At 42.0% G+C, this 64,480-nt stretch overlaps 1 protein-coding gene across 1 annotated transcript; it reads left to right on the top strand.

The window, feature by feature from the left end:
- The first annotated feature begins 18,683 nt into the window (after window positions 1-18,683).
- LOC119342187 (cytosolic sulfotransferase 12-like) lies at window positions 18,684-32,954 on the top strand. The gene is made up of 2 exons (XM_037614026.1): window positions 18,684-19,314; window positions 32,456-32,954. The coding sequence occupies exons 1-2, from the start codon at window positions 19,094-19,096 to the stop codon at window positions 32,952-32,954; spliced, it is 720 nt and encodes a 239-aa protein (XP_037469923.1). The 5' UTR covers window positions 18,684-19,093.
- Window positions 32,955-64,480: the final 31,526 nt, after the last annotated feature.

Here is a 64,480-nt window from a genome sequence, read left to right as displayed (position 1 = left end):
AATGCCACAGTCGGACGTCAAGGCGACATCACAGAAAGGGCTTTAAAAGAAATGCCACAGTCGGACGTCTGAGCGACATCGCAGAAAGGGCTTTAAAAGAAATGCCACAGTCGGACGTCGGGGCGACATCACAGAAAGGGCTTTAAAAGAAATGCCACAGTTGGACGTCGGGGCGACATCACAGAAAGGGCTTTAAAAGAAGTGTCACAGTCGGACGTCGGGGTGACATCACAAAAAGGGCTTCATTCGCAAGTAAATAATACTCATAATAAATATTCAATTCATGATAATAAATAGGTTAGTCCATCCACAGGAATAACATTTTAGCCGGGCTTAGCACTCATGGTATTCACCGAAGTCTCTGCCATCAAACTGACACTGTTAGGACAAGATAGTACGAATCGGGACATGGAATAGATGATTCAAAGGAATTGTATGACTCTGCAGAGTTTGTACAAAAATCTTTCCCACAGCCAACGGATTTCCGTAGTCACGAGGGACTAGTTCCGTTTACGGTTTGTCAGAAGAAAACACAGCTAACCAGTACACACCCATCCTACCTCTCGATGCCAGGACTCACCCTATACATCGTCCAAGAAAAACTTTTGAGACGGGGAGATCACAATCTCGAATAGCATGGGATCAAATTTATATACGCATGCTCTAAGGGGTGCCCCCCTCTCGGTCCCAACCGGAAACACCCATGCCCCCTGACCAGATGACTGGCTTTAATCCAGGGCCATGGAACCATCATCACGGCCTCTCCTTTTTGGTGTGTACCAGGGAAGCGGTTTACAACTTACTAAGCCATATCCCTTGCGGAAAACTTGTGGTAGTACAGGGAAGGAAGAATGGAAAGAACTGGAATGATACGAGTTGACATTGAAGTCACATAGTCTGGCATAAGCCTGGCATGCTACAACACTGCCATCTTACCCATCCTCATGCCAACACATGGCCATGCATACTCACATCCATCCACTTATGGATCATCGAACTCACTTACCTCAACATTGCATAAAATAACGTTCATCGGTATGCTCATCAACATGCCATGAAACTAACTAAATGCAAAACATGCCAAGACACTCATCATATCAAAAGTTCAAACATGCTTGCCTGGTTCGGAGTAGTCGGAGCCTAGCTCGGTGAAGTTCGCGGCTCCGTTACCTCCTTCGGTATCTACGGTATAAAGAAATACATGCGCTATCGTAAATACCAAGAGGTGCACATAAAGTTATACCAAATATTTTTCAAATAAATATGATAAGAAACTAGACAAAATTCTGAAGAGGACAGAAAAAGAATCACTCAAAAATTCCTTTCTGTTAAAAAATTATAAGGCTTTTAATCCAGGGACTCATCTGTAATGAAACAGAAAGTTTCCATGGGCTAGTTTATAAAAACAGAAAACGCTTCGGCAGAAACTACGCCAGCCCAAAGGGAAAGCGCATTTGGCAGAAGGCGTTTTCAGAAAACGCTTCGTTTAGAAAGGACAGAGAGGCTGATAGTGGGTCCCACTTGTCATGTTTAAACTTTCAAATGGGAGGGACGAGGCTCGTCGGTGCCCGAGGGCTGCGGTGGTCGCCGGCGGCGATCCACGGCGAGGTAAGGGGATCGGAGGTTACCAACGTGCTCACCGTGTCCTTCCGCAACGGTGGGTGGTGGTGTTGGTCGCCGGGGAGCACCACGTCGACGGCGGTCTCAACTCCGGCGGATGGTGGTTCGGGCGTGGATGGAGCTCGTCGGAGAGGACTGCAAAGGCCAAATTGATGAGGGGGTTAGAGTACTGGGTGTGAGAGAGGGCTACGGACGAGGTTTGGGCGCCGGAGATGGCCTCACCGGAGTGAATCAAGCTGGAGGCCGAGGCGGAGCAAGGCGGCCGGAGTTGGGGAAGGAGACCTCCTCGAGGTCCTCCTGGTGGCTTGGCAGGGTCCTGGGGAGGTGCAGTGAAGGTGCGTGCTCGAGGGCGAGCTCGGGTTCCTTTTTATAGGCGATTCGAGGCGGTGGCCGAGAACAGGGTTCTCCGGCGAAGCTTACGGCGGCGCAGGGCATTGGTCGGGGAGGATTAGGGGTCGAGCGCTGTCGTGGGGGTTCAATGGGTCCGTTTAGGTGCTAAACTGGCCGGGGTTTGGGTGTTTGGGTCGAGCTCGACGGAACGGGGGTGGCACGGCCCGTCGGCGGCAGGGAGCACGTTTCGTGCTTGCCGGGCCACGGTGATGGTGCCACGGGCATGCGCTGGCATGCATGAGGCCACGCGGAGAGCCAGGGGGCTTTGGGCGGCGCTGAACGGCGTTCTGCCGTGGTGTGCCTTCTGTCGGCCGCCACGGGAGGTCCCGACGCCGCAGAAGACGCCGGCGAGGGCGGGCCAGCGCGCCACCGACGCCAGGAAGGCTCCACGCACGCGTGTGAAGCTCCGGACAAGAGGGAGGGGCTGCGAGCATCGAGCCAAGCGCACTGTGAGCTTGTGACTGAACTCTGAAGAAAACGACACGGTAAAACTGAATTTTACTGAACTTTACTGAAAATGCAAAGAACAGTGCAGCTCAGGTGTTCGACAGAATGCTTTTGGCATCTAGGGATTTTTCCTTGAGCTGAAATTTGGTGGAGTGGCTACTCATTGCTCCAGTAGGCTGCATGATTTTTGGTGGAATTTTTGGAGAAGTGTGGATATGAATTTCATCAAATTTGTGAAATCTGGTCCAAACTTGCAGTGAGTGAAATTTGAAATATTTGAAAAGAAGAAGAGTGGATCAAGATGGTTCTAGGTTGTGGGTACTAAAGACAATCCAGGGAAGTTGGTTTGGGATAAAAACTCAAAGGCAAAGTGGTACTTGCTTTGAAAAACACTTAGGCTCAAAATAATTGGCAGAAATGTTTTGGGAGATAAAATAATTGAAATAAAATCCAAAACTTGTTTGGACTTGTTGAGACAGAGGATTTAAATTGCTCAAAGGTGGAGGGAGGGGTTTTGAGAAGATTTACTATAGGAGACATGGTAAAACCATGGGTGGTTTCAGAAAGAAAGAAGTCCCAAAACTCCTAGGGTTTCTTTTAAAAAAAAAATAATTTTGAGAGGGTAACAACCAGAAGGAAAAGCTTCCAAAAATTCAACACCAAATTTGAAAGGGAAAAGAAAATGCTTGCCAAAGGAAAGGAAGTTTTTAAGAGGAAGGATTTCTGGAAAAGAAATTTTAAATGCCCTCTTTTAAAATCCAACAAAGTTTTTGATGAAAACCAAATTAAAATTTTGGAGTGTCACAACACCTACCCCCTTAGGAAAAATCTCGTCCCCGAGATTTCAGCTGATCCTTAAATAAGTGTAGATGCTCTGTCCGAAGAAAATCCTCTCTTTCCCAAGTTGCTTCACTGTCGGTGTGATTGCTCCACTGGACTTTGAAAAACTTGATGGTCTTTTGTCGGGTCCTCCTTTCAGACTCCTCTAATATTCTTACGGGACGTTCCCGATAAGTGAGGTCTGGCTGCACGTCAATGTTTTCATGGGATACTTGTTTCTCTGGGTTGCTTACGCACTTCCTCAATTGCGAGACATGGAACACGTTGTGGACATCGGATAATTCCTCGGGTAAGTCTAGCTGGTAGGCTACCGTGCCTCTTCGTGCCCTTATACAGAAAGGTCCGATGAATCTTGGTGCTAGCTTCCCTTTAATCTTGAATCGTTGCAATCCTCTCATAGGGGATACTCTCAGGTATACGAACTCACCGGGTTCGAAGCTGACCCTACGATGTTTCTGATCATAATAACTCTTCTGTCGACTTTGAGCGGTCTTAAGTCGGTCTCTGATTAGCTTGACCTTTTCCTCGGCTTCTCTGAGCATGTCTGGTCCGAAGATGCGACTGTCTCCGGTCTCTGACCAATTTAACGGGGTACGACATCTTCGTCCGTATAAAGCCTCAAATGGTGCCATTTGTAGGCTGGCCTGGTAGCTATTGTTGTACGCGAACTCGGCGTATGGCAGGCTTTCTTCCCAACTGGTTCCATATGTGAGGACAAATGCTCTCAGCATGTCTTCTAAAACCTGGTTTACGCGTTTTGTTTGTCCATCAGTCTGTGGGTGGTATGCGGTACTGAAGGCTAGTTGGGTTCCCAGAGCCTGTTGTAAATGCTCCCAAAATCTTGAGACGAACTGAGTGGCTTTGTCGGATATTATAGTCTTCGGGACACCGTGCAGACAAACTATGCGGGAAAGATAAATCCTGGCAAGCCTCTGAGTGGTGTGGGTCGTCTTTATTGGAATAAAATGTGCCACTTTGGTTAACCTGTCAGTGATGACCCATATGGCATCATTCCCGTGTCGTGACCGAGGTAGTCCGACAATGAAATCCATCCCTATTTCATCCCATTTCCACTCAGGTATTTTGTTCGGTTGCAGTAGTCCGGCTGGTCTCTGATGCTCAGCTTTTATGCGTTGACATGAGTCACAACATGCAATGAAGGTGGCTATGTCCCTCTTCATACCATGCCACCAAAATCTTTCCTGAATATCTTTATACATTTTGGTTCCTCCAGGGTGGATCGAGTACGGGGCGGTGTGGTCTTCAGCTAAAATTTGCTGTTTAAGGTCTTCTATGTTTGGCACGCAGAGCCTTTCTCCGTACCATAATATTCCTTCATTGTCTATGACGAATTCCGAGGCCTTGCCCATACTCAACTTTCTTTTGATGCCTTCGATGCTGGTGTGACCGGGCTGAGCTCCTTTAATTTTCCCCACAAGGTCGGGTTGTATTTCCAAGTTTGATATGGTGCCTTCTGCTACCATTATCAAGTTGAGCTTGGCAAATTCTTGTTGGAATTCGGGCCTCAAGCTGTGCAGATTGTTTTCGTGGGAGCTGGGGTTCCGACTAATAGCATCGGCCACTACATTTGCTTTTCCTGGATGGTAATGGATACCAACATCATAATCCTTTACCAATTCCAACCAGCGTCGTTGCCGTAAATTTAGTTCTGGCTGCGTGAAAATATATTTGAGACTTTTGTGATCTGTATATATTTCACATCGATTCCCAAGTAAGAAATGCCTCCATTCCTTGAGTGCATGAATAACTGCTGCCATTTCTAAGTCATGAGTGGGATAATTTTCCTCATGCTTGCGGAGTTGTCGTGAAGCGTATGCGACAACCTTGCCTTCTTGCATCAACACGCACCCGAGACCTTTTCGGGATGCGTCACAATACACCTCAAAGTTTTTGTGTATGTCTGGCACAATTAATACCGGTGCTGTGGTTAATTTCTGTTTTAACTCTTGGAAACTTTTTTCGCAGGCTTCTGTCCATTCAAACTTCTTGTTCTTCTTGAGCAACTGCGTCATAGGCTTGGCTATGGTGGAGAATCCTTCAATAAATCTGCGGTAATATCCTGCCATTCCCAAGAAACTCCGTATGTCTGTTACGCTGGCTGGTGACTTCCAGCCAAGTATGGCCTTGACTTTCTCTGGGTCCACTGCGATACCGTCTTGGGTCAGCACGTGACCTAGAAAGCCTACTTGTCTTAGCCAAAATTCGCACTTGCTGAACTTGGCATACAATTGATGTTTCCTGAGTTCTCCTAGCACAATCCTGAGATGTTCCGCGTGCTCTTCTGGTGTTTTGGAGTATATCAGAATATCGTCGATGAATACCACGACAAACTTGTCCATAAACTTCATAAATACTTTGTTCATGAGGTGAACAAAATATGCTGGGGCGTTAGTTAATCCAAATGGCATCACTATGAACTCGTACAGTCCATATCTGGAGGTGAAGGATGTTTTGGGGATATCTTCCGTTCGTACCTTCAATTGATGGTATCCTGACCTTAAGTCAATTTTTGAGAATACCTTGGCCTGAGCGAGTTGATCAAACAAATCGTTTATCCTTGGCATCGGGTATTTGTTTTTGACTGTGACCATGTTAAGTGCTCGATATTCTATGCACAATCTTAGTGTTCCATCCTTCTTTTTGGCAAATAAAATTGGTGATCCCCAAGGTGAGGAGCTGGCTCGAATGTATCCTTTGTCTAGCAATTCCTTTATTTGTTTCTTCAACTCAACTAATTCGGATGGTGCCGGTACGGTTTCTTGTATATGGGGGTGGTTCCTGGTGCGAGCTCAATGCTGAATTCTATCTCTCAGTCTGGTGGCATGCCTGGTAGCTCTTCAGGGAATACGTCTGGAAATTCACACACTACTGGAACCTTGTTTAGCTCAGAAACGTCCACCTTATTCAATCTCGGTTGCCGGGGTATCTTTCCCTCCTTGGCTGACACTCTTATTGTCTTCCCTTGGTGGTGTGTGAGAATTACGGTCCTGTTGAAACAGTCGATAAAACCCTTGTTGGTGGTTAGCCAGTCCATCCCTAGGATGACATCCAGTCCTTTATTTTCCAACACAATAAGATTTGCGTGAAACTCCAATCCTTCGAACTCAATGTCCACATTCTGACAGTAACTCTGAGTAACTTGCTGAATCCCAGGGGACTTGATGATCATGGATTTTTCCAAGGGAAACATCGAAAAATTATTTTGCAAAGCAAAACTTTTCGAAATGAATGAGTGAGAAGCTCCAGAATCAAACAAAACCGTTGCAGGTATTGTGTTGACAGGAAACGTACCGAGTACGATATCCGGAGCATTTTGTGCCTCCTCTTTGGTTACGTGGTTCAGATGACCCTTCATGTGGTTATTGTTGGGATTGAAATTGTTTCGCTTGGGCGCTGAATTATTGCCGCCGTTGTTCGGCTTTGGGGTTGAGTTCCTTGGCTTGGGGCACTGTTTGGCATAGTGCCCTTCTTCTCCACAAGTGTAACAAGTAACGCCGGGGCGATAGGTGAATTCCTTGTCCCTTGCATGAAAATTCTTGATTGGGCGTGAGACATTGGATGAGGATTTGTGTGTCCCACCCTTTTGAAAATCTGTCCTGCTTCGGTGATTGCGAGCATGGTTAGTTTGGTCCCTTTTTCGCTTGCGGATATCTTCCAGGCTGCATCTCTCATTTTCTAGAGTGATGGCTTTGTCCACCAGTGTTTTAAAATCAGGAAAAGTGTGCACGACCAGTTGGCATTTAAGCGCGGGTGCTAGACCGTCAAGGAATTTCTCCATCTTCTTGCTTTCAGTCATACGCTCTTCATTGGCGTAGAGGGACAATAGAGTAAATTGACTGTTGTAATCTGACACTGTCATGTTCCTTTGTTTGAGGTCATCGAACTCTCTCTTCTTGATTTTCATAATACTCTTAGGAATGTGTGCACCATGGAAACCTTCCTTGAAATCATCCCAGGTTATGTCATTTTCGTTGGGATGCATGTGCAGAAAATTCTCCCACCACGATGCGGCTGCTCCTGTGAGATAGTGCGGAGCATACAATACCTTTTCGGGGTCTGAACATTTTGCAATAATTAATTTCCTCTCCATATCTCGAAGCCAGTCCTCGTCTTCAAGAGGTTTGTCAGTGTGAGAAAATGTTTGGGGACGTGTCTTCTGAAGCTCAGATAACTTGGATTGCTGCTGATACTGTCCATGGTGATTCCCCATGTTGATGACTTGGTTCATCATTTCACGATGTTGTTGCTGACTCTGTTCATAAAGGCGGCACATTTGGGAAAGTGTCGTTTCACTGTTCTGTTGACTCGACTACCCTTGTGTGAAATTGTTGCCTGGTTGAGTGTCATAATCTTCCTCTGGCGGAGTAGGCATGGAGCGAGTCCAAGGACGAGACATTTTTCACTCTGGGGATATATTTTGTAAAACTCATAAGAAAAGCGAAGATGGTCGCAAAAACAAATCCAAAATTGCACAAGGATGGCAAATAATTTAAATGACCAAGATCACTTAAGAAAACAAATCGAATTGCGCACGGAGAAGGACTGCTCATTACATATCTTACACGCGGGCGGTAATTATACAATATATCACTTAGGATATGCGTACATAATCCTGACATGTTATTTAGGCTAGTGCACTTCTCCAGTTCCTACATGATGCGCAAACAGGCTACTCCTCACAACCTATGTACATATCTTACAAAGCGGTACATCGCATGACGGGCAAGCGCACTCAGTCGGAAATGTTGACGATCTCCTTGGCCCTGCCAAGGGTGAGGCGCAGTGAGGCTGGGGACTCGACCTCCTCCTCACTAATAGGCTCCAGACGTGAAGAGCTGTGTCGGGTAGATGGAGCGGGTGCCAGGGGCGGAGCAACACGAATAGGAGTAGGCACAAACGGGTGGTGCAGTGCGCGCTGGAGTGGGCGCAATGGCCTGGTTGAACTCTTCGGTGGGAGGCAGGTGACGAGTAGGTGCATAAGATGCTGATGACGAGACAAAAGTCAGTGGCGGTGCGGCGGGCAGGAGCTCCCTCCTGTTGGCGGCACAGCCATGGACTGAGTCCATGCGGGCAGCTACGAAGTCGTCCACCAGGTTGTCGAAGGCTGCCTCCAGAGCCCGAAGATACTCAATAAGCATCTCAAAAGCCTCATCTCGTTCTCCTCTAGGGCAGGAGAATGCGTAGTGACAGGTGTAAGGCACATGGCATGGAAGATAGCGGTAGCGACGAGTCTTCATCGCGGGAAGGACATCCCTGAGGCGAGCTATCGCCTCACGGGCTGCCATCTGCATAGCATGCCTCTTCGTAGGCATGGCTCTTCCCATGAACCGGAAGCGGCGTAACTCACCACGGCCTCCCCTGAACTGCACCGTGACCTGGTGCATGGTCAGACTGTCGTTGACCTTGTGCTGGAAGAGTGTGAAGACTGGGCGCACAAATGGCCCCATCGCGACCTGAACGATGAAGGAGAGAAGCTTGACGAACCCATCAGGCACGTTGGCGAAGGTCTGAGACTCGCAGCTGTTGTCAGCCATCTACGAAAGTAGTCAAAAAAATCATGCATGGTCAAATCATAAATTTATGCTGACTGTCAGAAAATGACTACAATTGCAGAAATATAAATTAGCTCTATCATGCTAATAACCAATTAGCGATCGCACCTAGTGGCTTCCTACAGTCAGCCTGGCTCTGGTACCAAGCTTGTCATGACCAGTTTTCCAATAAAAATATTTATTGAGAAACCAATCTTTTGAGTCCAGTATGAGAGCAATCCTCCTCACTGGTAGACAAATTCTTGATACAATAAGCCAGTAGCATAGGATATATTACAGGGTTGAGCTAGGGCTGCTCAACAAATTATTACAAGCGCGCCAATAATTATACATAATGGCGGATATAACACAATGGTGTGGTGGCATACTACTGACTCGAGGATAAAGTGATGGTGGAATAACACAGTGGGGAGTGTGATAACACGACTCTCAAACTGGCATCTCATCGAGCGTCAAGGTGAAGCTCGATAAATTTATTCGGGTTGCGGAAGCGGATATAATACAGTGACCAAATCCAGGGTCGCACGAGACTGACTGGGATTCCTCTAGGCGTCGGACTCGCTATCGAACTTTTCATCCATGAGATCGCCTTCATCAGCATCTGGCCAAATCAACAAGCCAGTGAGTACTTTGAAAGTACTCGCAAGACAGTTCGGACGTAAGATATAACAAATGCATGCATGAATGCGTCATGATTAATTCACCAACTGGACATTCAAAAATTAGCATGACGAAATAAGTAAAAGGGAAACGGCGGTAGTCCGCCTGAAATCCCAACAAAACATAAATGAAAACCGATCGGGTGTCTGAAGCGACGCCTCGAAAGGTGAACAGATAAAAGAAAAGGTGCCACAGTCGGGCGTCTTAGCGACACCACATAAAGGGCTTTAAAAGAAATGCCACAGTCGGACATCTGGGCGACATCACAGAAAGGGCTTTAAAAGAAATGCCACAGTCGGACATCGGGGCGACATCACAGAAAGGGCTTTAAAAGAAATGCCATAGTCGGACGTCGGGGCGACGTCACAGAAAGGGCTTTAAAAGAAATGCCACAGCCGGACGTCTGAGCGACATCGCAGAAAGGGCTTTAAAAGAAATGCCACAGTCGGACGTCGGGGCGACATCACAGAAAGGGCTTTAAAAGAAATGCCACAGTCGGACGTCGGGGCGACATCACAGAAAGGGCTTTAAAAGAAGTGCCACAGTCGGACGTCGGGGCGACATCACAGAAAGGGCTTCATTCGCAAGTAAATAATACTCATAATAAATATTCAATTCATGATAATAAACAGGTTAGTCCATCCACAGGAATAACATTTTAGCCGGGCTTAGCACTCATGGTATTCACCGAAGTCTCTGCCATCAAACTGACACTGTTAGGACAAGATAGTACGAATCGGGACATGGAATAGATGATTCAAAGGAATTGTATGACTCTGCAGAGTTTGTACAAAAAAATTTCCCACAGCCAACGGATTTCCGTAGTCACGAGGGACTAGTTTTGTTTACGGTTTTTCGGAAGAAAACACAGCTAACCAGTACACACCCATCCTACCTCTCGATGCCAGGACTCACCCTAGACATCGTCCAAGAAAAACTTTTGAGACGGGGAGATCACAATCTCGAATAGCATGCGATCAAATTTATATACGCGCGCTCTAAGGGGTGCCCCCCTCTCGGTCCCAACCGGAAACACCCATGCCCCCTGACCGGATGACTGGCTTTAATCCAGGGCCATGGAACCATCATCACGGCCTCTCCTTTTTGGTGTGTACCAGGGAAGCGGTTTACAACTTACTAAGCCATATCCCTTGCGGAAAACTTGTGGTAGTACAGGGAAGGAAGAATGGAAAGAACTGGAATGATACGAGTTGACATTGAAGTCACATAGTCTGGCATAAGCCTGGCATGCTACAACACTGCCATCTTACCCATCCTCATGCCAACACATGGCCATGCATACTCACATCCATCCACTTATGGATCATCGAACTCACTTACCTCAACATTGCATAAAATAACGTTCATCGGTGTGCTCATCAACATGCCATGAAACTAACTAAATGCAAAACATGCCAAGACACTCATCATATCAAAAGTTCAAACATGCTTGCCTAGTTCGGAGTAGTCGGAGCCTAGCTCGGTGAAGTTCGCGGCTCCGTTACCTCCTTCGGTATCTACGGTATAAAGAAATACATGCGCTATCGTAAATACCAAGAGGTGCACAGAAAGTTATACCAAATATTTTTGAAATAAATATGGTAAAAAACTAGACAAAATTCTGAAGAGGACAGAAAAAGAATCACTCAAAAATTCCTTTCTGTTAAAAAGTTATAAGGGTTTTAATCCAGGGACTCATCTGTAATGAAACAGAAAGTTTCCAGGGGCTAGTTTATAAAAACAGAAAACGCTTCGGCAGAAACTACGCCAGCCCAAAGGGAAAGCGCATTTGGCAGAAGGTGTTTTCAGAAAACGCTTCGTTTAGAAAGGACAGAGAGGCTGACAGCGGGTCCCACTTGTCATGTTTAAACTTTCAAATGGGAGGGACGAGGCTCGTCGGCGCCCGAGGGCTGCGGTGGTCGCCGGCGGTGATCCACGGCGAGGTAAGGGGATCGGAGGTTACCAACGTGCTCACCGTGTCCTTCCGCAACGGTGGGTGGTGGTGTTGGTCGCCGGGGAGCACCACGTCGACGGCGGTCTCAACTCCGGCGGACGGTGGTTCGGGCGTGGATGGAGCTCGTCGGAGAGGACTGCAAAGGCCAAATTGATGAGGGGGTTAGAGTACTGGGTGTGAGAGAGGGCTACGGACGAGGTTTGGGCGCCGGAGATGGCCTCACCGGAGTGAATCAAGCTAGAGGCCGAGGCGGAGCAAGGCGGCCGGAGTTGGGGAAGGAGACCTCCTCGAGGTCCTTCTGGTGGCTTGGCAGGGTCCTGGGGAGGTGCAGTGAAGGTGCGTGCTCGAGGGCGAGCTTGGGTTCCTTTTTATAGGCGATTCGAGGCGGTGGCCGAGAACGGGGTTCTCCGGCGAAGCTTACGGCGGCGCAGGGCATTAGTCGGGGAGGATTAGGGGTCGAGCGCCGTCGTGGGGGTTCAATGGGTTCGTTTAGGTGCTAAACTGGCCGGGGTTTGGGTGTTTGGGTCGAGCTCGACGGAATGGGGTAGGCGCGGCCCGTCGGCGGCAGGGAGCACGTTCCGTGCTTGCTGGGCCACGGTGATGGTGCCACGGGCGTGCGCTGGCATGCATGAGGCCACGCGGAGAGCCAGGGGGCTTTGGGCGGCGCTGAACGGCGTTCTGCCGTGGTGTGCCTTCTGTCGGCCGCCACGGGAGGTCCCGACGCCGCAGAAGACGCCGACGAGGGCGGGCCAGCGCGCCACCGACGCCAGGAAGGCTCCATGCACGCGTGTGAAGCTCCGGACAAGAGGGAGGGGCTGCGAGCATCGAGCCAAGCGCATTGTGAGCTTGTGACTGAACTCTGAAGAAAACGACACGGTAAAACTGAATTTTACTGAACTTTACTGAAAATGCAAAGAACAGTGCAGCTCAGGTGTTCGACAGAATGCTTTTGGCATCTAGGGATTTTTCCTTGAGCTGAAATTTGGTGGAGTGGCTACTCATTGCTCCAGTAGGCTGCATGATTTTTGGTGGAATTTTTGGAGAAGTGTGGATATGAATTTCATCAAATTTGTGAAATCTGGTCCAAACTTGCAGTGAGTGAAATTTGAAATATTTGAAAAGAAGAAGAGTGGATCAAGATGGTTCTAGGTTGTGGGTACTAAAGACAATCCAGGGAAGTTGGTTTGGGATAAAAACTCAAAGGCAAAGTGGTACTTGCTTTGAAAAACACTTAGGCTCAAAATAATTGGCAGAAATGTTTTGGGAGATAAAATAATTGAAATAAAATCCAAAACTTGTTTGGACTTGTTGAGACAGAGGATTTAAATTGCTCAAAGGTGGAGGGAGGGGTTTTGAGAAGATTTACTATAGGAGACATGGTAAAACCATGGGTGGTTTCAAAAAGAAAGAAGTCCCAAAACTCCTAGGGTTTCTTTTTTTTTAAAGAAAATAAATAAGTTAGAGAGGGTAACAACCAGAAGGAAAAGCTTCCAAAAGTTCAATACCAAATTTGAAAGGGAAAAGAAAATCCTTGCCAAAGGAAAGGAAGTTTTTAAGAGGAAGGATTTCTGGAAAAGAAATTTTAAATGCCCTCTTTTAAAATCCAACAAAGTTTTTTGGTGAAAACCAAATTAAAATTTTGGAGTGTCACACTTCTTGATACTGAAAGTTGCCTCATGAGCTATCCTAGAGGCAACTATGTAAACTCACAACCATGTTTTCTCTCAGAGCACCAAGCAATAACCCTAGTTGGTTCATTTCTGTGATACTCGGAATTCCTAAGAGTCCTAACATGAAAAATTTCTAAGTGCTTCTCTGAACTCAACTACATTTTCAAAGTATAAATGCATTGAGAACTTCTCATGTGCATTAGGCCTGGATGGATCATACCATCTCCTCTCCTTCTTCTGCTTCTTCCTACTCTTCCTTCCAAATGGCAGCCTTGGAACATCTTCTTCATCACTTATACCAAAATCACCTGGAAAACATTACTTGTCAGCTTCAGGGACATGATCTTCAAACTTGATGTGCTCGGGCTCACTGTGAGACTTGCTAGTTGGGCCAGGTTTACTAACTGGCTTAAGCTTTTTTGCTCCTTTTGTAGTTAGAGCAGCAGGATCCTATGCTTGCTCATCTTCAGAAACAATTTGTTCTTCCTGCCAAAACTCAGAAGGTTCTAAGTTAGCTCCACAAAAGTGCTCTGCAGTATCTATGCCAGCCTCATCTTCACCCCCGCACCAAGCTTTGTAAGAAATTTTGTGCCCTCTGTAATCACCCCTATAGAACTCAAAATCTGGAGAGGATTTATCCATATCCTCTTCAACTTCATCTTCTTCTTCTGGTACATCTTCATCTGCTTCTTCTTGTATATCTTCTTCTTCCACAATTGTTTTCCCCTTGTTCAAATTGCAGCTTTGATGTTTGTTTAGGTAGGGCTCACCAAGGGTTACAGCTGGCAAACTAGCATTAGAGGCAGGGTAGAGAACACCTTCTTGTGAAACACTGTAAACAACAGGCTCACCAATATGACTAATGGGGATTTGTTCCTCAAGCAAGATGTGATCCATATTAACATCTGCTGGGCTTGGATCAGTAGCTTTTCTGACAGTGATGTTGATGAGCTTCTTATCAACAAATAAGTCAAGCATTTGCTCTAATGCCTCCTCACTATCCAGGACCTCCACCCCCTCCAAGCCCTTTCCCTCTTCCTTTACATAAGTCAGAAAAGCATCCATTCCATACCCCTCCAACTCAACCAATGCTGATATGGTTAGCTAAGATATCTGAAGAAACTGAATACTTTCTCTCCATATTATATGTTCCTTGAAAATGTAGCCTCATGTCCCAAATCTCATCATCTAAGCTGTAGGAGATCAAATTGACAAACAATAATTTTTCAAGTAACTGAAACTTAAGACAATGACCAAATGCACTGAACATTACTAAAAAGGTACTAATTACAATGACGTAACCAAAAAAATGCAGTAGCATGCCAACAATAAACAATTACACTGCTCATTCGCAATACTGCGCTATCTTCTAACCCTAATTAAAAGTACTTGTTTCCTAACAAAAACTATCATCTTCTAACCCTAATTTTTAAATTTGAACTAAAAGTGTGAATGGTTTTGAAATTTCTTACCTCACTCCACCAAACGACGACGCCCACCTGTGGCCGCCATCTGGATCTACGTGGATGCACTTCGCCACTGCCCTAGCCGCACAGACTGCCGGATCTAAGCTCGCTGTATCTACCTGAGCATCGGGCGGTGGTGGCTGTGGCAATCTCTACGCTAGGAAGCTCGAGCTGCCTAACCATTTCTCAACCTCTGAATGTCCACCGCCCTCCTGGCCAGTGACACCTTGGCTCAATAGCTCGCCACCGATGGCATTTGGCTGCAGCGCCGCCATCGCCCACCTAGGTCACTGCGGGGGAGAGGAGGGGGAGAGTGAGACGGACTGCGGCCCGACCAGACCGGTCAGGCTAAAGGCCATCAACGGCTGCGCCGTGAGCGCGCGTCGCCATGTGGCCTGACTGGTGGGTCCAGCAAGTCAGGAAAACGGTTAAAATGCTAGTCATTGAGGTTTTGGTTTTTTTTAAACAGGCGACTGCGCGTTTGGTAGTTTTCTGAGAAAAAATAAAATGTGGTAATTTTTTGGAACCCTAGCTAGTAAACTAGTAGTTTTATGCTATTTAATTGCATGTTTTTATTCAAACTACCTCACATTGTTTGTGCCTTTGCATTTCCCTTACTGTTGCACCACGCCCCCAGGTTCTCCTCTCCCATGGCAAGGGCCAGCGAGTAGCAACGAATGAGTGGGACACCGGCTGGTGGCGCAATAGACAGCAGGAGATCGGCTGGTGGCAGCGGACGGCGGGAGGTGGCGGGACCGTGCAAGGAGCAGGTAGCCGGAGGAGGTCGCTGGTGGAGATCTGGCAAGTGGCAGGCGGCATACATGGCTTATGGTTTGATGTTTGTCTCTTTACCTATAGCACTGAATACTTATAGCACAGAAGTTCATGTATAGGTTGTGCTGATCCTAAGATTGCCAAGACACTGCTTCAGAAAAAACACCCAGGTCTAGTTTTTATTGTGATTATGCAAATTGCACAAAACTTGAGTTGTCCTATTATGTAGATTAAATGGAATTGAAATCTTGTGTTACTGTGAAGAGCTGAAGACACAGTGGGTTGCTATATATCTCATAAAGTAATTGGCTTGCATTATAATTATATACACAACTTCTGCCTACGCACCCACAACGATTTGCCCTCTTGATGCAAGCATGCACACTAAGCGTCGAATCAAGAGTAAAAAGGAAAACATAGTATACCTTTCTATTTACTTTGGGATGGAGATTTCCTGTAGTTAGAAATTCCGAGCTGCACTTTTGCCATTCAAAATCTTTTTTCTAACGAATTGTACCGCTGGTACTGCTTATGCAGAATCATGTTACAAGGGCATAACCCAGTGGGTGAAAATCAAGCACGAAGAGCTTTTGTACTATGAGGCAATCTTTTGCAGTGTGAGCCATGATTTTGTTTCTTCTCCAATAGCAGGTGCGGCTTGTCTCAACCACTACTTTATACACATATTTGTCCGGTTCAACTTTTTTACCATTTGCAATGCCTGGTGCGAGTGAACATGTGTCACACTATGTTTTATTCCATTAAATGATGTAGGGAAAAGGCATTGTAAGTTTGGATAATTTCATTGTAGCAAAATAGGTTGACCCCACCCCAAAATATTCATGTTTGCATCAGATACAGTTTTCCAGTATATAAAACGATTCTTAAAGAATGGCAGGGCATGGTATTTGGCGTGTATAAAAATACTGTTACAATCAATTTTCTTTTAAGAAATTTATGATGATAGGTCTCCATGTTTTATTTCCAGATTCAGGACCATGTGTGCTTCTCACATTAATTCAGACACACAGTATTAACCAAAGGGGTTAAAGTTTCCACACTAAGATATATTCCCTATGTAAAGAAATGTAAGAGCATTTGGATCACAACTTTATTGATGTAAATGCTCTTATATTTCTTTACAGATGGAGTACATCATCTAAACTCACGTGGATATGCCAGGATTGCCTTTCTCTGCAGTTTAATACTTTGTTTTGGTAGGTACCAGTCGCCTCGTGCTAAACTTGGTGCTTAATGATCAACTAGCTAGAACAAAAGTTTCATAGTCTTCCAGATTTATCAAATCTGACATTATTAATAGGATAATTCATGCTAGACATGTTATTCTACTGGTACATGTATACAACAAAAAATTTATGTTTTGGAATGAGAAAACATTGAATGGAGGAATTATGCAATTCATGTGGCATGGTCATCAAAGGTTTTTTTCTTCTTCATCATGACAAGTGTTAATGTGCAAATCAGAATGTTATTTTCGAGGTTTGCAGATAAAATTAACCTGGATATATCACATCTACAGAATAAATTATTTTAAACTTAGTGAGCATAATAGTGTTTTGTTACTGTAAGGATAATTCTCCACAGTTTTGCACATAAATCACACACCTTAAATCATGAAAACCACCAGCTAGCTAGCAGACCTGACTATTGAATATAACCAATGTGATATATGATGTGAAGAAACATAAGCATAAGAGTAGTGATATGCAAAATCAGTCAAAAATAACAACCGGACAAGCTTTTGTTATTGTCATACTAACTAAAAATATTTTGGTTTACTTGCATCATATAATTAGCTACTTTATATATTCCTTATATATGTTGTTCTGGAACATGGAGTTACAGCTCGTCTTGATTGGATTTTGTATATAATTGTATACAATTCCGTTTATCTTTAACAAAATTGTTCGAGTGTTTTGCTTTGTTTGGCAAAGGCTTCTCCACGGGACAACAGTGTAACCTTTCAAGTTTGGTCATTGCTCCATTGTTATATATTCTACTTTTAGTTGATTCCTTTTTGGTCCTTATTACAGTTGTTCTTGCAAGAAGCTTATTCGATCAAGATGTAAGAGATATGACATTTGCCTTTGTTGCGCTTGGATTTTGATACATGGTTATGCAAAATAAAGGTTTTTATTTTCTTACTTATGCTGCCCACGAATGTATGATGCAACATCGTATTGGCCTTCGTACACGTTTGTTATCCAAGTATCTGGTGTCTTTTCAGAACGTACACATGCCTCTCCTTCTCCCCTCCTATGTATATCTATAACCTTGGTAGTGTCACTCCTTCGATTTAATATTCAAAGTTCTTTCTCTAAATTTGTATGAAAAATCTTAATATAAACCGACCTTCTATCGGAGAATGGTGTGTGGCTTGGGGTGAAGCCAAGCGAAGTGTAGTCGAATTAGGCTTCCTTATATAGTGTCCGAATTCTACCCTGATATTCTGGAAATGAAAACTGAAAATAAGATTGAAAAAAGGAGAGTTGTGGTCACATTCCCTTTCTGATGGTAGTAATTAAGGATTCTAGAAATTGGGATCGCAAAAGTGCTTAAGTAATGACAACACTGGGCGAAAAAGCAAAGTTGTTGCCAGACCCTCCTATACACTTGTCCCTAGCAATCGTGCGGGTATATTTTTGTCGTAGCATCATAAGCGGCAGCTTATCATGTTAAAGTGAAACTATGTGGTCAGACATAGAGCGATGGCAAAGAGCTTGAGCGAAGGAGTGGACCGAGCTAAAAGACATGGAAGGGATAGCAACGTTTGTCTGGTGGAGAGAAATAGAATTGTGTAGATAACGTTTGTCTGGTGGAGAGAAATAAGATTGTGTCGATAAAAAAGTAGAACCAATGAAAAATTGGGATGAAGCAGAACAAACATGTTGAAATATTGCTCGCTCTTTTTCACGTCGAACTCATAGATGAAATGGTTGGAGTATGAATTCAATATGTCACCTAAATAAAATACATCTAAAGCAACATTATTATTATTTTTAACACAATATAGATGCAAGCGCTCATATACACGCGCATACACTCATCCCGATGAACGCACACACGCACACCCTGTCCCTATAAGCATCTCTGAAAGACTGAGCTGACATATCATCTTGAACCCTGATGTGCTGAGGATACCACGATCCCTCTGACCATCCAACCACAGGTTGGTTCGCAGCAGCATTATTATCTTGTTTCGTGACAATGTACGGGCATTCAATTAGTAAAAATAAAAAGTGGGATGGGTTGATGAGTCCCACCGGCCACCGCAGCACACTCCCACCTGCAGCCTGAGGTCATATCCTCCATAGGAGTATTAGAGGTGAGATCCTCTATAGGAGTATTATACAGCAACTCACCGGGTGGGCAATTGTCCATGGCTGATCCAAGCACGCCGTGCCTCGTCGGTCCCGTCCCGTTCAAGGACGTCGCCACCGCCATCGACGACCACCACAGCTCCCCACCCGAAGAGTCCGGGGACATTATCTCCGACCTGCCCAGCAGCACCGCCCTGGGCATGGTCCTGCGTCAGTACCGTGGCTCCTGGGTGATCCAAGAAGAGTCACCGGGTTCATCTCTCTCCAGCGCCGCTTCACGCCACGCCTGGGCGACGTCCTCCTCGCGAGCTCGGCCAAGTGCGGCACGACCTGGCTCAAGGCGCTGGCGTTCGCCACCATGGCGCGGGGCGCGTACCCGCCCGCCGACGCGCAGCACCCTCTCCTCCACATGAACCCGCACGAGTGTGTCCCCTTTATGGACGAGCTGTTCACCACCGGGCAGGAAGCCAGGCTTGAGGCGCTGCCGTCGCCTCGGCTCATGAACACGCACACGCATCACTCCTTGCTGCCTGCCTCTGTTACCGATTACCCCGACTACAAAATTGTCTTCATCTGCAGGTAAATGTTTTTGTTTGGCAAGTAACTCTTTCCTGTACTTGTCCGTGTTTGTTGGTTCTCCATGAATTTCGACACATTTGTTCCGTTACACCGTCATCGCCCACCAACGCCATGAATTTGCCTGATTTACCTCACTGAAATACTCGTGCATGCCCAAATAATCAATGAAGGCGACCTGCCCGATTTGTGATTTCAATTCAATGAAATATTCGTTCATGCCCAAATAACCAATGGAGGCGACCCGCGACCTACCGTGTGGCCAGCAATCTCTTAAAAATCAGTGTAGGTCACAGTCCTCTTAGCACAACCGTCTGTTCTCGTTGTGATTCATGTAGCTGGGAGGGCCCCAAGCCATGCTAGTAGTAAACGTGCAGGGAGTCTGTTGACACCAGATTTTGGCACGGCCAAGAACTTAATTAAGATGGCCTCAAACGGAGAAGTGTTTAAAGTGAGAATGCTTCGTATCGTCAAAAGGAGAAACTTTGATATTTGGGCCATAGCCATCCGGTCTCATTTCTAAGGCCGAAGTTGTGTTCAAAGTATTCAGATTTTGTATTCAGAACACTATTCGGCTGATTACGCCCCAAAGACGGCCTCATATGAGAAACGTTTCTACACGGATTGTCTTCGTCTCGTCGAAACGATCGATTCTGATAAAAGAAACGTCTAAATCAGAGTTCATATGCAAAAGTTAGAGCCAAAACAGTGCGCTGCATAAGTCTGCCCCGGAAGTTCCGGGCAAAACTTCCGGGGAGGTTCCGGGCTAAACCGAAAGTTTGCACGCGGTGCGCCCTGAAAACTGGAATTTAACATTATTTGCAGATTTGCGGGGCCAATTTCGACATCAACACGACCTCCGATGAAAAAGTGATCAACTAAGAAATTTTCTCCATTGCAAGATCTACAACTTTGCTTTTGGAACCATTGTGATCCGAGGCCATATGCGACCTGCAGGAGCTGTGCAAGAGGGTAACTTGATGTAATTTTAGCCCGGAAGTTCCGGGCTGACCGGAAGTTCCGGCCCTCGTAGTCCGAGTTAAGTTATCTTTTGATGTTTTGGACGGGATTTGAGACCTTTTCTTGTACGGAAAGTCCAGCCACCTCATATATATGTAAGAGGTGACGGCCGATTGAATAACAACACACAATCGATCTATCAATCTATCATATTTTACCTTTATCTTTATCTCCCTCCCTCGTTCTTCTTATTCCTCATTCTTCGTTCGTTCTTCTAGTTGCAGGGCGGCGATCCACGAGGCCCTAGGGCGATCAGGTCGACCTAGGGCAGCCCATAGCCTCCGCGCGTCCAGACGGGGTCCCTCCCGGGCGTGTGGGGTTTCGGGTCTACAAAAGCGCCCGACGGATTGTCTTGCGTACCGCACTTCTGGACGGGTCTCCTTCGACGTGAGCTGCAGTGCATCACCCCCGGCGTCGAGGGTACACGGTGACGTGTTCGTGTGCGAACACACTTTTTGGCGACTCCGCCGGGGAAGAAGCTTTGAACGGTCTCCGGCCCGTTCTTGCTATGAAGAGATCGTCATCTAGGGTTTGCAATCTACAAAGATAATATGAACACCCAATTCCCCTTTGTAGATGCAAATAATTCATATGTTGTTGCTAGATCATCTAATGAGCATAATGTATCGGCTAGCCCTAGCTTTATCAATCATGCATCTAATTATGTGCAAGGGCCGATGCAACAAAATATCCATGATTCCACTTCATATAATTTTGGCAACATGCAACATATGTATCCCAACTCCCATGCATCGGCAACCCCACAAATTTATCTGCCGATGAATAGCATGATGAGTTTGGTTAATCAAGTTGAGACACCCTATGTAGGAACTTCCAATGGTATGCAACAAAGTGTTTCAAGTTCTTATTCATCGGTAAATAACTTGCAGTACGTTAATCCAAACGTGCGGTGGATAGGGGAATTGGCCATGTTATTACTAGTTATTTGGCCAATTACCCTCAAACATCATATGCTACACCTAATGCTACTATTTTTTTGGTACCATATGCTAGTGTGGATGTCCATAATTCGGCTCCGCACCTTCATGGTCATGGCCGAATAAGTGAAACTTCTGCAGGAGCACAAATGCCTTCACCTACTATCGTGGCATATCATGACCCCCTACACAATTACAGAATTTCGGCAACATCTCATTGCCGAAAGAGTCTAAAAGCATTGGGGGGCAACCATATCCAGACTGGGTAATTAAGAACAAGCTTACATTCTCTTGGGATTTGTGCAAAATCTATTCGCAAGGAACTAATAAAAGGTGGGAAGCCTCATGATTTTGCTGTTGTAAAAGCTAGAGTTGTGCAAATGATGTAGTCGCCCACTGTTGTACCATCCAATGTACCACCTAAACAATCGCAAAGTTTCGGCACCTCATTGCCGAAAGAGTCTCAAAGTATTGGGGGCAATCTCATGACGAGTGGATGGAAATTGAGATGAAAAAGTTTAAAGCTCGCCAAGCTGAGATGTGAGCTAAAATTAGACGAAAGCGAGAAGCCTCGCAAATTCAAAAAGATAAAGTTGTTGATTCAGGTAACAAAGAAAATTTGATTATTAGAAAACCCAAATCAAGTAGTATATATTCTGAGTTCATCAAATCCAAAGAGGCAAGCATTATTGAGAAATGGCATGGAAAGCATAGCAAAACAGCCATACTTGATTTTTCTGAAGTCAATGGAACCTACTTCCTGCCCTATGAGTTTCGTGCCATAGAAATTGACAAGCCTCAAGGACAAGAACAAGCAGCCGAACAAAGTTCGGCTGACATGGATCTTCAAAGCAATGATGCACGGAATCAAGAAAAAGATGATGAAAAGGTGATGGGGAGCCATCCAAAGACGGAGCAAGATGTTCTTCAAGTAGCACCACCATCATATTCGCCTAACATATTTGAAGAGGTATGCATAGATAGTAATTTACCTATTTTTAGATTTGGTCGCGACTTCATTATTGATGCATCTATAAAAAATATTCTCATAAGTAATTTTGAAAGACCAATGAAGAAGGGTAATTTATTTTTAGCAATAAACTTGTTATGAAGCATATCGGTCAATACATTACACCATTCAGAAAAACCGATAGCGAAAAATTATTGCAGCCAAGGCTTTCCCCATTGCTTTGTCTAAAATTCATATCTAATTGGGTAGCTTTGCTTATTTCTTACTTGGCTTACACTTGGTCTCAATTGAGACATGTATGTTCTAACTATTTTCGTTTCAGAAATTTAAAGCCAAAGTTAAAATCTTCTGAGCAAACCGATGCAAGTATAGTTTCTTATCCAATGACATCGGTAAGAGAATGCAAAATAAAATTCATAGCCGAATGGGGAGATACAAAATATGAATCATTCGTTTGCTTAACTCCAAAGCCGTTCTCACAGCAAGATCGGCTAGAAAATAAAAAAATTGCCTTCATTTCAAGCATGTGTGATCAAATATTTGATTTGTTGCTGAAAAATAATTACATAAGAATTTTTTATCACCATGTCAAGCCATCAATTCAAGGACGAATGTATTGTAGGTTGCATCATTCGTTCAAACATAATTTTGAGGATTGTAATATGTTTCATCAAATAGTTAAATCGGCCATTGATAAAGGACGATTGAAATTTGTTGAGACACCAAGAGATGACCAGTCTATTCTGATTGGTCCCGATGGCAGAAAGTTTTTGCATCGGCTGCTTCAAGCCGATCCATTTAAAGAGAAGGTAAAAACTGCAGGTGATGGGATCAAGCTTTCAAGTAAAGAAATTGTTGAAGAGCATAATGAACATAATCTTGAGGGCGAAAATTCCATCAAAGCTACAATGGAGACGCCAAGGATTGGGGGGCAGCAAGAAAATCCAATGATCGATGAAAGCAAACCAAAAGAAAACAAAGGCCGAAGTAAGCGCAAGTGTAAGATATCAAAAATCACCTTCACTGAACTATTGGATAAATATCAAAAGAAGAGTGAAGAGAAGAATGCTTATCGGCCAAATCATGCAAAGAAACCAAGATCACCCCAAGGCGCAAATATGAGGATCGGTATTGGCAAAGTGATAATTTTAATGCAAGATATTCATATCCTTATTTTGGGCCGCCAATGCCAATGTCGTGGATGCCTCCCTATGCTCATGTTGATCCATATTCATCATGGGATAGGTATGATACAAGGGGACATTCTCCATCTTATTTTAGACCATCTCACCAATACTATGCAGCTCCAAGAAGATCAACATTTGAACAATCACACGTCAAAGACCGTTTCAATCATAAGGAATCGGTCCAGAGCTCAAGGAAGAAGAAAGAGGTGGTAAAGCAAGTTTACCGCGTGAAAAGAGATGGTCATAAGTGTGCTACTTCAGATTTGATCTCAAATAACAAAGAGTCAATTAAAGTGTTGACATTGGCTACAAAAGGCAAAGAAGTTAAGCAATCAGTTGATAAAAATCATAGTGCCAAATCTGAAGAAACGAAGTTGAGAGTGCACAAGGTAAAACAAGAATTACCACTGCTTCAAACAAAATCACAACCAGGGTGCCCACTCGGCTTATCGTATTGGCGAAAGAAGGAGTTACAAAGTCTTAGTGCACAAGAGCTGAGAAAGGGGAACATGACATGGGTTCCCAAGAGGATCAATCAAAACAAAAATGATGTGCATGCTTCTATTGCAACAAGTATGATAAAAGTGAAGAAAGAGAAGGATGGAAGCAACAAACAATTAAGCCGAAGGTGTGCATCACAACATCAAAATTTTCGGTTAGAACATCATCCATTTTCTTCAACCATGCCATTGATGCCTTTGCCACGGAATTCATCCCTAGGTATGATCAATTACCTTCCATGGATTTATTTTGATCCATGGATGCAACATAATTTTCTATATCATGAGTGGGTATTACCAAATCACTATACATTTGGTTAGTTACATTTTTGTTGCTAATACAAGGGGCCGAAATATTTTATTGCTATTTTATTTGTTTGTTTCGGCTATGCATAGTTTGGTGGGTGAATTCTACGTGGACCTCATGGTAATGGCTGATACTTAACTATCGTCCTAAGAAACTATCTAATCATGGCCGGTGTGGAATTCTAACATCGTCCTTAGTTCAATTGGAGACCAAGATAAGGTACATGTTATGTGATATTAGCCTTGTCTCTCTAGTACTATGGAGATTATATTTTGATGGTTCAGTTTGTAGCAATGGCCAAAGTGTTGGTGTTGTTTATTTATCTCCATATGGAGCTAGTTTGTGAAGCCTCATGCCGCTTAAAATATTTTTGCACAATGATCAAAGCCGAATATGAATTGTTATTTGGACTGGAGCTTTGCCTTGCTATAGGTGCTATACATATTGAGGATTTAGGTGATTCGTTATTAGTAGTGCAACAAATATCCAAGGGTTATCAATGTTTTGATGAATCACTTATAGTTTATCTTTTGGTATGACTAGATGCAAGATTTACCTTGGGTTGCTTTAAAATTGTTCATATATCTAGACATGACAATTTGAAAGAGTTGGCACAACAAGCATCCGGCTACTATGTTAACCATGGTGTATTGTATTTCTATCAATAGCCGATGCTAGGTTTTGTCAACATAGGTAAGGCCGAACCGAAGCCCACCGCTTCGGCCACTAATGAAACTTTTATGCAGGTGAAGTAAGAATTGGAGGAAGTTCATTATTGATTATCTGCAAATTCCTAGTGAAAGGATGAACAATATGGTTCGGAGGATGGTTTTGATCTATGGAACCTTATCACCGGATTCTTACTAAAGTTGGGAAAGTTTCACCCAATCTTGCATCAAAATTTTCCCACAAGCAATGGCCGATATATAAATATCACCCTAAGAACATATAAATGGCCGATGGAGTGTTGGCATCATCCTTAGGAAAAGCATCCTGCAAGTTATTTTTCGGCACACAAGTTTGCCGAAAAATAGGGGGGCATGTGTTGACACCAGATTTTGGCACGGCCAAAAACTTAATTAAGATGGCCTCAAATGGAGGAGTGTTCAAAGTGAGAAAGCTTCGTATCGTCAAAATAAGAAACTTTGATATTTGGGCCATAGCCATCCGGTCTCATTTCTAAGGCCAAAGTTGTGTTCGAAGTATTCAGATTTTGTATTCAGAACACTATTCGGCTGATTACGCCTCCAAGACAGCCTCATATGAGAAATGTTTCTACACGGATTGTCTTCATCTCGTCGAAATGGTCGATTCTGATATAAGAAACGTCTAAATCAGAGTTCATATACAAAAGTTAGAGCCAAAATAGTGCGCTGCATAAGTCTGCCCCGGAAGTTCCGGGCAAAACTTCCGGGGAGGTTCCGGGCTAAACCGAAAGTTTGCACGCGGTGCGCCCCGAAAACTGGAATTTAACATTGTTTGCAGATTTTCGGGGCCAATTTCGACATCAAGATGACCTCGGATGAAAAAGTGATCAACTAAGGAAATTTTCTCCATTGCAAGATCTACAACTTTGCTTTTGGGACCATCGTGATCCGAGGCCCTATGCGACCTGTAGGAGCTGTGCAAGATGGTAACTTGATGTAATTTTAGCCCGGAAGTTCCGGGCTGACCGGAAGTTCCGGCCCTCGTAGTCCGAGTTAAGTTATCTTTTGATGTTTTGGACGGGATTTGAGTCTTTTTCTTGTACGGAAAGTCCAGCCGCCTCATATATATGTAAGAGGTGACGGCCAATTGAATAACAACACACAATCGATCTATCAATCTATCATATTTTACCTTTATCTATATCTCTCTCCCTCGTTCTTCGTTCGTTCTTCTAGTTGCAGGGCGGCGATCCATGAGGCCCTAGGGGCGATCAGGTCGACCTAGGGCAGCCCATAGCCTCCACGCGTCCAGACGGGGTCCCTCCCGGGCGTGTGGGGTTTCGGGTCTACAAAAGCGCCCGACGGATTGTCTTGCGTACCGCGCTTCTGGACGGGTCTCCTTCGACGTGAGCTGCAGTGCATCACCCCCGGCGTCGAGGGTACACGGTGACGTGTTCGTGTGCGAACACACTTTTTGGCGACTCCGCCGGGGAAGAAGCTTTGAACGGTCTCCGGCCAATTCTTGCTACGAAGAGATCGTCATTTTAGGGTTTGCAATCTACAAAGGTAATATGAACACCCAATTCCCCTTTGTAGATGCAAATAATTCATATGTTGTTGCTAGATCATCTAATGAGCATAATGTATCGGCTAGTCCTAGCTTTATCAATCATGCATCTAATTATGTGCAAGGGCCGATGCAACAAAATATCCATGATTCCACTTCATATAATTTTAGCAACATGCAACATATGTATCCCAACTCCCATGCATCGGCAACCCCACAAATTTATATGCCGATGAATAGCATGATGAGTTTGGTTAATCAAGTTGAGACACCCTATGTAGGAACTTCCAATGGTATGCAACAAAGTGTTTCAAGTTCTTATTCATCGGTAAATAACTTGCAGTACGTTAATCCAAACGTGCGGTGGATAGGGGAATTGGCCATGTTATTACTAGTTATTTGGCCAATTACCCTCAAACATCATATGCTACACCTGATGCTACTATTTTTTGGTACCATATGCTAGTGTGGATGTCCATAATTCGGCTCCGCACCTTCCTGGTCATGGCCGAATAAGTGAAACTTCTGCAGGAGCACAAATGCCTTCACCTACTATCGTGTCATATCATGACCCCCTACACAATTACAGAATTTCGGCAACATCTCATTGCCGAAAGAGTCTAAAAGCATTGGGGGGCAACCATATCCAGACTGGGTAATTAAGAACAAGCTTACATTCTCTTGGGATTTGTGCAAAATCTATTCGCAAGGAACAAATAAAAGGTGGGAAGCCTCATGATTTTGCTGCTGTAAAAGCTAGAGTTGTGCAAATGATGCAGTCTCCCACTGCTGTACCATCCAATGTACCACCTAAACAATCGCAAAGTTTCGGCACCTCATTGCCGAAAGAGTCTCAAAGTATTGGGGGCAATCTCATGACGAGTGGATGGAAATTGAGATGAAAAAGTTTAAAGCTCGCCAAGCTGAGATGTGAGCTAAAATTAGACGAAAGCGAGAAGCCTCGCAAATTCAAAAAGATAAAGTTGTTGATTCAGGTAACAAAGAAAATTTGATTATTAGAAAACCCAAATCAAGTAGTATATATTCTGAGTTCATCAAATCCAAAGAGGCAAGCATTATTGAGAAATGGCATGGAAAGCATAGCAAAACAGCCATACTTGATTTTTCTGAAGTCAATGGAACCTACTTCCTGCCCTATGAGTTTCGTGCCATAGAAATTGACAAGCCTCAAGGACAAGAACAAGTAGCCGAACAAAGTTCGGCTGACATGGATCTTCAAAGCAATGATGCACGGAATCAAGAAAAAGATGATGAAAAGGTGATGGGGAGCCATCCAAAGACGGAGCAAGATGTTCTTCAAGTAGCACCACCATCATATTCGCCCAACATATTTGAAGAGGTATGCATAGATAGTAATTTACCTATTTTTAGATTTGGTCGCGACTTCATTATTGATGCATCTATAAAAAATATTCTCATAAGTAATTTTGAAAGACCAATGAAGAAGGGTAATTTATTTTTAGCAATAAACTTGTTATGAAGCATATCGGTCAATACATTACACCATTCAGAAAAACCGATAGCGAAAAATTATTGCAGCCAAGGCTTTCCCCATTGCTTTGTCTAAAATTCATATCTAATTGGGTAGCTTTGCTTATTTCTTACTTGGCTTACACTTGGTCTCAATTGAGACATGTATGTTCTAACTATTTTCGTTTCAGAAATTTAAAGCCAAAGTTAAAATCTTCTGAGCAAACCGATGCAAGTATAGTTTCTTATCCAATGACATCGGTAAGAGAATGCAAAATAAAATTCATAGCCGAATGGGGAGATACAAAATATGAATCATTCGTTTGCTTAACTCCAAAGCCGTTCTCACAGCAAGATCGGCTAGAAAATAAAAAAATTGCCTTCATTTCAAGCATGTGTGATCAAATATTTGATTTGTTGCTGAAAAATAATTACATAAGAATTTTTTATCACCATGTCAAGCCATCAATTCAAGGACGAATGTATTGTAGGTTGCATCATTCGTTCAAACATAATTTTGAGGATTGTAATATGTTTCATCAAATAGTTAAATCGGCCATTGATAAAGGACGATTGAAATTTGTTGAGACACCAAGAGATGACCAGTCTATTCTGATTGGTCCCGATGGCAGAAAGTTTTTGCATCGGCTGCTTCAAGCCGATCCATTTAAAGAGAAGGTAAAAACTGCAGGTGATGGGATCAAGCTTTCAAGTAAAGAAATTGTTGAAGAGCATAATGAACATAATCTTGAGGGCGAAAATTCCATCAAAGCTACAATGGAGACGCCAAGGATTGGGGGGCAGCAAGAAAATCCAATGATCGATGAAAGCAAACCAAAAGAAAACAAAGGCCGAAGTAAGCGCAAGTGTAAGATATCAAAAATCACCTTCACTGAACTATTGGATAAATATCAAAAGAAGAGTGAAGAGAAGAATGCTTATCGGCCAAATCATGCAAAGAAACCAAGATCACCCCAAGGCGCAAATATGAGGATCGGTATTGGCAAAGTGATAATTTTAATGCAAGATATTCATATCCTTATTTTGGGCCGCCAATGCCAATGCCGTGGATGCCTCCCTATGCTCATGTTGATCCATATTCATCATGGGACAGGTATGATACAAGGGGACATTCTCCATCTTATTTTAGACCATCTCACCAATACTATGCAGCTCCAAGAAGATCAACATTTGAACAATCACACGTCAAAGACCGTTTCAATCATAAGGAATCGGTCCAGAGCTCAAGGAAGAAGAAAGAGGTGGTAAAGCAAGTTTACCGCGTGAAAAGAGATGGTCATAAGTGTGCTACTTCAGATTTGATCTCAAATAACAAAGAGTCAATTAAAGTGTTGACATTGGCTACAAAAGGCAAAGAAGTTAAGCAATCAGTTGATAAAAATCATAGTGCCAAATCTGAAGAAACGAAGTTGAGAGTGCACAAGGTAAAACAAGAATTACCACTGCTTCAAACAAAATCACAACCGGGGTGCCCACTCGGCTTATCGTATTGGCGAAAGAAGGAGTTACAAAGTCTTAGTGCACAAGAGCTGAGAAAGGGGAACATGACATGGGTTCCCAAGAGGATCAATCAAAACAAAAATGATGTGCATGCTTCTATTGCAACAAGTATGATAAAAGTGAAGAAAGAGAAGGATGGAAGCAACAAACAATTAAGCCGAAGGTGTGCATCACAACATCAAAAATTTTGGTTAGAACATCATCCATTTTCTTCAACCATGCCATTGATGCCTTTGCCACGGAATTCATCCCTAGGTATGATCAATTACCTTCCATGGATTTATTTTGATCCATGGATGCAACATAATTTTCTATATCATGAGTGGGTATTACCAAATCACTATACATTTGGTTAGTTACATTTTTGTTGCTAATACAAGGGGCCGAAATATTTTATTGCTATTTTATTTGTTTGTTTCGGCTATGCATAGTTTGGTGGGTGAATTCTACGTGGACCTCATGGTAATGGCTGATACTTAACTATCGTCCTAAGAAACTATCTAATCATGGCCGGTGTGGAATTCTAACATCGTCCTTAGTTCAATTGGAGACCAAGATAAGGTACATGTTATGTGATATTAGCCTTGTCTCTCTAGTACTATGGAGATTATATTTTGATGGTTCAGTTTGTAGCAATGGCCAAAGTGTTGGTGTTGTTTATTTATCTCCATATGGAGCTAGTTTGTGAAGCCTCATGCCGCTTAAAATATTTTTGCACAATGATCAAAGCCGAATATGAATTGTTATTTGGATTGGAGCTTTGCCTTGCTATAGGTGCTATACATATTGAGGCTTCAGGTGATTCGTTATTAGTAGTGCAACAAATATCCAAGGGTTATCAATGTTTTGATGAATCACTTATAGTTTATCTTTTGGTATGACTAGATGCAAGATTTACCTTGGGTTGCTTTAAAATTGTTCATATATCTAGACATGACAATTTGAAAGAGTTGGCACAGCAAGCATCCGGCTACTATGTTAACCATGGTGTATTGTATTTCTATCAATAGCCGATGCTAGGTTTTGTCAACATAGGTAAGGCCGAACCGAAGCCCACCGCTTCGGCCACTAATGAAACTTTTATGCAGGTGAAGTAAGAATTGGAGGAAGTTCATTATTGATTATCTGGAAATTCCTAGTGAAAGGATGAACAATATGGTTCGGAGGATGGTTTTGATCTATGGAACCTTATCACCGGATTCTTATTGAAGTTGGGAAAGTTTCACCCAATCTTGCATCAAAATTTTCCCACAAGCAATGGCCGATATATAAATATCACCCTAAGAACATATAAATGGCCGATGGAGTGTTGGCATCGTCCTTAGGAAAAGCATCCTGCAAGTTATTTTTCGGCACACAAGTTTGCCGAAAAATAGGGGGGCATGTGTTGACACCAGATTTTGGCATGGCCAAAAACTTAATTAAGATGGCCTCAAATGAAGAAGTGTTCAAAGTGAGAAAGCTTCGTATCGTCAAAATAAGAAACTTTGATATTTTGGCCATAGCCATCCGGTCTCATTTCTATGGCCAAAGTTGTGTTCGAAGTATTCAGATTTTGTATTCAGAACACTATTCGGCTGATTACGCCCCCAAGACACGGCCTCATATGAGAAATGTTTCTACACAGATTGTCTTCATCTCGTCGAAATGGTCGATTTTGATATAAGAAACATCTAAATCAGAGTTCATATACAAAAGTTAGAGCCAAAACAGTGTGCTGCATAAGTCTGCCCCGGAAGTTCCGGGCAAAACTTCCGGGGAGGTTCCGGGCTAAACCAAAAGTTTGCACGCGGTGCGCCCCGTAAACTGGAATTTAACATTATTTGCAGATTTTCGGGGCCAATTTCGACATCAAGATGACCTCGGATGAAAAAGTGATCAACTAAGGAAATTTTCTCCATTGCAAGATCTACAACTTTGCTTTTGGGACCATCGTGATCCGAGGCCATATGCGACCTGTAGGAACTGTGCAAGAGGGTAACTTGATGTAATTTTAGCCCGGAAGTTCCGGGCTGACCGGAAGTTCCGGCCCTCGTAGTCCGAGTTAAGTTATCTTTTGATGTTTTGGACGGGATTTGAGTCTTTTTCTTGTACGGAAAGTCTAGCCGCCTCATATATATGTAAGAGGTGACGGCCAATTGAATAACAACACACAATCGATCTATCAATTTATCATATTTTACCTTTATCTCTATCTCTTTCCCTCGTTCTTCGTTCGTTCTTCTAGTTGCAGGGCGGCGATCCACGAGGCCCTAGGGGCGATCAGGTCGACCTAGGCCAGCCCATAGCCTCCGCGCGTCCAGACGGGGTCCCTCCCGGGCGTGTGGGGTTTCGGGTCTACAAAAGCGTCCGCCGGATTGTCTTGCGTACCGCGCTTTCGGATGGGTCTCCTTCGACGTGAGCTGCGGTGCACACCCCCGGGGTCGAGGGTACACGGTGACGTGTTCGTGTGCGAACAGAGTCGAATTTTAGAACCACATTTTACACAATCCGTTTTACACATCGTTTGTTTGACAAAAAGAGATACTACATACTAGACAGATTTTAGGACTTTTTCCCTGGAATTACGAGAGAGAGAAACTGTACGAGAGAGAGAGAGGTGATGTGAGAGAGACAAGTCATGAGGGATCAGTTTTTGTAGGATTTTTGTTTCCTGGTATTTAAAGAGAAAGAATCTTGTGTATAAGAGAGAGAGGTGCTGCCAGAATGTTTCACATGGGTGTACAAGAGAGAAGCAATGGTGGACTCGTGGTCACGGGCGAGAGGAGCATGTGACGCTCCCGCCAAAATTTGGTGGCTTAATGTTACTGCTACACTTCCAACCAAGTCAGGAATCTCACGGATCTCTATGGGATAGCGACCAGGAGAAACAGTGAGGATAGGGGTTGCCATGGAGCTCGGCCTTGGAAAAACCACACTTAAAATCTACTTCATATAAACAAATGAAGACGACACCAACCTCATATTGCTCATCGACCTAATTCTTTCAAATGCAGGGAGCCAAAGGATATGCTTGTTTCCTTGTGGCATTTTCTCAAAGGTGTTCGTTCTTTCACGTTTGTTGATCTGTTTGACGCTGCCTGCGAGGGGAGGGCCCCAAATGGCCCTATATGGGACCACCTCATCCGCTACTGGAACACAAGCAAGACCAGCCTGGACAAAATCCTATTCCTGAGGTACGAGGAGATGCTCATCGACCCGGTCGGCCACGTCAGGAAGCTGGCGCGGTTCATCGGGCAGCCATTCTCACAGGCCGATGAGGCCGCGGAGATTCCAGCGGACATCGTGAAGCTCTGCAGCTTTGACAAGCTCAAAGGCCTAGGGGTCAACAAAGCAGGCTCCTTTGATGGGAAGGTTTTCAATTTCTCCCATGAATCCTTCTTTAGAAAAGGGGTGGCCGAAGATTGGGTGAACAATATGACGTCAGAGATGGCGCAGCGCTTTGATACCATCATTGAGGATAAGCTTAGAGGGTCCGGACTCACATTCAAGTGATCTCCATCTGTTGCCAAGGGCGGCGGCAGCAGTGGTTACTGCATTGTTGGCGTTGATCGCTTCGACATGACATTTTTTGTCATGCCTCTTGTATTTGTTTCTCTTTCTTTCAATATTTGTTTGTTATGAGTGCATGACTATGTCCTGAACTGAAAACTCCACAATAAAAGGCGGCACATGCATCAATCGATGCATAAGCTAGAGGATTCCCTCGTTTCCAGAGTAATAATTTGGAAAAGTAGTGGTTGCACCCCACCACACTACACCCCAGCTACACCCTCTGAAGAAAACATAGCAAATTTTTTGACAGAATTTTGTGGGACTGATTAGAAACGACAAGCACCTATAAAATTTTGGAAGCACATATAACATTTTGAGTAATTTTGAGTGTTTGTTTTTCTGTACAGAGCTCCTCAAATCAAATGTTATTTGACCATCAAACTTTGCGAGCATATGTAACCTTTGTTCACAATCATTCACACAAAGTTTCAGAATTTTTTAAAATGTTTTGCTATGTTTTCTTGAGGGTTTAGCGGGTGTGCAATGTGGTGGGGCGTAGAAAAACCACTCTAAAAAAAAGACGTGAAAAATGCGTTGCGGCCCTTTGTCACTGTCCGAGGGGCGGCGAGGGGAGAAATGTTACTCGTACAAATCGCCATTGTTCTAGCGAACCAGCGGCGCCGGTCGATACACCTGCCATTTGACAAGCAAAATGCACTGAAGTCGCAATGAATGAATTACTCAGGTTAAATGCAAATTCCTCTTAAGCAAAGTAGTACGTAGAAAGAGTTCAGCAACCGTTCTCTAATGTACAGGACATGCACATTCTCCTTGCATACTTTTTTTCCTTTATAAAGTGGGCTCACACATAGTAGTACACGGCTATTCTTCAGTTATGCTGTGAAGGCTAGGCTGCCAGGAATAGGACGCCGAGTCAGCCGGCGAGGCAACCGGCCGCCGCCGCCGCCGTCCCGGCGATTCGCCTTTCGCACCCCTCCCCTTCTCCTTTGTATCTTTAACACGTACCCCCCTGACCGCTTCTTCTTCACTGCCATGACTGACGCCCACCTCCTGAGGAGGCCTCTGGGGCGCCCTGGCTTCGCCGCCCACCGCCCAGCCGAACCACTTCTTGCCGCCGTCCTTGTGGCCCCTGTCATGGCCGTCGGGCCTGGCCAGGTGCCGCCTCAGCGACACGCTGCCGCGCCCGCCGCCGGCGCTGTGGGAGGAGGACGACGAGTACTTGAGCAGCCTCCGGACGGTGCTCTTGGGCACGACGTAGTACTTGTGCCCGAGGTGGAGCATGGTGTTGGGCGCGGCCACCGCGCCGACGGGCTCGCGGAACACGTCGGGACGCGCCACGCAGAACCGCGGGTGCTGTGACATCACCTCCGCCGCCAGCACCGGCCGGTCCAGCAGCTCCACGTGCCCGCCGGGGAACACCAGCTTCACGAACTGGCCCCGCCGCCCCGCGCTCGTGCCGCAGAAGCAGCTCGCCATGGCCCTGAGCTCGATCGATCGGCTCACTCCAAGCAGCCGGCGGTTTTATAGATGTGGTAGTAGGTGGCTAGGTTTCTATTTGACTTAGCTAGCTGCCCTAGGATTGCGTGTTGGTGGATCGTGCAAAGCGTCAAGATGCCATCGTTGTTGCCATTTGTGCCTTTATGTTGTTCCTGGCAGGTTGGCACTGCATCTTGGACAGCGTCAAAAGCTAGCTGCGCATAGGTCACGATGGTTACGAGGAGGTTTTGAGGTTACAAGGTCTAGAAAATTTTCCCCTCAAAAAAAAAAAAAGGTCTAGAAAATTTGGCGGAAGACCGCATGCATGTAGTGGCCTGGCATCTTTGGCCTCCGATAGGCGGCCATACGGAGATGACAATATGTACCAAAACTGTGGAGTTAGTGCATGTCACTAGTGAGAAGGGATACATACTTGGTACTCCTAAGCAACTGAGATGACAACATGTGTTACCTACACTGCAGAGTTAGTACGTGTCATTCTGCATAAAAAGGGACAGGCGCTAGCCAATAAATTAAGAGGGAACAAGAGTTCCAATATGTTCGAGGAAAGCCCATTAGGCTCTACTTTCTCACTTTACTAAGTCTGTTTGAATTTTGAATTTGAGTCAGTTGATTTCTTGGCCGTTGATTTTTGATCTGAGATTTGTGTTGTGTTTTTTCTGGATTGTTTTGTGAGCTGGTTTGGATTGTCGATTTTTGCTCTGAGATTTGTGTTGTGTTTTTTCTGGATTGTTTTGTGAGCTGGTTTGGACTGTTTTTTTTCTGACTGGCCATATATTTGGGACAGTCGATTTGCTACTGGGCTGAAGCCCTCCCGCCCAGCCCATCCCTCTTTACCCTGTTACTTTTTCCGATTTTTCTTTTTTGATGCGTTCTTCTTTTGTTATTTGCATTTCTTTATTATTAGTTGGTTTTTATTTTATTTTATTTTTGTATGTACTTTTAGGATGTTGGGTGAGTGTAAATGTATGCACACAAATCTATGTAATATGTGTGAAAATTGCACTGTTATATGATTGTTGTTTGCATACTACAAAGGTGCAAAGTTGTGTGCATTCTTTTTAAAAAAATACTTTTTATTCTTAAAGATTAATACTACCAATGGCATAATTCATTGTTCCCAATAAAACTTCATTATGTCAATTTTGACTTAGTTAATATTTCATTTTTCTTTCTTTTAAGGGCAATACCAATGACACTAATTCATTCCTTTTTAGTAACTTTCTCCTTCGTAATTTTTTCTATTATATTTTTATTCTTGCATATTTTGTGCAAACACCTTTGTTTTACTTTTTTATTTCCTTTCTTCTGAAAGGGTAATACAATGCCACTGATTCATTTTTTTTCTTAGAAAACCTCATTATTTTTATTTTTCTAAATTTTATTTCATTTTAGTTCTTTTTAATGGTAATACCGATGACACTAATTCCTTCCTTTTAATAACCTTTTCCTACGTACATTTGACTATTATATTTTTATTCTTGCATATTTTAAAAAGCGCAATCTTTTTTTGTATTGTGTGCAAATTTTGTCAAACCCTTGTTTTATATTTTATTCAATTTCTTTCTTTTTGAAGGGTAATATCGATTCCACCAGTTCATTCTTTCTTAGAAAACCTCATTATTTTGATTTCATTTTTATTTTATTTTATTTTATTTCCATTCTTCTTTAAGGGTAATACCAATGCCACTAATTCATTTTCATTATAATACTTCATTATTTCGATTTTGTTTTGTTATTATTTTATTTTCTTTCTTTTAAGGGTGATAACAATGCCACTAATTCAGTCCTTCTTATGAATTTCCTTTTTGTGAAAATTTCACTATCTTTTTTTTTTACCATAAAACAGTAAGGCAAAAGCCTTATTGTAGATCTTTTTCATTATATAAAAAAATGGGACCACAAAGTCTTTACAATGGTTGTTGGGGAGACAACCAGGGAGATTACTGAGAAGAAATAAATAGAAACAACAATAACTTAAATGTTATCAATGTTGGAAATATGCCCTAGAGGCAATAATAAATTGATTATTATTATATTTCCTTGTTCATGATAATCGTTTATTATCCATGCTAGAATTGTATTGATAGGAAACTCAGATACATGTGTGGATACATAGACAACACCATGTCCCTAGTAAGCCTCTAGTTGACTAGCTCGTTAATCAATAGATGGTTACGGTTTCCTGACCATGGACATTGGATGTCGTTGATAACGGGATCACATCATTAGGAGAATGATGTGATGGACAAGACCCAATCCTAAGCCTAGCACAAGATCATGTAGTTCGTATGCTAAAGCTTTTCTAATGTCAAGTATCATTTCCTTAGACCATGAGATTGTGCAACTCCCGGATACCGTAGGAGTGCTTTGGGTGTGCCAAACGTCACAACGTAACTGGGTGGCCATAAAGGTACACTACGGGTATCTCTGAAAGTGTCTGTTGGGTTGGCACGAATCGAGATTGGGATTTTATCACTCCGTGTAAACGGAGAGGTATCTCTGGGCCCACTCGGTAGGACATCATCATAATGTGCACAATGTGACCAAGGGGTTGATCACGGGATGATGTGTTACGGAACGAGTAAAGAGACTTGCCGGTAACGAGATTGAACAAGGTATCGGTATACCGACGATCGAATCTCGGGCAAGTACCATACCGTTAGACAAAGGGAATTGTATACGGGATCGATTGAGTCCTTGACATCGTGGTTCATCCGATGAGATCATCGTGGAACATGTGGGAGCCAACATGGGTATCCAGATCCCGCTGTTGGTTATTGACCGGAGAACGTCTCGGTCATGTCTACATGTCTCCCGAACCCGTAGGGTCTACACACTTAAGGTTCGATGACGCTAGGGTTATAAAGGAAGCTTGTATGTGGTTACCGAATGTTGTTCGGAGTCCCGGATGAGATCCCGGACGTCACGAGGAGTTCCGGAATGGTCCGGAGGTAAAGATTTATATATAGGAAGTCCTGTTTCGGCCATCGGGACAAGTTTCGGGGTCATCGGTATTGTACCGGGACCACCGGAAGGGTCCCGGGGGCCCACCGGGTGGGGCCACCTGCCCCGGGGGGCCACATGGGCTGTAGGGGGTGCGCCTTGGCTTACATGGGCCAAGGGCACCAGCCCCAAGAGGCCCATGCGCCTGGGGAAACCCTAAAGGAAGAGTCCCAGCAGGGGAAGGCACCTCCTAGGTGCCTTGGGGGGGAGGACTCCTCCCCTGGCCGCCGCCCCCTTGGAGATTGGATCTCCTAGGGGCTGGCGCACCCCCCCTTGGGATCCCTATATATAGTGGGGTAGGAGGGCCTCCCAAACACACCTTATGCCTTTGGTGCAGCCCCTCCCTCTCTCCCAAGTTCTTCTCCTCTCCCGTGGTGCTTGGCGAAGCCCTGCGGGATTGCCACGCTCCTCCACCACCACCACGCCGTTGTGCTGCTGTTGGATGGAGTCTTCCTCAACCTCTCCCTCTCTCCTTGCTGGATCAAGGCGTGGGAGACGTCACCGGGCTGTACGTGTGTTGAACGCGGAGGTGCCGTGCGTTCGGCACTTGATCATCGGTGATTTGAATCACGACGAGTACGACTCCATCAACCCCGTTCACTTGAACGCTTCCGCTTAGCGATCTACAAGGGTATGTAGATGCACTCTCCTTTCTACTCGTTGCTGGTCTCTCCATAGATAGATCTTGGTGATACGTAGGAAAATTTTTGAATTTCTGCTACGTTCCCCAACAGTGGCATCATGAGCTAGGTCTATTGCGTAGATTCTTTGCACGAGTAGAACACAAAGTAGTTGTGGGCGTCGATATTGTTCAATATGCTTGCCGTTACTAGTCTTATCTTGATTCGGCGGCATCGTGGGATGAAGCGGCCCAGACCAACCTTACACGTACGCTTACGTGAGACCGGTTCCACCGACAAACATGCACTAGTTGCATAAGGTGGCTGGCGGGTGTCTGTCTCTCCCACTTTAGTCGGATCGGATTCGATGAAAAGGGTCCTTATGAAGGGTAAATAGCAATTGGCATATCACGTTGTGGTTCATGCGTAGGTAAGAAACGTTCTTGCTAGAAACCCATAGCAGCAACGTAAAACATGCAAACAACAATTAGAGGACGTCTAACTTGTTTTTGCAGGGTATGCTATGTGATGTGATATGGCCAAAAAGGATGTGATGAATGATATATGTGATGTATGAGATTGATCATGTTCTTGTAATAGGAATCACGACTTGCATGTCGATGAGTATGACAACCGGCAGGAGCCATAGGAGTTGTCTTTATTTATTTGTGACCTGCATGTCAACTTAAACGTCATGTAATTACTTTACTTTATTGCTAACCGTTAGCCATAGTAGTAGAAGTAATAGTTGGCGAGGCAACTTCATGAAGACACGATGATGGAGATCATGATGATGGAGATCATGGTGTCATGCCGGTGACGATGATGATCATGGAGCCCCGAAGATGGAGATCAAAAGGAGCAAAGTGATAATGGCCATATCATGTCACTATTTGATTGCATGTGATGTTTATCATGTTTATACATCTTATTTGCTTAGAACGACGGTAGTAAATAAAGATGATCCCTTACAACAATTTCAAGAAGTGTTCTCCCCTAACTGTGCACCGTTGCGACAGTTCGCTGTTTCAAAACATCACGTGATGATCGGGTGTTTTATTCAGACGTTCAAATACAACGGGTGTTGACGAGCCTAGCATGTACAGACATGGCCTCGGAACACACGCGAAACACTTAGGGTTAACTTGACGAGCCTAGCATGTACAGACATGGCCTCGGAACACGGAGACCGAAAGGTCGAACATGAGTCGTATAGAAGATACGATCAACATGAAGATGTTCACCGATGATGACTAGTCCGTCTCACGTGATGATCGGACACGGCCTAGTTTGACTCGGATCATGTAATCACTTAGATGACTAGAGGGATGTCTATCTGAGTGGGAGTTCATAAGATGAACTTAATTATCCTGAACATAGTCAAAAAGTTTTTGCAAATTATGTCGTAGCTCACGCTATAGTTCTACTGTTTAGATATGTTCCTAGAGAAAAATTAGTTGAAAGTTGATAGTAGCAATTATGCGGACTAGGTCCGTAAACCGAGGATTGTCCTCATTGCTTCATAGAAAGCTTATGTCCTTAATGCACCGCTCAGTGTGCTGAACCCCAAACGTCGTTTGTACACATTTTGATAACTACGTGATAGTTCAGTGAAACGGTTTAGAGTTGAGGCACCAAAGACGTTTTTCGAAATGTCGCGGAACATACGAGATGTTTCGAGGGCTGAAATTGGGATTTCAGGCTCGTGCCCATGTCAAGAGGTATAAGACCTCCGATGACTTTCTTAACCTGCAAACTAAGGAGAAAAGCTCAATTGTTGAGCTTGTGCTCAGATTGTCTGAGTACAACAATCATTTGAATCGAGTGGGAGTTGATCTTCCAGATAAGACAGTGATGGTTCTCCAAAGTCATTGCCACCAAGCTGTTAGAGCTTCGTGATGAACTATAACATATCAGGGATAGATATGATGATCCTTGAGGTATTCGCGATGTTTGACACCGCGAAAGTAGAAATCAAGAAGGAGCATCAATTGTTGATGGTTGGTGAAACCACTAGTTTCAAGAAGGGCAAGGGCAAGAAGGGATACTTCATGAAATGGCAAATCAGCTGCTGCTCTAGTGAAGAAACCCAAGGTAAAACCCAAACCCGAGACTAAGTGCTTCTGTAATAAGGGGAACAACCACTAGAGCAGAATTACCCTAGATACTTGGTAGATTAGAAGGCTGGCAAGGTCGATAGAAGTATATTGGATATACATTATGTTAATGTGTACTTTGCTAGTACTCCTAGTAGCACCAGGGTATTAGATACCGGTTCGGTTGCTAAGTGTTAGTAACTCGAAATAAAAGCTACGAAATAAAAGGAGACTAGCTAAAAGTGAGCTGACGATATGTGTTGGAAGTGTTTCCAAGTTTGATGTGATCAAACATCGCACGCTCCCTCTACCATCAAGATTAGTATTGAACCTGAATGGTTTATCGTAGTGATACACATTTTCATGCCAAAAGATAGTAATGATAGTACCACTTACTGGTGGCACTGCCATGTAAGTCATATTGGTTTAAAACGCATGAAGAAGCTCCATGTTGATGGATCTTTGGACTCACTCGTTTTTGAAAAGTTTGAGACATGCGAACCATGTCTATTGGTGTATATGCATGAAGAAACTCCATGCAAATGGACCGTTTTGACTCACTTGATTTTGAATCACTTGGGACATGCAAATCATACCACATGGGCAAGATGACTGAAAAGCCTCGTTTTCAGTAAGATGGAACAAGATAGCAACTTGTTGGAAGCAACACATTTTGATGTGTGCAGTCCAATGAGTGCTGAGGCATGCAGTGAATATCGTTATGTTCTTACTTCACAGATGATTCGAGTAGATGTTGAGAATATTTACTTGATGAAACACAAGTCTGAATTATTGAATGGTTCAAGTAATTTCAGAGTGAAGTAGAAGATCATTGTGACAAGAGGATAAAATGTCTATGATATGATCATAGAGATGAGTATCTGAGTTACGAGTTTTGGCACACAATTAAGACATTGTGGAAATTGTTTCACAATTAATACCGCCTGGAACACCATAGTGTGATGGTGTGTCCGAACATCATAGGTGCACCCTATTGGATATGATGCATACCATGATGTCTCTTATCAAACTGCCACGATAGTTTATGGGTTAGGCATTAAAGACAACCACATTCACTTTAAATAGGGCACCACGTAATTCCGTTGAGATGACACCGTATGAACTATGGTTTAGAGAAACCTAAGCTGTCATTTCTTAAAAGTTTGGGGCTGCGACGCTTATGTGGAAAGGTTTCAGGTTGATAAGCTCGAACCCAAAAGCGGATAAATGCATCTTCATAGGACACCCAAAATAGTTGGGTATACCTCCTAATTCAGATCCGAAAGCAATATGAATTGTTTCTAGAATCGGGTCCTTTCTCGAGGAAAAGTTTCTCTCGAAAGAATTGAGTGGGAGGATGGTGGAGACTTGATGAGGTTATTGAACCGTCACTTCAACAAGTGTGTAGCAGGGCACAGGAAGTTGTTCCTGTGGCACCTACACCAATTGAAGTGGAAGCTTATGATAGTGATCATGAAGTTTCGGATCAAGTCACTACCGAACCTCGTAGGGTGACAAGGATACGTACTACTTCAGAGTGGTACAGTAATCCTGTCTTGAAGGTCATGTTGCTAGACAACAATGAACCTACGAGCTATGGAGAAGCGATGGTGGGCCCAAATTCCGACAAATGGTTAGAAGCCATAAAACCCGAGAGAGGATCCATGTATGAAAACAAAGTGTAGACTTTGGAAGAACTACTTGATGGTCGTAAGGCTGTTAGGTACATATGGATTTTGAAAGGAAGACAGACAATGATGGTAAGTGTCACCATTGAGAAAGCTCGACTTGTCGTTAAGATGTTTTTCGACAAGTTCAAGAAGTTGACTACGATGAGACTTTCTCACTCGTAGCGATGCTAAGAGTCTGTTGGAATTATATTAGCAATTACTGCATTATTTATGAAATCTTGCAGATAGGATGTAAAAAACATTGTTTCCTCGACGTTATACTTGAGGAAAGGTTGTACAACCGGAAGGTTTTGTCAATCCCAAAAGATGCTAATAAGTATGCAAAGCTCCAGCAATCCTTCTAAGGACTGGAGTGAGCATCTCGGAGTTGGAATGTATGCTTTGATGATGATCAAAGATTTTGGGTGTATACAAAGTTTATGAGAAACTTGTATTTCCAAAGAAGTGAGTGGGAGCACTATAGAATTTCTGATGAGTATATGTTGTTGACATATTAATGATCAGAAATGACGTAGAATTTCTGGAAAGCATATAGGGTTATTTGGAAAGTGTTTTTCAATGGAAAACCTGGATTAAGCTACTTGAACATTGAGCATCAAGATCTATAAGGATAGATCAAAACGCTTAATAGTACTTTCAAATGAGCACATGCCTTGACGTGATCTTGAAGGTGTTCAAGATGGATCAGTCAAAGAAGGAGTTCTTGCCTGAGTTGTAAGGTATGAAGTTAAGACTTAAAGCTCGACCATGGCAGAATAGAGAGAAAGGAACGAAGGTCGTCCCCTATGCTTAAGACATAGGCTCTACAGTATGATATGCTGTGTACCGCACCTGAAGTGTGCCTTACCATGAGTCAGTCAATGGGTACAAGAGTGATCCAAGAATGGATCACAGGACAGCGGTCAAAGTTATCCTTAGTAACTAGTGGACTAAGGAATTTTCTCAATTATGGAGGTGGTAAAAGAGTTCGTCGTAAAGGGTTACGTCGATGCAACCTTAACACCTATCCGGATAACTCTGGGTAGAGATACCGGATACGTATAATGGAGCAACAATTTAGAATAGCTCAAAGTAGAACAATTATTTGGAATAGCTCCAAATAGAGCGTGGTAGCTGCATCTAGGAGATGACATAGAGATTTGTAAAGCACACACGGATCTGAAAGGTTCAGACCCGTTGGCTAAAACCTCTCTCACAAGCAGAACATGACCAAACCCCTGATCTCATTGAGTCTTGATCACATGATGATGTGAACTGGTTTAGTGACACTAGTAAACTCTTTGGATGTTGGTCACATGCTGATGTGACCTGTCAGTGTTAATCACATGGTGATGTGAACTAGATTATTGACTCTAGTGCAAGTGGGAGACTGTTGGAAATATGCCCTAGAGGCAATAATAAATTGATTATTATTATATTTCCTTGTTCATGATAATCGTTTATTATCCATGCTAGAATTGTATTGATAGGAAACTCAGATACATGTGTGGATACATAGACAACACCATGTCCCTAGTAAGCCTCTAGTTGACTAGCTCGTTAATCAATAGATGGTTACGGTTTCCTGACCATGGACATTGGATGTCGTTGATAACGGGATCACATCATTAGGAGAATGATGTGATGGACAAGACCCAATCCTAAGCCTAGCACAAGATCATGTAGTTCGTATGCTAAAGCTTTTCTAATGTCAAGTATCATTTCCTTAAACCATGAGATTGTGCAACTCCCGGATACCGTAGGAGTGCTTTGGGTGTGCCAAATGTCACAACGTAACTGGGTGGCCATAAAGGTACACTACGGGTATCTCTGAAAGTGTCTGTTGGGTTGGCACGAATCGAGATTGGGATTTTGTCACTCCGTGTAAACGGAGAGGTATCTCTGGGCCCACTCGGTAGGACATCATCATAATGTGCACAATGTGACCAAGGGGTTGATCACGGGATGATGTGTTACGGAACGAGTAAAGAGACTTGCCGGTAACGAGATTGAACAAGGTATCGGTATACCGACGATCAAATCTCGGGCAAGTACCATACCGTTAGACAAAGGGAATTGTATACGGGATCGATTGAGTCCTTGACATCGTGGTTCATCCGATGAGATCATCGTGGAACATGTGGGAGCCAACATGGGTATCCAGATCCCGCTGTTGGTTATTGACCGGAGAACGTCTCGGTCATGTCTGCATGTCTCCCGAACCCGTAGGGTCTACACACTTAAGGTTCGATGACGCTAGGGTTATAAAGGAAGCTTGTATGTGGTTACCGAATGTTGTTCGGAGTCCCGGATGAGATCCCGGACGTCACGAGGAGTTCCGGAATGGTCCGGAGGTAAAGATTTATATATAGGAAGTCCTGTTTCGGCCATCGGGACAAGTTTCGGGGTCATCGGTATTGTACCGGGACCACCGGAAGGGTCCCGGGGGCCCACCGGGTGGGGCCACCTGCCCCGGGGGGGCACATGGGCTGTAGGGGGTGCACCTTGGCCTACATGGGCCAAGGGCACCAGCCCCAAGAGGCCCATGCGCCTAGGGAACCCTAGAGGGAAGAGTCCTCAAGGGGGAAGGCACCTCCGAGGTGCCTTGGGGAGGATGGACTCCTCCCCCCCTCTTGGCCGCACCCCTTTCTTGGAGGAAGGGGCAAGGCTGCGCCTCCCCCCTCTCCCCTGCCCCTATATATAGTGGAGGGGAGGGAGGGCATCCATACCTGAGCCCTTGGCGCCTCCCTCCCTCCCGTGACACCTCCTCCTCTCCCGTAGGTGCTTGGCGAAGCCCTGCAGGATTGCCACGCTCCTCCATCACCACCACGCCGTTGTGCTGCTGCTGGATGGAGTCTTCCTCAACCTCTCCCTCTCTCCTTGCTGGATCAAGGCGTGGGAGACATCGTCGAGCTGTACGTGTGTTGAACGCGGAGGTGCCGTCCGTTCGGCACTAGGATCATCGGTGATCTGAATCACGACGAGTACGACTCCATCAACCCCATTCACTTGAACGCTTCCGCTTAGCGATCTACAAGGGTATGTAGATGCACTCTCCTTTCTACTCGTTGCTGGTCTCTCCATAGATAGATCTTGGTGATACGTAGGAAAATTTTTGAATTTCTGCTACGTTCCCCAACAATCAATCCACGAAGACATTCCTTCCTTTAAACTTGGCTTGGCTCTTAACATTGTCAATTTGAAAGTCTTGATAAATTCATATCTGCAGTCATTAATAGAGCAAGAGATCCCTTCAAATATCAGATCATTTCTTTGATTCCATATACTCCAGCATCCAATAATTAGAATTTCCATGAAATGGTGAATTTTGTATCTTTGCTGGGCTTAAATAATCATATCATGGATATTCAGATCAATGTTCCATTCAAAACCAATGTTCCACCAAAATCCCTGGCTGAATGGGCAAGAGAAAAGAAGATGAATTATGTCCTCATAGTCTTCAGCATCACATAATACACATTGTGTGGAATCAAGATGCATATTTTTCCTGGTTAGAAGGTCACATGTGTTTATCCTATCATGAAGAAGAAGCCAGCAAAAGAATTTGTGTTTTGGAAGGCAGCATGACTTCCATATCCATTTGAAAGTGATAGCAGCATCTTCATTTCTCAGTAAGAAATTATAAATCTTCTTGGTCATATTTAAATTACTACCCCAATTGAAATTCCATATATCCTTGTCATTGTTGGATCTGATATTGTGTAATTTATCAGAAAGCAGATGAAATTGCTGATGGGCAGTGATGGAAAGAGGAAGCTGGAACAAGTTGTATAGGTTCCCAATATCTTTGGCTTTTTTGACTGAGATATTCTGCTGGTTGCAAAAGGAATGGAGTTCAGGGAATTTGAAATGCATAATCTCTCCATTCCAACTATCATCCCATAATTTGCAAGTGTTTCCAGATCTGATCTCACATGAAGACATCTGTTTGAATAGATCAAACATTTTCATACAATCCTTCCACCAGAATGATCCTTTGTTGGGATTTGTGTGTGGAGCCTCGTTGTTTTGATAATGAGCCTCCCAAATTAACTTGACCCAAGGAATATCCAGTCTATTGTATATTACACTATCTTGTGCTTATTCTTGCATATTACAAAAATTGGTAGTTTTTGTGTATTATGTGCAAATTTTCTCGTTGTTTGATTTTTTCCTTATTAAAGGGTAATCTAATGTCACTAATTCATTCTTCTTTTGAAAACTTCATTGTTTTGATTTTGAATTAGATTTTATTTCATTTTAAAGGGTAATACCAATGCCCATAATTCATTATTCTTTAGAAAACTTCATTATATTGATTTTTAATTTTTTATTTCATTTTCATTCTTCTTAAATGGTAGTACCAATGCTACTATTTCATTCTTCCTTGGACATCATCATTATTTTGATTCTGACTTTATTTAATTTTCTTTCTTCTTTAAGGATAATACCAATGTCACTAATTCAATACTCTTTAGGAAACTTCTCTTTGCTAAAATTCCACTATCCTATGCTTATTGTTTCATGATATAAAAAACACAATTTGTGTGCATATTATGTGCAAATTTTGTCATTGTTTGATTTTTATAATTTATATATTCTTAAAGGGTAATACCAGTGCCAATAAATCCTTTTTAGAATACTTCAATTTTTGGTTTGTTAATTTTTACTTCATTTTATTTCTTCTTAAAGGAAATACCAATGCCACTAATTCATTCTTCCTTAGCAACTTCATTTTTTATTATTTTTCTTTTATTTTATTTTATTTATTCTTAAAGGGTAATACCAATGCCACTAATTCATTCTTCCTTAGCAACTTCATTATTTTGATTATTTTTCTTTTCTTTTTTTTCTTTATTCTTTAAAGGTAATACCTATGCCACTAATTCATTCTTACTAAGAAAACTTCTTTTTGAGAAAATTTCACTATTATATGCTTATTATTGCATATATTATAAAATGTCACAATTTTGGGCAAATTTTGTCATTGTTTGTTTCCGTTTTCTTAATTTTCTTCCTTTTTAAAGGGTTGTACCAATTCCACTAATTCATTCTTCCCTAGAAAACTTCATTTAAAAATAATATTAGTATATGGGGAAGAAGAAGGCTAGAGAAAGAAGAAGGTGGTTCGGCCTTTGTATCTTGATCGACTGGTGGAGAGTGGTGGAGACGATTTGACTAAACATCCAAAAGATAGGCGCCTGTCAAATAATAGCCCCCATAACATGGATATATACTCACTAATTTTTGTGCTATGTTTGTGTGGTTCACACTGCTCTCTAAAAAATCCAATACTATATGATTATTTTTGTATATTACGAAACAATGCAATTTTTATGCCAATCATTTGTAATTTTGTGTCATTGTTTCTTTTATGTGTTTTTACATTTTCTTTCTTCTTTTAGGTAATAGCAATGCCCTTATTTCATTCTTTATTATAGCAAATCCTTTTTTGTTTTTTTGTTTTGAATTAGATTTGGATTTAGTTTTGTTTAGCGAGTGGTGCATGCATGTAGTCATATCCATCTATCCAGCAAAGTTTAGCCATGAATAACATGTACGTGTAGCCCATCCATGTATGACATGCCCAGAAAATATCATGCACGTGATGTTAAGTGGTGGGTCATTTCATCCTCCTAAATCTATGAATGGTACATGGCGAAGAGAAGCAATAAACATGCATGCATTATTTGACCATGCAATGCATTCCTTATTTTGTATTTGTATTTATTCTTTTCTTTAGTTTATGTCCATTATTTAGTTTATGTTGCATTGGCGTGACACTAGTTAATGTTGTATTGGCAATTAAATATATTCCTGCCTCCCAAAATCTTAGACGCCTACTTTTTTTAGAAAATCCCTAAATCTAAGGTGCTCATCTCTTGATATTCCCTCTTGTACGCCCAGCATAAGCTAACCATTGATAATCGTGGATCAGTCAATCGCGTTTGTTAAAGTATATAGTGGAGAAAACTTTCTGTAACCATGGCTTCAGTAATTTGCGGCCAGCCTTGCTCTAACTTTCGTGTCAAAATCTTACAAGCCCTACATAATGGGAAGGGGTGAGTAATTAATTTTATAACCTACTAAAAACATAATATTATACAAAATTATTGTAGACTTAAAATGTGAGTTTTGGAATATGTATGTGACATGCATGCACTCATATATATGTATTGTATGGAGAGCGGAGCCAAAGGTAATTACCGTATTGTATGCATGTATATAAAAATAAGTATATATATGTGCGAGTGTGTTTGCTCTCTCTCGTAAGAGTGATTGGGTAATCCCCAAGTGTAAGGGAGAAGTAACCTAGCAATAAATATATTCCTCGATTGAGAATCAAGGTTTATCGAACTAGTAGGATTTCTTCTGCAACTAAAGTCATCGGTATCTGCACACAAAACAGACTTGCCCCCAATGTATTAAGAAGATTGTGAAGCTTCTTGTCCTGCTAGTTACAAGGATAAATTGCAGGGTATGGTAGAAATTGATAAATAGAACAAAATAATAAAATGATACAGCAAGAAAATAAATTATAATGGTGTATGTAATTTAAAGAAGATAGACCCAGGGGCCATAGTTTTACTGGAGGCATCTCTCCAAGCAGATAAATGTGGTGTGCCGAACATATTACAATTGAGTAGCGATTATATATAGCCATTATGTCCGTGATATGTAGATCGTTATCCAACTAATACTCCATCCCAAGATGGCTATCCAGCACGCATCTCAAAATATTAAGTTTATGACAAACAGAGCATTGCAATAAGCAAGATGACATAACATAGACATTAAAATTATCATCCAAGTGTGATAAAGAAACCATCATTTTATCCTTGGTAGCAATAATATAATATGTGATTGCTCTCTTTCTGTCATTGGGATGGATCACCGCATGATTGAGTCCATTATCATGCACAACTCCCTCTGAAGAATTACCAATCAATCTTGGGCAACTAATAGATCAAAGAGCATACATAACTACTTAATTACATAGCAAAGAAACTTCAAAGATTCAATGCAATTCAATGAACAATCTAATCATAAAGTGAAAAGTCATCATATCCCAACAAACACAACCACCCATTACATCATATTGATTCTGCTTATGGGAACTTTGTACTGAATCACAAGGGGAGAGGATGACATCTAGCTACTACTATGCACTCTAAGGTCATAGGGAAACCACTCACACATGACCATGGAGGCATCAAGGTTAATGAAGATGGCTCTGGTGATGGATTCCCACTCCAACATGGTGCCGAAACAGGCCTCCGGATTGGATCTCCCAGGGAAATTACGACGGCGGAAAAATCGCGAAAAAAGTAGAAAGCTTTGTCATTTTTTCAGAGATTTTCTTACAGAAAGACCGTAAGGAAGACCCCTATAGTATAATTGGTGCAACAAATAAATCTAAATGGCAAGTACTATGCCTTGAACCTGGGTGGGTGGGAAGACATCAAACCCTTTCCACCATTAGGCTATGCCTTAGTCTGCACCCTTTTCACCGTGTAGCATCATCATCAAGGTATGCCCTGCGTAATGTGTGGCCGGGGAAGGGAAGGTCATGGTACATAGGTCTGAACAAATAAAGCTAATACAATGCCTAGAAAATCTTTTCTTATTTGCATTGGAGTATTTTACAAGTTAAAAATAATACAAAGAACTTTATTTTGTTACAGTCCCTTAACATAGCCAGTTACAACCAATAATCTATATTTATCCAGCAGAATAACAATATATGATCTATCAAATCGACTCATCACCGAGAATGGAATAGTATAACATAAGAATTTGATCCAAACAAACTCTGAATTGGGATTTCTTATTGGATCAAGACTCCCATGGCGTTTTTCATCCTTTTCCATTTTTCTTCTTTCAGGTAGTTTTGGCTCGCAATAAAACCAGGGTCCATTACCCTTTATCTCTCTTGCCATGATTGGTAAGCGGAATTATCGTTTTAGACAACATGCCTCATTTATTGGAGTTGGACCCACAACCAATGCCTTTTCTCTCTTGACAGATGTTGGTTTGATGGAGTAGTTTTTTCTTCTTCCATGTTTCCTTTTTTACACGCTCTCCGAATGAAGACAATTCGGAAACAAACAAAAAAAATCATAGAAAGACAAATAAAACAATTCAAAAAATCCCGAAGATAAAAAAAGGGACTAGAAACATAAAAGGCAAAAAGAAAAACCAAACGGAAAACAGGATGGAAGGTTCTACAATCGCTTAAATGGGCGGCCAGTCTCCCGAGCACTACACGGAAGAGATCTATCAGTCTCACATTAGGCGAGATATAGCTCTCGCGAAAGGGATAGAAAAATCCACCTACATGATGGGGTACACTTTTTGAGATCGGTTCATTGATAAATAGTTGCCATTGATCATTCAAAATAAAAAAAAAATTGTAATCAACTGAGCTTCAGGGCACCCACAAAAACTAAATAGTTTCAGGTTCACAATATTTTTGTTGTGATTGTATATATACTAGAGAGTGGGGTTTTAGCTCATTTGTACTTATAACATTTATCTTTATCGTCCATCAAGCAACACTTTTCGAAAAATGTTCACATATTTGAAAAATTGTTCATGTTTTCAAAATCTTGACATCTTTTAATTCGCCTTTTAAAAAAATAAAGATTTTAAAATTTGTTCACGTCCTCTAGAAATTTGTTGGTGTTATCAAAATTTGTTTAAAATTAAGAATACGTTCGTGTTTTCAAAAAAAATTCCTTTTCAAAAAATATTTGGTATTTAAAAAATGGTTACTGTCTTTTAATTTCTTTCATTTTTCCAGAAAGTGTTTGAAATTCCAAAAATTGTTTGATTTTTCCTAAATTGTTCACACATTTGAAAAATGGTTCCCAAATTCAGGAACATTTTTAAAATTCATTAACATTTTTTGAACCATGAACTTTTGTTTTGAATTTGCAACCACTTTCAAGCTTTTAAACATTTTTTGAATCAACAAACCTTTTTTGAAGTATCAAACCTTTTTCCAACATCTCATATTTTTTAGTACTATATAAACCTGGGTGAGCACTCTCCTTCCAGCATGCGCGGCATGGCCCATTTACCAAATTCCAGCGAGCGACGAGAGAATATGCACACAAGATAATATCACCTCTATGATACGTCAGTTTTGGTGGGGAAGTAACCAAGGGAAGAGGAAGCCTTGTTTGGTCTCCTGGACATCATGATAAGGCCGAAAAACTTGGGTGGATTGAGATTCAGAGACATGGAATTTTTTAACCTGGCTCTTCTAGCCAGGCAGGCATGGAGAGTGTTCAATGATCCTGATTCACTTAGTGCAATGATTCTTAAAGCTGCATACTTTCCTGATAAGAGCATACTTGATGCAAAGTTGAGTAATCATCCCTCCTAGGTATGGAGCAGTTCGTGACAGAAGGGATATGCTTGCATAGGGTCTCATTCAACGAATCGGTAACGACACCACTACCGAAATATGGCACCAAAACTGATACCCAGGGAGGGCCCTTAGCGCCCTATTACATAATTAGTGGTTGCTCCTCCGAGGCTAGTGTTACCCCCGCAGGAGCCGTTGGGTTTCCCCAAAGAGGAAGGATGAAGTAGAGAGCAACATAGTTTTCTCTCGGTTAAGAATCAAGGTTTATCAAACCAGTAGGAACTTCTAGGCTACCAAGATAAACAACACTTGCACACAAAAAATATATTGGCACCCAATACGACAAGAGGGTCGTCAAGCCCATTGTCTTACGAATTACAAGACTAAAACCAAATAATAGATAGATAATAGTGAAGTGAAACGGCAAATAAAATAGGCATTTTTGTAGAATAGTTTATTAATAGAGAATAGACTCCGGGGCCTGATGTCTACTACGCAACTTTATTCTTGTGGACTCGTGTTGGGCCTCCAAGCGCAGAGTTTTGTAGGACAGTAGCAATTTTTCCTCAAGTGGATGACCTAAGGTTTATCAATCCATGGGAGGTGTAGGATGAAGATGGTCTCTCTCAAGCAACCCTGCAACCAAATAACAAAAAGTCGCTTGTGTCCCAACACACCCAATACAATGACAAATTGTATAGGTGCACTAGTTCGGCGAAGAGATGGTGATAAAAGTGTAATATTGATGGTAGAAATATATTTTTGTAATCTGAATAAATAAAAACAACAAGGTAGCAAATAGTAAACGGGCACAAAAATAGTGTTGCAATGCTTAAAAATAAGGCCTAGGGTCCGTACTATCGCTAGTGCAACCTCTCAACAATGCTAACATAGTTGGATCATATGATTATCCCTCAAAGTGCAATAAAGAATCACTCCTGAGTTTCTATTAGCGGAGAACAAAAGATAGGAATTGTTTGTAGGTCACGAAACCACCTCAAAGTTATTCTTTCCGTTCGATCTATTCAAGAGTTCGTACTAAAATAACACAAAGCTAATTTTTCCGTCCGATCTATCCTAGAGTTCGTACTAGAATAACACCAAAGCAAATTCATATTCATAATAATCAATCCACACAAAGAACTATAAAGAGACCCCAAAGTTTTGGTCGGAGAATAACGTGCATCAACCCCTATGCATAGATTACCCCAATATCACCGCAGGAATCCGTGAGTTGAATGCCATAACACATATCAAGTGAATCAATAAGATACCTCATTGTCACCTCAAGTATTCATATTGCAAGACATATATCATGTGTTCTCATCTCTGAATATTCAATCCGACAAGACAAAACTTTGAAGGGTAAAGATTCAATTCATCATAACAAGAGTATAGAGGGGAGAAACATCATATGATCCAACTATATTAACAAAGCCCATGATATAGATCACGAGAGAGAGAGAGAGGGAGAGATAAAACACATAGCTACTAGTACAAACCCTCAGCCCCGAGGGTGGACTACTCCCTCCTCATCATGGTGGCCGCCGGGGTGATCAAGATGGCCACCGGAGATGATTCTCTCCTCCGTCAGGGTGCCGGAACGGGGTCTATTGGTTTTTGCGGATACAGAGACCTTGCGGCGGCGGAACTTCTGATCTAGGTTAACCTCGAAGGGTTTCGGAATATTTGGGAATTTATAGTGCAAAGAGGGGGTGCGGGAGGCCACCGAGGTGGGCACAACCCACCTGGGCATGCCAGGGAGCCCTGGCGTGCCCTGCTGGGTTGTGCCCCCCTTGGGGCACCCCCAAGGTCCAGCTCCGGCCCATTGGGTTCCTTCTGGTCCAGAAAAAATCTCCAAAAAATTACCTGGTGTTTGGACTACATTTGATATTGATTTCCTGCGATGTAAAAAACAAGCAAAAAACAACAACTAGCACCGGGCACTGGGTCAATAGGTTAGTCCCAAAAATGATATAAAGTTGCTATAAAATGATTGTAAAACATCCAAGAATGATAATATAATGGCGTGAATACTTCATAAATAATAGATACGTTGGAGACGTATCAGCATTCCCAAGCTTAACTCCTACTCATCCTCGAGTAGGTAAATGATAAAAGAAATAATTTATGAAGTGTGAATGCTAGCAAAGTGCATAACTTTGATCAATAACAATTTCAATCACTTTTCCTAGCATCATAACAACAATCTTTTCTTATAAAACTTCTCATGTTATAGTAGCAACCAATTCACATGTTAAGGTTCAAACAATGAACTCTCTTGAAACTCAACAACCTATGTTCTCAGTTACCAAGTAATTGCAATTCAACTTATTCAACAGAGTCTAAGTAAGAGCTCCACATACTCAACCATCTTATAGTCTTCTATTATTGCTAAAACTCACCACATACACATGAGAAAAACATTTCAACCGAACACATATTCAATGATGTGTCTCCAACGTATCTATAATTTTTCATTGTTCCATGCTATTATATTATCTGTTTTGGATGTTTAATGGGCTTTAATATGCTCTTTTATATTATTTTTGGGACTAATCTATTAACCAGAGGCCTAGTGCCACTTTCTGTTTTTGCCTATTTTAGAATTTTGCAGAAAAGGAATACCAAACGGAGTCCAAACGGAATGAAACCTTCGCGATGATCTTTCTTGGACCAAAAGAAAACCAAAAGACTTGGAGTAGAAGTCTGGAACGCCACGAGGAGGCCACGAGGCAGGAGGGCGCCCCCCACCCACCCTCATGGGCCTCTCGTAGCTCCACCGACGTACTTCTTTCGCCTATATATACTCTTATACCCTAGAAACATCGGGGGGAGCCACAGAACCACTTTTCCACCACCGCAACCTTCTGTACCCATGAAATCACATCTTGGGGCCTTTTCCGGCGATCTATTGGAGGGGGATTTGATCACGGAGGGCTTCTACATCAACACCATAGCCTCTCCAATGAAGCGTGAGTAGTTTACCACAGACCTTCGGGTCCATAGTTATTAGCTAGATGGCTTCTTCTCTCTCTTTGATTCTCTATACAAAGTTATCCTCGATGTTCTTGGATATCTATTTGATGTAATACTCTTTTGTGGTGTTTTTGCCGAGATTCAATGAATTGTGGATTTATGAACAAGATTGTCTATGAATATTATTTGGTTCTTATCTGAATTCTTATATGCATGATTTGATATCTTTGCAAGTCTCTTTGAATTTTCGGTTTAGCTTGGCCTACTAGTTTGATCTTTCTTGCAATGGGAGAAGTGCTTAGCTTTGGGTTCAATCTTGCATTGTCTTTTCCTAGTGACAGTAGGGGCAGCAAGGCACGTATTGTATTGTTGCCTTGAGGATAAAAAGATGGGGTTTATATCATATTGCTTGAGTTTATCCCTCTACATCATGTCATCTTGCTTAATGCGTTACTCCGTTCTTATGAACTTAATACTCTAGATGCATGCTGGATAGTGGTCGATGTGTGGAGTAATAGTAGTAGATGCAGAATCATTTCGGTCTACTTGACATGGACGTGATGCCTACATTCATGATCATTTCCTTAGATGCCTTCATAATTATGCGCTTTTCTATCAATTGCTCGGCAGTAATTTGTTCACCCATCGTAATACATGCTATCTTGAGAGAAGCCACTAGTGAAACCTATGCCCCCCAGGTCTCTTTCCTATTATATTACATCTCTTTTCCATTATATCGCATCTCATTTACTATTTTGCAATCTTTACTTTCCAATCTATACAAAAAAAATACCAAAAATATTTACTTTACTATCTCTATTAGATCTCACTTTTGTGAGTGATCGTGAAGGGATTGAAAACCCCTTTATCGCGTTGGTTGCAAGGTTCTTTATTGTTTGTGCAGGTACTAGGTGACTTGTGCGTCGTCTCCTACTGGATTGATACCTTGGTTCTCAAAACTGAGGGAAATACTTAAGCTACTTTGCTGCATCACCCTTTTCTCTTCAAGGAAAAACCAACGCATGCTCAAGAGGTATCAAGAAGGATTTCTAGCGCCGTTGCTGGGGAGATCTACGTCAAGTCAAGCATACCAAGTACCCATCATAAATTATTCTCCCTCGCATTACATTATTTGCCATTCGCCTCTTGTTTTCCTCTCCCCCACTTCTAAAATGATTTTCAAAAACCTTTACCTTTTCTTCGCCCCTGTTCCATTGATCTCTTTTTGCTTGCTTCTTGTGTGCTTGTGTGTTGGTTTGATTGCTTGTCATGATGGCTCTACCACAAAGTGTTGATCCTCACCTTAGGAGGTTGGAAGAAATTGAAAACAACGTTAGAAGCTTTATGTCTTTGCAATTTGAGCATAATAATTTCTTCAAAAACGAGCTTAAAGAACAAAAAAGTTTTATGGAGTACATGAATAAAGAGCTCGATGATATGTCTAACGAATTTTGTGGTTTGAAATCTTAGTTTGCTCATCTTGAAAATTTAGTAGGCCAAAACTCGGATAAACAAGCCACCTTAGTTAATAAGATGGCCGCTAAACCGGAAGATCTAGATAATAATGATGAAGATCTAAAAGTGAGTGATGTTACTCCTATTAAATCTTTGTTTTCCAATATGAATCTTGATAAAGATGGGACTGGAGATGAGTCAACTTAAGTTAAAAGGCATCCCAATGATTCAGAGTTTTTAGATCTAGATGCAAAAATTGATAAAAATGGGATTGAAGAGGTCAAAACTTTACATAGCAATGAACCCACTATTTTGGATTTTAAGGAATTTAATTATGATAATTGTTCTTTAGTAGATTGTATTTCCTTGTTGCAATCCGTGTTAAATTCTCCTCATGCTTACAATCAAAATAAAGATTTTACTAAACATATCGTTGATGCTTTGATGCAATCTTATGAAGAAAAGCTTGAACTAGAAGTTTCTATCCCTAGAAAACTTTATGATGAGTGGGAACCTACTATTAAAATTAAGATTGAAGATTATGAATGTTATGCTTTGTGTGATTTGGGTGCTAGTGTTTCTACGATTCCGAAAACTTTATGTGATGTGCTAGGTTTCCATGAATTTGATGATTGTTCTTTAAATTTGCATCTTGTGGATTCCACTATTAAGAAACCTATAGGAAGAATTAATGATATTCTTATTGTTGCAAATAGGAATTATGTGCCCATAGATTTCATTGTTCTTGATATAGATTGCAATCCTACATGTCCTATTATTCTTGGTAGACCTTTCCTTAGAACGATTGGTGCAATTATTGATATGAAAGAAGGAAATATTAGATTCCAATTTCCTTTAAGGAAAGGCATGGAACACTTTCCAAGGAAGAAAATTAAATTGCCTTATGAATCTATTATGAGAGCCACTTATGGATTGCATACCAAAGATGACAATACCTAGATCTATTCGTGTTATTATGCCTAGCTAGGGGCGTTAAACGATAGCGCTTGTTGGGAGGCAACCCAATTTTATTTTTGTTTTTTGCTTTTTGCTCATGATTAGTAATAAATAATTCATCTAGCTTCTGTTTAGATGTGGTTTTATGTTTTAATTAGTGTTTGTGCCAAGTAGAACCTTTGGGAAGACTTGGGTGAAGTCTTTACGATCTTGCTGTAAAAAACATAAACTTTTGCGCTCGCGAGAATAGGTGTAAATTTTTACTGGAGAGTGATTTTAGGTTGATTACTTTTGCAGATGATTAATATACAAATTCCTCACGTCCACCGATTGTTTTAGAACTTTTAGAGTTACATAAGTATTCTAAAGTTACAGATTTCTACAGACTATTCTGTTTTTGACAGATTCTATTTTTCATGTGTTGTTTGCTTATTTTGATGAATCTATGAGTAGTATCGGGGGGTATGAACCATAGAGAAGTTGGAATACAGTAGGTTTAACACCAATATAAACAAAGAATGGGTTAATTAAAGTACCTTAAAGTGGTGGTTTATTTTCTTATAATAACGGAGCTCCTGAGATTTTCTGTTGAAGTTTTGTGTTGTGAAGTTTTCAAGTTTTTGGGTAAAGATTTGATGGATTTTGGAATAAGGAGTGGCAAGAGCCTAAGCTTGGGGATGCCCAATGCACCCCAAGGTAATTCAAGGACAACCAAAAGCCTAAGCTTGGGGATGCCCCGGAAGCCATCCCCTCTTTCGTCTTCGTCTATCGGTAACTATACTTGAGGCTATATTTTTATTCACCATATGATATGTGTTTTACTTGGAGCGTCTTGTATGATTTGAGTCTTTGCTTTTTAGTTTACCACAATAATCCTTGCTGTACACACCTTTTGGGAGAGACACGCATGAATCGGAATTTACTAGAATACTGTATGTGCTTCACTTATATCTTTTGAGCTAGAAAATATTGCTCTAATGCTTCACTTATATCTTTTTAAAAGCACGATGGTGATTTTATTTTATAAAAATTATTGATCTCTCATGCTTCACTTATATTACTTTGAGAGTCTTTTAGAATAGAATGGTAATTTGCTTTGGTTATAAAACTAGTCCTAATATGATGGGCATCCAAGATGGGTATAATAAAAACTTTCATATAAAGTGCATTGAATACTATGAAAAGTTTGATTATTTATGATTGTTTTGAGATATGAAGATGGTGATATTGGAGTCATGCTAGTAGAGTAGCTGTGAATTTGAGAGATACTTGTGTTAAAGTTTGTGATTCCCGTAGCATGCATGTATGGTGAACCGTTATGTGATGAAGTTGGAGCATGATTTATTTATTTATTGTCTTCCTTATGAGTGGTGGTCGGGGACGAGCGATGGTCATTTCCTACCAATCTATCGCCCTAGGAGCATGTGCGTAATACTTTGTTTTGATAGATAATAAATTTTTGCAATAAGTATGCGAGTTCTTTATGACTAATGTTGAGTCCATGGATTATACGCACTCTCACTCTTCCACCATTTCTAGCCTCTCTAGTACCGCGCAACTTTCACCGGTACCATACACTCACCATATACCATCCTCAAAACAGCCACCATACCTACCTATTATGGCATTTCCATAGCCATTCCGAGATATATTGACATGCAACTTTCCACCGTTCTATTTATTATGGCATGCTCCATCATTGTCATATCGCCTTGCATGATCATGTAGTTGACATCGTATTTGTGGCAAAGCCACCGTTCATAATTTTTCATACATGTCACTCTTGAATCATCGCACATCCCGGTATACCACCGGAGGCATTCACATAGAGTCATATTTTGTTCTAAGTATTGAGTTGTAAGTAAATAAAAGTGTGATGATCTTCATTATTAGAGCATTGTCCCGGTGAGGAAAGGATGATGGAGACTATGATTCCCCCACAAGTCAGGATGAGACACCAGACGAAAAATAAATAAATAAAAGAGGGGGAAAAAGAGGCCATAAAAAAAGAGAAAAGGCCCACATAAAAAAAATAAAAATAAGAGAAAAAGAGAGAAGGGGCAATGCTACTATCCTTTTACCACACTTGTGCTTCAAAGTAGCACCATGATCTTCATGATAGAGAGTCTCTTATGTTATCACTTTCATATACTAGTGGGAATATTTCATTATAGAACTTGGCTTGTGTATTCGAATGATGGGCTTCCTCAAAAGTGCCCTAGGTCTTCGTGAGCAATAAAGTTGGATGCACACCCACTTAGTTTTCCTTTTGAGCTTTCATACACTTATAGCTCTAGTGCATCCGTTGCATGGCAATCCCTACTCACTCACATTGATATCTATTGATGGGCATCTCCATAGCCCGTTGATACGCCTAGTTGATGTGAGACTATCTTCTCCTTTTTTGTCTTCTCCGCAACCACCATTCTATTCCACCTGTAGTGCTATGTCCATGGCTCACGCTCATGTATTGCGTGAAGATTGAAAAAGTTTGAGAACATCAAAAGTATGAAACAATTGCTTGGCTTGTCATCAGGGTTGTGAATGATTAAATACTTTGTGTGATGAAGATAGAGCATAACCAGAATATATGATTTTGTAGGGATAGCTTTCTTTAGCCATGTTATTTTGAGAAGACATGATTGCTTTGTTAGTATGCTTGAAGTAATATTATTTTTATGTCAATATTAAACGTTTGTCTTGAATCTTTCGGATCTGAACATTCATGCCACAATAAAGAAAATTACATTGATAAATATGCTAGGTAGCATTCCACATCAAAAATTCTGTTTTTATCATTTACCTACTCTAGGACGAGCATGAATTAAGCTTGGGGATGCTTGATACGTCTCCAACGCATCTATAATTTTTTATCGTTCCATGCTATTATATTATCTATTTTGGATGTTTAATGGACTTTAATATGATCTTTTATATTATTTTTGGGACAAACCTATTAACCGGAGGCCCAGAGCCAGTTTCTGTTTTTGCCTATTTTAGAGTTTTGCAGAAAAGGAATACCAAACGGAATGAAACCTTCGCGATGATCTTTCTTGGACCGAAAGCAAACCAGAAGACTTGGAGTAGAAGTCCGGAACGCCACGAGGAGGCCACGAGGCAGGAGGGCGCGCCCAGAGGGTAGGCACGCCCCCACCCTCGTGGGCCCCTCGTAGTTCCACCGACGTACTTCTTTCGCCTATATATACTCTTATAACCTAGAAACATTAGGGGGAGCCACGAAACCACTTTTCCACCGCCGCAACCTTCTGTACCCGTGAGATCCCATATTGGGGCCTTTTCCGGCGATTTGCCAGAGGGGGATTCGATCACGGAGGGCTTCTACATCAACACCATAGCCTCTCCGATGAAGCATGAGTAGTTTACCACGGACCTTTGGGTCCATAGTTATTAGCTAGATGGCTTCTTCTCTCTCTTTGATTCTCAATACAAAGTTCTCCTTGATGTTCTTGGAGATCTATTTGATGTAATACTCTTTTCTGATGTGTTTGCCAAGATCCGATGAATTGTGCATTTATGAACAAGATTATCTATGAATATTATTTGGTTCTTCTCTGAATTCTTATATGCATGATTTGATATCTTTGCATGTCTCTTCGAATTTTCGGTTTAGTTTCACCTACTAGATTGATCTTTCTTGCAATTGTAGAAGTGCTTAGCTTTGGGTTCAATCTTGTGTTGTACTTTCCCAGTGACAGTAGGGGCAGCAAGGCACGTATTGTATTGTTACCATCGAGGATAAAAAGATGGGGTTTATATCATATTGCTTGAGTTTATCCCTCTACATCATGTCATCTTGCTTAATGCGTTACTCCATTCTAATGAACTTAATACTCTAGATGCATGCTGGATAGCGGTCGATTTGTGGAGTAATAATAGTAGATGTAGAATCTTTTCGGTCTACTTGACACGGACGTGATGCCTATATTCATGATCATTGCCTTAGATGTCTTCATAATTATGCGCTTTTCTATCAATTGCTCGGCAGTAATTTGTTCACCCACCGTAATACATGCTATCTTGAGAGAAGCCACTAGTGAAACCTATGGCCCCCGGGTCTCTTTCCTATTATATTACATCTCTTTTCCATTATATCGCATCTCATTTACTATTTTTCAATCTTTACTTTCCAATCTATACAAAAAAAATACCAAAAATATTTACTTTACTATCTCTATTAGATTTCACTTTTGTGAGTGGCTGTGAAGGGATTGACAACCCCTTTATCGCGTTGGTTGCAAGGTTCTTGATTGTTTGTGCATGTACTGCTACCTCTTGAGCACTGCGTTGGTTTTCCCTTGAAGAGGAAAGGGTGATGCAGCAAAGTAGCGTAAGTATTTCCCTCAGTTTTTGCGAACCAAGGTATCAATCCAGTAGGAGACTCCACGCAAGTCCCTCGTAGCTACACAATCAAACAAGAACCTTGCAACCAACGCGGTAAAGGGGCTGTTAATCCCTTCATGGCCACTTGCGAAAGTGAGATCTGATAGAGATTATAAGATAAGATAAATATTTTTGGTATTTTTATGATATAGATTGGAAAGTAAAGATTGCAAAATAAAGTAGATTGGAAACTTATATGATGGAAGATAGACCCGGGGGCCATAGGTTTCACTAGTGGCTTCTCTCAAGATAGCATAAGTATTACGGTGGGTGAACAAATTACTGTCGTGCAATTGATAGAAAAGTGCATAGTTATGAGATTATCTAGGCATGATCATGTATATAGGCATCACGTCCATGACAAGTAGATCGAAACGATTCTGCATCTACTACTATTACTCCACACATCGACCGCTATCCAGCATGCATCTAGAGTATTAAGTTCATAAGAACAGAGTAACGTATTAGGCAAAATGACATGATGTAGAGGGATAAACTCAAGCAATATGATATAAACCCCATCTTTTTATCCTCGATGGAAACAATACAATACGTGCCTTGCTGCCCCTGCTGTCACTGGGAAAGGATACCGCAAGATTGAACCCAAAGCTAAGCACTTTCCCATTGCAAGAAAGATCAATCTAGTAAGCCAAACCAAACTGATAATTCGAAGAGACTTGCAAAGATAACCAATCATACATAAAAGAATTCAGAGAATATTCAAATATTTCTCATAGATAAACTTGATCATAAACTCACAATTCATCAGATCTCGACAAACACACCGCAAAAAGAGTTACATCGAATAGATCTCCAAGAAGATCAAGGAGAACTTTGTATTGAGATTCAAAGAGAGAGAAGAAGCCATCTAGCTAATAACTATGGACCCGAAGGTGTGTGGTAAACTACTCACAACTCATCAGAGAGGCTATGGTGTTGATGTAGAAGCCCTTCGTGATCGATTCCCCCTTCAGCGGAGTGCCAGAAAAGGCCCCAAGATGGGATCTTGCGGATACAGAAGGTTGCGGCGGTGGAAATAGGGTTTAGTGGTGCTCCTGGATGAGTTCAGGGTATGCAAGTATATATAGGCGAAGGAGATCGGTCAGGGGAGCCACGAGGGGCCCACGAGGGTGGGGGGCGGGCACTGCACCCTCGTGGCCGCCTCGGCTGCTTCTTGACGTCCACTCCAAGTCTCCTGGATTGCATTTGTTCCAAAAAGATTGCTCCCGAAGGTTTCATTCCGTTAGGACTCCGTTTGATATTCCTTTTCTTCGAAACACTGAAATAGAAAAAAAAACAACAATTCGGGCTGGGCCTCCAGTTAGTAGGTTAGTCCCAAAAATGATATAAAAGTGTAAAGTAAAGCCCCAAAACATCCAAAATGAGTAATATAATAGCATGGAACAATCAAAAGTTATAGATACTTGGAGACGTATCAAGCATCCCCAAGCTTAATTCTTGCTGGTCCTCGAGTAGGTAAATGATAAAAACAGAATTTTTGATGTGGAATGCTACCTAGCATATTTCTCAATGTAATTTTTCTTTATTGTGGCATGAATGTTCAGATCCAAATGATTCAAAATAAAAGTTCATATTGACATAAGAATATTAATACTTCAAGTATACTAACAAAGCAATCATGTCTTCTCAAAATAACATGGCTAAAGAAAGTTTATCCCTACAAAATCATATAGTTAGGCTATGTTTCATTTTCGTCACACAAAATACTCCCATCATGCACAACCCCGGTTTCAGCCAAGCAATTGGTTCATACTTTTTAACGCGCTTCAGCTTTTTTCAACTCTCACGCAATACATGAGCGTGAGCCATGGATATAGCACTATGGGTGGAATAGAATATGATGATGGAGGTTGTGTGGAGAAGACAAAAAAGGAGAAAGTCTCACATTGATGAGGCTAATCAACGGGCTATGGAGATGCCAATCAATTGATGTCAACATGAGGAGTAGGGATTGACATGCAACAGATGTACTAGAGCTATAAATGTATGAAAGCTCAACAAAGGAAACTAAGTGGGTGTGCATCCAACTTGCTTGCTCACGAAGACCTAGGGAATTTTGAGGAAGCCCATCGTTGGAATATACAAGCCAAGTTCTATAAAGAAAAATTCCCACTAGTATATGAAAGTGACAACATAGGAGACTCTCTATCATGAAGATCATTGTACTACTTTGAAGCACAAGTGTGGAAAAAAAGATAGTAACATTGTCCCCCTTTTTATATTATTATTTTTGGGCCTTCCCTTTTTTTATTTGGCCTTTATTTTTTTATTTGGCCTTTTTTGGCCTTTCTTTTTTCTTTTTTTGTAGGGGACAATGCTCTAATAATGATGATCATCACACTTCTATTTACTTACAACTCATGAATTACAACTCAATACTAGAACAAAATATGACTCTATATGAATGCCTATGGCGGTGTACCGGGATATGCAATGAATCAAGAGCGACATGTATGAAAGAATTATGAAGGTGGCTTTGCCACAAATACGATGCCAACTAGATGATCATGCAAAAGCAATATGACAATGATGGAACTTGTCATAAACGGAACGGTGGAAAGTTGCATGGCAATATATCTTGGAATGGCTATGGAAGTGCCATAATAGGTAGGTATGGTGGTTGTTTTGAGGAAGATATAAGGAGGTTTATGTGTGATAGAGCGTATCGTATCACGGGGTTTGGATGCACCGGCGAAGTTTGCACCAACTCTCAAGGTGAGAAAGGGCAATGCACGGTACCGTAGAGGCTAGCAATGATGGAAGGGTAAGAGTGCGTATAATCCATGGACTCACATTAGTCATAAAGAACTCATATACTTATTGCAAAAGTTTATTAGACCTCAAAGCAAAGTACTACTACGCATACTCCTAGGGTAAGGGTTGGTAGGAGTTAACCATCGCGCGATCCCGACCTCCACTCATAAGGAAGGCAATCAAAAGAGCACCCCATGTTACAAATTTGTTACACAACTTTTATCATACATGCATGCTACGGGACTTGCCAACTTCAACACAAGTATTTTTCAATTTCATAAATACCCAACTAGCATGACTCTAACATTACCACCTTTACATCTCAAAACAATTATCAAGCATCAAGTTGATCATAGCATCCAATTCACTTCCTATGGTAGTTTTGATTATACCCAACTTGGATGCCCACAATTCTAGGAACAATTTTATAACCATAGCAAATACCATGCTGTTCTAAAAGACTCTCAAAATAATGTAAGTGAAGCATGAGAGATCAATAATTTCTACAAAATAAAACCACCGCCATGCTCTAAAAACATATAAGTGAAGCACTAGAGCAAAATTGTCTAGCTCAAAAGATATAAGTGAAGCACATAGAGTATTCTAATAAATTCTGAATCATGTGTGTCTCCCCCAAAAGGTGTGTACAGCAAGGATGATTATGGTAAACTAAAAA

This window comes from Triticum dicoccoides, chromosome 7B (genome assembly GCF_002162155.2).
Source record: "Triticum dicoccoides isolate Atlit2015 ecotype Zavitan chromosome 7B, WEW_v2.0, whole genome shotgun sequence".
In the NCBI taxonomy this organism is placed as follows: Eukaryota; Viridiplantae; Streptophyta; class Magnoliopsida; order Poales; family Poaceae; genus Triticum; species Triticum dicoccoides.
Note: the sequence above shows the minus strand (reverse complement) of the source record. Positions and strands in the feature narration are given on the sequence as shown.

Bases quoted from the DNA above. Each gene is read 5' to 3' on its own strand.
- LOC119342187 (XM_037614026.1), top strand. From the start codon at position 19,094: ATGGCGCGGGGCGCGTACCCGCCCGCCGACGCGCAGCACCCTCTCCTC. The intron at 19,315-32,455 runs GTAAATGTTTTT...TTTCAAATGCAG, and splicing joins AAAATTGTCTTCATCTGCAG to GGAGCCAAAGGATATGCTTG.